We start from the raw sequence: 72,089 nt of genomic DNA on the forward strand, positions 1-72,089 counted from the left end.
ATTCTCCCATCTGATTTGATCTTGGGAGGCAACCTTCAGTTTATCTGAAATCAAGACAGTTGGATTGGCAGACAGAATTAAAGCACCGACCCACAAATGAGGGGTGCCGACAGACCCCAAACTGCAAGAGGCCCTCTGCTAACCCTTCCTCCTTCCTAGTTTCTGTAGCCTTCAAAACAGATTAAATATCTCAATTTCAGAAGCAAGTGACCAAATCACTGAGCTTGAACTTTTGCACTCTTACAATACAGTAGGTACATGGCATTTGCTACAGACCAAGGTAAAGGTAAACATTGCCCCACACATGTGTGCTAGTCGTTTCCAATTCTAGGGGCCGGTGCTCATCTCTGTTTCAAAGCCGAAGAGCCAGTGCTTGTCCAAGGACGTCTCCGTGGTCATGTGGCCGGCATGACTAGATGCCAAAGGCGCACGGAACGCTGTTACCTTCCCACCAGAGTGGTCCCTATTTTTCTACTTGCATTTTTACGTGCTTTTGAACTGCTAGGTTGGCAGAAGCTGGGACGAGTAACAGGCGCTCACTCTGTTATGCGGCACTCGGGATTTGACCCGCCAAACTGCTGACCTTCTGATCGACAAGCTCAGCGTCCTAACCCACTGAGCCACCGCGTCCCTTCGCTACAGACCAAACATCCCTACAAACCCTGCCTCAATCTCATTGCAGAAATGAGAAAAGTGTTTGGTATAAATACATTACTATTCCAGCAGCACTTGATTCCTGCCCCCACCCCTGCCCCCCAAGCCATTATCTCTCTGGGTGTGGGGGGAAACCAGATTCTTTATCATAGACTGAGAAGCTGGTTCATTCCACACAAAGTGAAAGTCTACAAATGTTTATCCTAAAGGGCATCCCTTGCCTTACCCAGTTCATACCTCCCTATTACGTACTCTAACTTTTCCCACTGCAATAAGATAGGTACTTTCTGTCATCTGCACTTATTCATCTGTTTATCACAGGCCATCCCTCCTTTCCTGGCAGTAACAAAAGGCAAGATGTAGGGTTCTCTCCAGTGCTTGTATGTTTAGTTTAATCTTTTCTATGGCCTTGCAGTCAGAAATGATTTTATAGATATATAAAACAACCCTGTGGGGAAGTCTAGATGAAGAGAGAGAAAGAGATTTTAGAGTCCTAATCCAAAGAAATTTCAATGAGGGATGTAAAAGGATTTAAACCCCGAGTCCATCATTAATCTAATGCCCTAAGCCAGAGACTACATTGAAGTTATGATTTTCCCCAGTTATTTGTACCACATTGTTCTAATTAGGTGCCATGGGAAATTTTAAGGAGGTCCAGTTTCCTGTCTATAGCCTAAATAGATATCTTAAATGGGAAGGGAAAAGGAAGAATGAGGAAAAAGTAGCAAAAAGCATACATTACATGATGTTCATTTTTTAGACAGGACATTTAAAATATTTTTTTTTCTCAGCAGTGCCAAACAACAAACCAAGTAACAGCCCAGCAAAACAAAACTTAACAAAGCAAACAACTTCCAAGAATGTTGCTAGGAAAACTAATCTAGAAATTCACCTAGGCTCAAAGAAATAGTGATGGAGTGACCCTATGCCAAATGGATTCTTTATAATAAATCATGGTCCTATGTAGTTCAAGGTACAATTATACAGACATTTCAGGGCCACTGAACATGTACTTTGCTTTGCTCATTTTATTTACACTCATTTGACCTTGGTGAAGAGAACCAGAACTGATTAATACACTGATGGGAGATCACCACAAAACCCCATTACTGTAGGTTCAATTTAAAAGGTAAACAAAATGAACCATCCATCCATCCTGCAAGGCCAAACCACTTCCCTTATTTTCCCGTTATCCCAGTAATTACAGGGGCTGCTCATCAAGCTTGGTATTTGGAAGTGAACGTTGTTTCTGCTGCTTTAAGGACTGTGTTGCTGTGGAGCAGGATAGAGGCACTCAGCTCTTGGATTCAGTGGGTTTTTGCTTTTGAATAGATAAGGGCAGAATTGGGCAACCCGTTGACTAGCTGTGTGACTGAACTGGTTCTTCCACAAATATCCAAGACTTCTAGAGAATTAAGTGAGTGGGCAGCCACAGTTTTCAAATACCAAATATTTGAATTCATATTTTAATTACTATTCTAATATTATTGTGATTAGGATCGAGCAAAAATAACATCAAGAGACTGCCGTGTCCTTCCTTCCTTCCTTCCTTCCTTCCTTCCTTCCTTCCTTCCTTCCTCCCTCCCTCCCTCCCTTCTTTCCTTCTTTCCTTCCTCCCTTTCCTTTCCTCCCTCCCTTCCTTCTTTCCTTCCTCCACTTCCTTTCCTCCCTCCCTTCTTTCCTCTAACTCCCTCCCTCCCTCCCTTCCTTCCTTCCTTCCTTCCTCCCTTCCTTCCTTCCTTCCTTCCTCTCTCCCTCCCTCCCTTCTTTCCTTCCTTCCTTTCCTTCTTCCCTCCCTCCCTTCTTTCCTTCCTCCACTTCCTTCCCTCCCTCCCTTCTTTCCTCTCCCTCCCTCCCTCCCTCCCTTCCTTCCTTCCTTCCTTCCTTCCTTCCTTCCTTCCTTCCTTCCTTCCTTCTTCCTTCCCCCAGCTGCTTCCCTCCCTCCCCCCTTTGTGTTTCCTTCTATCCTCAAAATCCAGGAACTCCAGACGATTAAGCAAAGGAATGGTTTCATCTCTCCTGCTGCATTGTTTACTTGCTTAAAGCTGTTGCCACAAAATGCTGAATAACAATCCGAGGACTGTACGTCACAACCTTTGCAATTGCCCCAATCTTTCCTTTGGCCCATTCACAGACTTGTGTAGGTATTTGTTATCCAACAGTTAAGGTGGGGGTCATTTCAATGCTCCCATCAAATGGGTTTTCTTTGCCACCAGGGAAGCAATAATTGCAGTATTGTTTTACAATTGTTACAACCTCTAGCAAATTGATTTAATTAAAAAGATTAATGAACTTTGATTTTGAAGGGAAAAAAAGTATTATTTTCCTTGTACCTGCTTTATGAGAAAAACTAGTCCACACACGTCTACCTTGGTTTCCTAGGAAAAACTGATCTGAAGGGCAGGAATGAATGATTCAAATAAAGACAAATAATAGAATGGAGAAACTATATGATAGAGTTGTTAAAAAGCATCTCCCCTGCTTTGTATGGCTATGCCAGCCTTAACTACACTATTTCATCTGGAGAAGATTGCCTTCGCTGCAGAATTTCAGCTTCTGAGTATTACCCTGTGAACATTCAGCAAAACATGCACAACTTTTGCTATTTATGAATAGAGAAAATATTTTAGGAGCAATCAGGCATTCAGTTTTAGCACTGTTTAATTATATCATAAGGGACACGGTGGCTCAGTGGGTTAGGATGCTGAGTTTGTCGATCAGAAGGTTGGCAGTTTAGCGGGTCGAATCCTGAGTGTTGCGTAACCAGAGTGAGCGCCTGTTACTTGTCCCAGCTTCTGCCAACCTAGCAGTTCGAAAGCACGTAAAAATGCAAGTAGAAAAATAGGGACCACTACGGTGGGAAGGTAACAGCGTTCCGTGCGCCTTTGGCATCCAGTCATGCCGGCCACATGACCACGGAGACGTCCTCGGACAAGCGCTGGCTCTTCGGCTTTGAAACGGAGATGAGCACCGATCCCTAGAGTTGGAAACGACTAGCACACATGTGCAGGGGAACGTTTACCTTTACTAATTATGATTGTTCAAGGAATGAAGCAGTTAATTTGGGCCCTCTTCTAATCCTTGTGTACAGTTACTTTGTTGGTGTCAGCCTGAGAGAAACAAGACCAGATAAATTAATTCCTTCTTTTTCCCAGCTGCCTTCCTCCCTCCCTCCCTCCCTCCCTCCCTCCCTTCAATAATTCCTTCCTTTCCCCCCCAGCTTCCTTCCTCTCTCCTTCCTTCCTTTTTTCCCAGCTGCTTTCCTCCCTCCCTCCCTTTCCCAGCTCCCTCCTTCCCTCCCTTCTCCCTCCCTCCCTCCCTCCTTCTTTTTTCCAGACTAGCAATTCCAATTACTGCAACTGTTCTTCATATGATTTACTCTCCAGGACTTTAACTATCCTAGCTGCTCTTCTCTGCATTTCTTCCAAAGTATCAACATCTTTTCGGTAATGTGGTATCCATGGCTTTTTTTTTTTTTTGGTCATAGAACGCTCAGAACGGAGTTCCGGCACCTTTTTTGGGATGGAACCTTGTAGGGTAGGCAAGGTGAGTTGTGTGACATGTGTGAGTTCCGGTACCTTTTTCTTTTACAAAAAAAGCACTGGAGGTGTCCAAAACTGGATGCTGTATTCCAGGCGTGTTCTTACAAAGGTTTTATAAAGTGGTTATTCGTTGGGATGTAATTTCCATGGCCAAAGTGTCATAGTTGTTTGCCTTTAATTGCAACTTTTTCCAAAGGCTCGAGAGTGTGCATAAGAGTCATGCTGGTGTCCACAAAGAAATAAATAAATAAACAAACAAATAACTAAATATGAAGGGAATTTTCCAAAAACGGTTGTCCTTCAGGTCCTTTGAGACCATGCAATTCCCAATATCCCAGTGTACCGTAGTTGAATTAGAAACAACACAACAGTCTGTTGTTGAATGCTGACCCCACCTGCACCTAGACCTGTGACAGTTTCACTTAATACTATTTGCTGAAGCTCTTGTGGGTCAATGATCCAGAAGCTGGCTTCATGCTCAGGACAATGAACCATCATTCCCTTCCAGTTCAGTCTCATTGGGTTTTCCTACTAGTTCTCTCCTATCTTTCTTTCTTCCGTTTAGAGGAATAAAATTCCCTTAGGTAAAGTTTGATTCTTGTGGACATGTAATTTCCATGGCAACAATACCTCTTTTTTTTGGCTTTTTTTAAACTTCTGCTATGGGAGTTCCAAAAATCCCCTGTCCAGGTTGAATCAGGTCTATTCATCTCATGCCCCACTGACATGCCATTTTGCAAAGCTGATTTAGGCTGAATGTTTATCTCATCATTCAATGTTATTGTTTTTTTTTTAAACCAGAACATTATTTTTGTTTATTGTTTTAACAAACAAACAAACAACGATTTTGATGCAAATGCAATTTATTTTTATTTTAGCAAAGCTCCTGCCATCCTGCAGAATAGCAAAGGGCAGTTCTCACGGCCCATTGCCTTCTGTTACAAAGATAGGAAAATCAAACTTTCAAAATTTATATCTAAATTATACTACTGAGATTTGTCAACTTCATTCTTCATTAAGGTTTGGGGTGGCAGTGTAAAAAGCGATGAGCGGGCAGTCCTTGGAAACCTGGGTCAACCATCCGGGTACGTCCGATCTTCAATCACTAAACAAACAAGCAAAGAAACAAACAGTTACAAAGATTTGCAGTTTTAAATTGCAGAAATGCATTAGCTTTCTGCAGATCCAGATACCCCAACTTTGCTTAACGACTTTTAGGGTGTGAATCCAAAACATGGCTTCTTTCAAGCCTGTGAGGTGAATACAATTCTGACATAGCCCAACCAATGTCCTTTGTAAAGAGGACCATTCATATTTGGTTTTTAGTTATTAATTGTTAATTAGACACACTCACCTGTTTTTAACGTAGGAGCTAAAATAAAACAAAACAATAGTTATTTTCCATTTATTAGCTTACTGGAAGGCTGATAGGTTACTGAGGTTATTGAAGTTGTCTACTCAAGATTATTGAAATAGGTTACTGCTGAATAGGTTGCTGAGTAAACAGATTACTGAATAGGTTACTAGTAATCAGCAGTAATCAGAGCCCCTGCATTACATTCTTTTTTTTCTTGCATAATCCACAATGGTCATAATCTGAGTTGTAAAGCCAGAAAAAGTAAAAGAATTGGGGTCTAGGTAATATTTATTTAGGTGTTTTTTTATTATTATTCTGCCTCCGTATTCAATCATTGCCAGGTCATAGCTTGTACCATTTCCATAATTCTTATTGGAAATCTAAAGAATGCGGTTATTGTTTTTTCCAGAAAAATTCCTCCTTGTCCTGCCTTTGGGGGTTCAAGGGCTCTGCTTTGTTTCCCCCACAAAGTTCTTTCCCAGGCCCCAAGAATGGACAGATGTATCTGGTTTGAAAAGGCTTCTCTTCCACTTTTGCATGATTTTAAATCCAATTATTCATGCAAACATTAGCAGACAATTGAGGAAACTATCTGAAGTTTTTTTTTAAGCTTTACAGAATTAGAACAAAAGTTGACTAAATTGAGGACTAGGTTTCAAAACTGGCTTTTGTATTTGCAGAAGACCTACAATGACCATTCTAAAACTAACATTGTGGGAGATGCCTCATGGTCAAATTGCCTCCCCCACCGCATTTGCAGTTTGGGCTTCCATACCAGCCACTGAGTACTATTTATGGGAAGCAAGAACAAAATTTATCCCCTTTGAAAGGGGACTGGTTTGCTGATATGTTCACCACAGAACTTTCATTTAAAAGTCACTTTATACCAACAGTCAACACTCAGTGAGGATTTGCTGGGGTAACTTGAAATGTCTGCACAATATCCTTGAAAAAATAACAATAAAACTTACACTTTTTCCTTGATTAAGAACCTGGGGAAAAAGTGTGAAATTATTGTTTAGTTTCAAAAGTTTAACAAAGTTCATGAATAATTTTCTGGAACATCTATCTACTAGCAAGGCTCAATATATTGTTTACACAGCAGGTATAAATGAAATTGGGCAATATATTTTCTAAATTATATGTATGAACAAATGAAAAAAACACTTTTATTTTCATACTATTTTTCATACTAAACATGAAAGAAGAGTCAGGTTTAGCATGTGCAGGAGACACAACCCATTTATAGTTTTGCCCCCCCCATACCAGCCACTGAGTAGTATTTATGGGAAGCAGAAGCAATATTCATCCCCTTTGAAAGGGGACTGGTTTGCTGATATGCTCACCACAGAACTTTCATTTAAAAGTGACTTTTTATACTAATAGTAAACTCTCAGTGAGGATTTGCTGGGGTAACTTGAAATGTCTGCACAACATCCTTGAAATAATAATAAAACTTACTTTTCCTACTCCACTAGCAGCCTGGAAAAAAAGTGTGAAATTATTGTTTAGTTTCAAAAGTTTAACAAAGTTCATGAATAATTTTCTGGAACATCTATCTACTAGCAAGGTTCAATATATTGTTTACACAGCAGGTATAAATGAAATTGGGCAATATATTTTCTAAATTAAATGTATGGACAAATAAAAAAACACTTTTATTTTCATACTATTTTTCATACTAAACATGAAAGAAGAGTCAGGTTTAGTATGTGCAGGAGACACAACCCATTTATAGTTTTGCCCCCTCCCATACCAGCCACTGAGTACTATTTATGGGAAGCAGAAGCAAAATTCATCCCCTTTGAAAGGGGACTGGTTTGCTGATATGTTCACCACAGAACTTTCATTTAAAAGTCACTTTATACCAACAGTCAACACTCAGTGAGGATTTGCTGGGGTAACTTGAAATGTCTGCACAACATCCTTGAAATAATAATAATAAAACTTACATTTGCTAGGTCACCAGTAAGCTGGAATAAAAAGTGTGACATCATTGTTTAGTTTCAAAAGTTTAACAAAGTTCATGAATAATTTTCTGGAACATCTATCTACTAGCAAGGCTTGATAAATTGTTTACACAGCAGGTTTAAATGAAATTGGGCAATATATTCTATTAAATGTATGAACAAATGAAAAAAACCCACCTTTATTTTCATACTATTTTTTTCTCTTCTGATATATAAAAGACCATAACTGCTCTGTTTTTAATCAAGGGTATAGAGACCTTTTTGAAAGCAATCTTGTGTGTGTAAGGCTAAGCACTTTTAAGCATGCTGTTTACTAAACATGTAAGAAGAAGCAAATTTAGCATGTGTGGTGAACATAACCCATTTGCATTTTTGGCCCCCATACCAACCATTGAGTACTATCTTTGGGAAGCAAAAGCAAAATTCAGCCTTTGAAAGGGGACTGGTTTGTTGTTATATTCACCACAGAACTCTCATTTAAATGCCACTCTTTATATCAACAGTCAACAGTCAGAGAGGATTTGCTGGGGAAACTTGAAATGCCTGCACAAAATTCAAAACAATTTTCTCTTTCAGGGTGTCCTATTAGACACATTAAGTTTTCAGTTAGACAGCCAAAAAGTTGCAGAGTTCTTTTTTAGGTGTGAAGAGGTTCAGAACTTGTAAAATCAACAATCTTGGCTGTAATCACACATTTTTAGGCAGGTCTATTAAAGACTGAATTACTGCACTTGTTGAAAATACAAAGGTTATTTAGGTTTAGCCTTGGTAGTTTTTTTGGGTGGGATGGGAGAAATAATAACATGCTTTGCCAAAGAAGTTTTTTTGAAAGCAATTTTCTCTTTCAGGGTGTCCTATTAGAAACATTAAGTTTTCTGTCAGACAGCTGAAAAGTTGCAGATTTTTTAGGTGGACAGGGGTTCACAACTTATCAAGTCAACAGTCTTGGTTGCAGTCACACATTTTTTAGGCAGGTCTGTTAAAGGTTGAATTCCTGCACTTGTTGAAGATACTAAGGTTGGTTAGGTTTATCTCTGGTAGTTTTTTGGGTGGGATGGGAGAAATATAACATGCTTTGCAAATGCATTTATTAGTTTAAATACACAACATAAATGCATCCATTGTGTTAATGAGGCTACAGTTATGAGCAAGAAATCCCAGCTCAGCCATTCAAAGAAATGACCCTGCCCTTTAGACACTATCCTTGCAAAATTAGTAGTAAAACTTACACTGGTCAAAACGCCTTGACGAATCTAGAATAAAAGGGTGAAATTATTGTTTTGCTTCAAAAGTTTAACAAAGGACATGAATAACTTTTCTGAAACATCTATCTGCTAGCAAGTCTTGATACATTGTTTACACAGCTGGTATAAATGGAAATAGCCAATACATTCACTAAATTAAATGAACAAATAAAAAAAATCACTTTTATTTTCATATTTCCCCCCATCTTCTTGATGTATAAAAGACAATAACTGCTCTGTGTGTACCTTATATGAGGGGTATAGCGAAATTTTTAAAAAAAAACAATCATATGTATGTAAGGTAAAGTATGTTCAGACATGCTGTAGGCTACGTTTATGTGCGGTAAACACAACTCTAAATAGTTGTTAGCCAAAGAAATATCCCTCATCTAGAGGATTGTTCATATTGGGTGCTTAATTAGTTAATTGTTAATTAGACACACTCACCTGTCCTTCATTGTTTTTTAGAACCTAAAATGGAGATAAATATGGTTATTTGCCTTGTTATATATTACTGACTGGGTAATAGGTTACTGGATCTATAGATTACCCTGGTTGTTGACATTTCAGGAATTCAAACCACTTGATCTATTTATGGTTCACTGTAGTATGTAAAACAGAGTGTGGCTTCTTTCGTGGAGCAAGTTTAGCATGTGCAGTGAACACAGTCCTGACATAGTTGTTAGTCAGACCAATGCCCTTCACATAGAGCAGCATTTTCCAACCTTAGGAACTTGAAGATGCGTGGACTATGCTGGCTGGGGAATTCTGGGAGTTGAAGTCCACGCATCTTCAAGTTCCTAAGGTTGGGAAACGCTGACATAGAGGACTGTTCCAATGTAATGTTTATTTAGTTAAATGTTAACTAGACACACTTACCCCAATGGAAGGTTCAACCTGAAATGGAAAAAAGAAAGAGTTATTTTCCTTGTTATGGGTTACTCCGTGCGCAATAGGTTATTGGACTTATAGGTTATTGAGGTTTTTGATATTTTAGGGGAACCCAAAGCACTTGATCCCTTTATGGTTTGCTCTAGAGTGTAAATCCAGAGCATGGCTTAGCATCAGTGGTGAACACAATCCTGATGTAGATGTTAGCCAAAACAAGGTCCTTCATAAAGCTGTTCATATTTGGTGTTTATTTAATTATTTGTTAACCAGACAAACTCACCCGATTAATCAGTTCCTCCTAAAATAGAAAAATGAAATAGTTATTTTCATTCTTACAGGTTTTTGAGAGGGTAATAGGTTATTAGATCTATATATTATGGAGATTAATGAAGTAGGTTATTCAAGGTTCGTCAACAGGAGAAAAATAATATGGGAAGACGAATAGGAAGTTAAAAAAAATGAAGCTGCTATCAAAAATGAACAACAACAACAAAAAGAATCCAAATCAAGAATCCCAAAAGTTTTCAATTCCTTAAGCAGCTCTTTGAAGTACACTAATAACCATATTTTCTAACTACAGAAAGATTTGCTATAATAAATAGCACAGTTATTCTCCATCCAATCATTTCTTTACCTTTAAGCCATCCACAGAAATTAATATTGCTTTGCAGATCAGTTAAATCATTCTAGAGAGCTGAACAATTTTCCTAAATTTGCACGCTTATAGGAATCATCAGGTTTTTGGCCAAAACTCCCCAAAGTAAATATGTGAATACATTTTTTAAAAACCTCTTCTTGATGCATGAAATACCATAATTGACCTGCATATTTGACACATGTAAATGGATATTTAATTTCAAAATAGAAACTCAGATATATTTGTTTCTATGTTTGAAAGGGAGGAGTTAAGAAATGCATTGTGCACATTAATTCTCTGCATTAAGAGATGCATTTTGAGCATTAATTCCTTCAGACCAAATAGCATTCTTATCTAACAGAAGATTTCTAAATTTATGTAGGACTTCTAGTAACCCCAGTCAGGATTTTAAAATAATATTATCTAAAATAAATAAATCAAGAAATGCAGGAAACCCTATAATTTCACTTTTCCCCTCTCTTTTTGATGCATAACACGACATAACTTATTTTATCAAGTGCATGGAGAACTTTTTCAAGGGGATGAGGATTATCTTATGTGTGTAAGGCAAAACATAGTCACACTGTGGTGTCTGTTCAGAAACGCACAGAAGGCTACCGTGTAATGAAATTTAAACTTTCTAGGCTGCCCAGAGTTGCTTCTAGGTGAGAATTGCAGCCAAAACAAATCTAATAAATAAATATAAATAAATAAATTTTGACACATGGGAATGGGAATTTAATTTCAAAATGGAAATTCAAGCATAATTGTTACATCCCCAAAATTTTCCGTAACTTGCCCTTTTTCTAAATAAATAGAAGATTAACAATACTTACCAGGGATTTGGCACCGGTCTAAATTGAATAATAAAACAGTACAGTTATTCCTCCATGCAATTGTTTCTTTCTCTTTGAATGATCCTCAAAAACATAACATTGCTTTCCAGATCTCTTAACCAAAGCAGTTTGATCTGATCTCTCCCATTTTTTTTAAAATTTAAGAACATGTACAGAGCATGAAACCCTGAGTGGGTATAGAAGACTGTTCCCCTTTGATATTTATTTCATTAATTGATAAATAGACACACTCAACTCTTTATTTTCTAGGATCTAAAGTAGAAGAAAGAAATAGTTATATTTCTTCTTATAGGTTACTGAGTGGATAATAGGTCACTGGATTTATAGGTAGGTGAGGTTACTAAAATAGGTTACTCAGGTTTAATCAGAGGGAAAAAGCGAACATAGAAAGAAAATTGAAAAAAATGAGCTGCTATCCAAAGTCATGAAAAAATAAGTTATTGCATATATATTCTCTAATTAACTTGAGAAGGTATGAACTGGTAAATCCATAGCGGAATAAAAAAAATGATAAATTCCATAAGCAGCTGGAGAAACCCAAGGATGCTATGATGATTAACTTTCTCCTGGCAAGGAGATTCCAGTGGGTAGTACATGTCTATAGGTCATAGCAATGTAAGGAACAAACATTTATTAAGTAATCAGATTTAAAAATCCTTCCCCTCTGCCTTTGCATAATTATTAATCCAATTATACATGCAAACATTAGGAAACTATGAGGAAATTATCCAAAGTAAAAAAAGGAACATAAAACACAGGGTTTACCCTAACCTTTGCTCATTCTTAAATCTCTTTTATTTTATTGATTTACACTATATTTGATTATTGTGTCATCCAGCAAGCTGGTAGTCTATCACGGTTTTACACAAGGTGCTGTCAAAAACATTACATCATAGGTATGATGAAATGGGTGATTGTGTTTATTATGAAATGGGTTATTGTGTTTATTATTTAAAGACATGGGAAAATGTGTCCTTTGGGATAATGATACAATTAGTTATGATCAAAAATCTCAGCTCAGACATTCAAAGAAAGGAACCTTCATTTTGGAGAGTACCATTGTGAAAATAATAGTAAAACTTACAGCAGTTATAAGACACTGAAGAATCTGGAATTAAAAAAAAACATAGAAATATTGTTTTGTTTTAAAAGGTTAATAAAGGACATTAATAACTCCCCTGGTATATTAGTATTCTAGGATGTAGAAATCAACATCCAGTAACAGGGAATTCATGCTCTCTTCTCTTTTACACTGGACCCTAAAAAGTTAGCTTAACAATTTCCATACAACATGTTCCCAGCCTTCCTTTCCCTAATTCTCATCTTGCTGTGAATCTCTTCTCAATTGCCTTGACAATTCAGAAATGAATAAAATCCAGAATAAAGTCTTCAAGAACTCTGTTGAGAAATACAGAAGCATAAAGGTACTTTATGCTTCTTTGTCTATCAATGCTTTTGCACATTTGCTGCATTCTGAAACCCAAATAAGTTTTCCCTGGCCAGCAAGCCCAACTGAACTCTTCAGAACTCTTTCTTAGCAGTTTCGGACCTATCTGGAGTCAAGTCCTCACTTGAGTGTCTTGTACATAGTTCTAGTTCTGACCCTGAACCCCTTGAGCAATTGGGAGATGTAGCTTTGCTTTGTATACAGAATGTTTGAAAAAGGGGGTGGTGCTGGTGTCCACTAATATACTCCATAAGGAAACCTTTCTTCACAGGTTCCCCCCCCCCCGTGTTTATTGCTGCTGTTGTTTGTATCCACCAGCAGATTTTCCTTGAACACAAAACAACATACATTTGAATGTGTGTCAGGAGAAGGGGTTGTTTCAAGGAAGGCAATAAGTTAATTCCTTTGTTGTTTCCAGATCTGCCCTATCCTTCAGCTGCAGGAGAAAATATTGGGAGCTCTGAAACTAATCGCAAAGCTTCACTTCCTATAAGTATATCATGCAGTGAAAAAAATGGTGTAATGGTTTAAAATTTGACATATGAAAATATGTATACTTTTAAAATGTATACTCAGTCATATTTGTTGCACTCCCAAAATACACCAATAATGTGCACAATTTCTAAATACAAAGGTTTTGTGATAATCATTAAGATTAAATAGGTAAATTAAATAATGAAGTTGTATAGTTATTCCTCCATGAAATCTTTTCTTTACATCATCCACAAAAATTTAATTTAACATTGCTCTGCAGATCTCTCAAATCAGTATATAAAAGTGAGCAATTTTCCTAAATTTACAGAGTTGTTGAAATTACTACAAAAATTTCATTTTTGTCATTTTATGATTCATTTTATTACATGTCCCACCATGGGAACGATTAGCAGAGCTTTGCAATACTTACCCCATTTGCTGGAACCTAAATTGAACATTAAAATAGTACAGTTATTTCTTCCATGCAATGGTTTTTATCTTTTAATCATCCACAACAACTTAACATTGCTTCACAGAACTCTTAAACCATAGCAGTTTTACCTGATCTCTTTTGTTCTTATTTAATTCCACAGGACTCCTGATTTGAACATTTCTAATTAAGGGTTAATACATTGTTTACATAGCAGACACAAATAAAAATGGGCAAAACACTCCCTAAAACAAACATGAGATTAAATGACAAAAACACTTTTATTTCATACTTTTTTCCCCTCCTCTCGATGTAAAAAATACCATAATGTCCTGCACATACATTTTATCAAGGCTACAGAAAATTGTTTAAAAGCAAACATATATGTATAAGGCAAAGAATGTTCACATGACAGTGTTCATCCAAAAATGTACTATAATCTACAGATGAACGAAGGAGAAGTTGGAGAAAAGAGACAAAGAGCTCATGTTTCCACAAGATGTTTGAGCAGGTCATTTAGACAATATCCTATCCAGTTAAGTTTAGCATGTGCAGTAGACACAACCCATTTGCAGTTTTGAGCCCCTCAGTGACCAACCACTGAGTACTATCTATGGGAAGCAAAAGCAAACTTCAGCCTTTGAAAGGACATTGGTTTGTTGATATATTCACCACAGAACTCTCATTTAAAAGCCACTCTTTATATCAACAGTCAACAGTCAGAGTGGATTTGCTGGGGAAACTTGAAACGTCTGCACAAAATTCAAAACAATTTTCCCTTTCAGGGTGTCCTATTATAAACATTAAGTTTTCAGTTAGACAGCCAAAAAGTTGCAGAGTTCTTTTTTAGATGTGAAGAGGTTCAGTAAGCGCCTGTTACTTGTCCCAGCTTCTGCCAACCTAGCAGTTCAAAAGCACGCAAAAATGCAAGTAGAAAAATAGGGACCACTATGGTGGGAAGGTAACAGCGTTCCGTGCGCCTTTGGCGTCTAGTCATGCTGGCCACATGACCACGGAGACATCCTCAGACAAGCGCTGGCTCTTCGGCTTTGAAACGGAGATGAGCACCGGCCCCTAGAGTCAGAAATGACTAGCACGCATGTGCGGGGGAACCTTTATGTAGTGTATGCTCTTAAAGCATACACAGAATGTCAGCACAGCAGGGGGCTGGACAGCTCCAGGCTATAACCACTTTTGGCGGGAAAGCCTGAATAGAGCAAGTCGTTGACAGCCCCAGGGCATGGTCAGCTCTGGCGGGAAGCCAGGGTTTAAATCCATTGGCCACCTGCACTGGCGGGAAGCCCAGGTTTGAATCGATTGGTTGTGATTCACCTGGGCAGGTATAAAGAGACGCCGGGTAACCCCTTTGCTCCAGCTTCATTCAGGACCCAATAAAGAAGTACTACCCAGCTCAAGTGTCCGTCTCTCTGTACGACCACGTGACATTGCACTTTGCCTTTACCTTTTTATTAAAGACTGAATTGCTGCACTTGTTGAAAATACAAAGGTTATTTAGGTTTAGCCTTGGTAGGTTATTTTGGTGCAGTGGCGTAGCGTGGGGGGTGCAGGGGGGGCCAGCCGCACCGGGCGCAACATCTGGGGGGGCGCTCGCACTCGCAGCTCTCTGCCCCTGCCTGGCTCACTCATTCTCTCTCACTGCAGTGCTGGCTGTGCGAATCCGATCCGAGCCGCCGGGTCGCCGCCCACTGTGGAGGGGTGAGGGGTGCCAGGCGTGCGGTGCGGAGAGAGAGCGAGGGACTATCTGGGGGAGGGACAGAAGGCTAAAGGGAAAAGTTCATTTGTAACTTAGGGGCGCAAATTACTTGCCTTGCCCCAGGTGCTGACAAACCACGCTACGCCACTGTTTTGGTGGGATGAGAGAAATAATAACATGCTTTGCCAAACAAGTTTTTTGTTTGAGGATGGTACTATAGATTGTTTGAAGCTATGAAATAGGTTATGGCATTTATTAGTTTAAACACACAACATAAAGGCATCCATTGTGTTAATGATGCAAAAATCCCAGCTCAGTCATTCAAAGAAATGACCCTCCCTTTTAGACAATATCCTTGCAAAAATAATATTAGAACTAACCTGATTTAAGTCACCACCAGACTGGAATAAAAAGTGTAGAATTATTGTTTTGTTTCAAAAGTTTAACAAAATTCATGAACAATCTTCTCAAACATCTATCTACTAGCAACAGTTAAGCTTAGCATGTGCGGTGAACATAACCCATTTGCAGTTTTGGCCCCCATACCAACCATTGAGTACTATCTTTGGGAAGCAAAAGCAAAATTCAGCCTTTGAAAGGGGACTGGTTTGTTGTTATATTCACCACAGAACTCTCATTTAAATGCCACTCTTTATATCAACAGTCAACAGTCAGAGAGGATTTGCTGGGGAAACTTGAAATGCCTGCACAAAATTCAAAACAATTTTCTCTTTCAGGGTGTCCTATTAGACACAATAGGTTTTCAGTTAGACAGCCAAAAAGTTGCAGAGTTCTTTTTTAGGTGTGAAGAGGTTCAGAACTTGTAAAATCAACAATCTTGGCTGTAATCACACATTTTTAGGCAGGTCTATTAAAGACTAAATTACTGCACTTGTTGAAAATACAAAGGTTATTTAGGTTTAGCCTTGGTAGTTTTTTTGGGTGGGATGGGAGAAATAATAACATGCTTTGCCAAAGAAGTTTTTTGTTTGAGGATGGTACTATACAGTAGATTGTTTGAAGCTATGAAATAGGTTATGGCATTTATTAGTTTAAACACACAACATAAAGGCATCCATTGTGTTAATGATGCAAAAATCCCAGCTCAGTCATACAAAGAAATGACCCTCCCTTTTAGACAATATCCTTTCAAAATTAATATTAGAACTAACCTGTTTTAAATTACGAGCAAGCTGGAATAAAAAGTGTAGAATTATTGTTTTGTTTCAAAAGTTTAACAAAATTCATGAACAATCTTCTCAAACATCTATCTACTAGCAACAGTTAAGTTTAGTATGTGCAGTAGACACAACCCATTTGCAGTTTTGAGCCCCTCAGTGACCAACCACTGAGTACTATCTATGGGAAGCAAGAGCAAAATTCAGCCTTTGAAAGGGCACTGGTTTGTTGATATATTCACCACAGAACTCTCATTTAAAAGCCACTCTTTATATAAACAGTCAACAGTCAGTGAGGATTTGCTGGGGCAACTGTACAAAATTGAAAGCAATTTTCTCTTTCAGGGTGTCCTATTAGAAACATTAAGTTTTCTGTCAGACAGCTGAAAAGTTGCAGATTTTTTTTAGGTAGACAGGGGTTCAGAACTTATCAACACTCTTTATATCAACAGTCAACAGTCAGAAAGGATTTGGTGGAGCCTTGGTGGAGCAGTGGGCTAATGCCTCCTTAAGTAACACCAGCTGCCTGCAATTACTGCAGGTTCGCATCCCACCAGGCTCAAGGTTGACTCAGCCTTCCATCCTTCCAAGGTAGGTAAAATGAGGATCCAGATTGTTGGGGGCAATTAAGCTGACTTTGTAATAATGCCGCTTGGGGGGCGCGAAATCCCTACTAAGCAGGCATATACATAGAATGAAGGCTATTGCTAAGCACATTGATTTGTGCTTTAAATTGTAAGCCGCCCTGAGACTTCGGAGAAGGGCGGGATATAAATGGGAATAAAAATAAATAAATAAAAATTTGCTGGGGAAACTTGAAACGTTTGCACAAAATTCAAAACAATTTTCTCTTTCAGGGTGTCCTATTAGAAACATTAAAGTTGCAGAGTTCTTTTTTAGGTGTGAAGAGGTTCAGAACTTGTAAAATCAACAATCTTGGCTGTAATCACACATTTTTAGGCAGGTTTATTAAAGACTGAATTGTTGCAGTTGTTGAAAATACTAAGGTTGGTTAGGTTTATCTTTGGTAGTTTTTTGGGTGCAATGGGAGAAATATAACATGCTTTGCAAATGCATTTATTAGTTTAAATACACAACATCAATGCATCCATTGTGTTAATGAGGCTACAGTTATGAGCAAGAAATCCCAGCTCAGCCATTCAAAGAAATGACCCTCCCCTTTAGACAATATCCTTGCAAAATTAGTAATAAAACTTACACTTGATGCCTTGATGAATTTATTGAAATAATAATAACAACAATAATTTATGAAATTATTGTTTATGAAATTATTGTTTTGCTTCAAAAGTTTAACAAAGGACACGAATAACTTTTCTGGAACATCTATCTGCTAGCAAGGTTTGATACATTGTTTACACAGCTGGTATAAATGGAAATAGCCAATAAACTCTCTAAATTAAATGAACAAATGGAAAAGAAAACTACTTTTATTTTCATATTTCCCCCCTCTTCTTGATGTATAAAAGACCATAACTTATCTGAGTGTAGCTTACATAAGGGGTATAGCAAACTTTTTAAAAAACAATCTTATGTATATAAGGAAAACTATGTTCAGACATTCTGTAGGCAACGTTTATGTGCGGTGAACAAAACTCTGAATAGTTGTTAGCCAAACAAATGTCCTTCATCTAGAGGATTGTTCATATTAGGTGCTTATTTAGTTAATTGTTAACTAGACACACTCATCAGTTCTTTGTTTTCTTTTAGAAACTAAAATGGAACAAAGAAATGGTTATTTGCCTTCTTATACATTACTGACTGGGTAATAGGTTACTGGATCTATAGATTACCCTGGTTGTTGACATTTCAAGAATTCAAACCACTTGATCTATTTATAGTTCACTGTAGTATGTAAAACAGAGTGTGGCTTCTTTCGTGGAGCAAGTTTAGCATGTGCAGTGAACACAGTCCTGACATAGTTGATAGTCAGACCAATGCCCTTCACATAGAGGACTGTTCCAATGTAATGTTTATTTAGTTAAATGTTAACTAGACACACTCACCTGAAGGGCAGATTGAACCTGAAATGGAAAAAAGAAAGAGTTATTTTCCTTGTTATGGGTTACTCCGTGCGCAATAGGTTATTGGGTTTATAGGTTATTGAGGGTTTTGATACTTTAGGGGAACCCTTTACGGTTTGCTCTGGAGTGTAAATCCAGAGCATGGCTTCTTTCAGGAAGCATGTTTAGCATCAGTGGTGAACACAACACTAATGTAGTTGTTAGCCAAAACAAGGTCCTTCATAAAGCTGTTCATATTTGGTGTTTATTTAATTATTTGTTAACCAGGCAAACTCACCTCATTAATCTGTTCAACCTAAAATGGAAAAATGAAATAGTTATTTTCGTTCTTACAGGTTTCTGAGAGGGTAATAGGTTATTAGATCTATACATTATGGAGATTAATAAAGTAGGTTATTCAAGGTTCGTCAACAGGAGAAAAATAATATGGGAAGACAATTGGAAGTTAAAAAAAATGAAGCTGCTATCAAAAATGAACAAAAGAAAAAAAAAGAATTCAAATCAAGAATCCCAAAAGTTTTCAATTCCTTAAGCAGCTCTTTGAAGTACACTAATAACCATATTTTCTAAGTACAGAAAGATTTGCTATAATAAATAGCACAGTTATTCTCCATCCAATCATTTCTTTACCTTTAAGCCATCCACAGAAATTAATATTGGTTTGCAGATCAGTTAAATTATTCTAGAGAGCTGAACAATTTTCCTAAATTTGCACACTTATAGGAATCATCAGGTTTTTGGCCAAAACTCCCCAAAGTAAATATGTGAATACATTTTTTAAAAACCTCTTCTTAATGCATGAAATACCATAATTGACCTGCATATTTGACACATGTAAATGGATATTTAATTTGAAAATAGAAACTCAGATATATTTGTTTCTATGTGTGAAAGAGAGGAGTTAAGAAATGCATTGTGCACATTAATTCTCTGCATTAAGAGATGCATTTTGAGCATTAATTCCCTCAGACCAAATAGCATTCTTATCTAACAGAAGATTTCTAAATTTATGTAGGACTTTTAGTAACCCCAGTCAGGATTTTTAAATAATATTGTCTAAAATAAATAAATCAAGAAATGCAGGAAACCCTATAATTTCACTTTTTCCCTCTCTTTTTGATGCATAACACGCCATAACTTATTTTATCAAGTGCACGGAGAACTTTTTCAAGGGGATGAGGATTATCTTATGTGTGTAAGGCAAAACATAGTCACACTGTGGTGTCTGTTCAGAAACACACAGAAGGCTACCGTGTAATGAAATTTAAACTTTCTAGGCTGCCCAGAGTTGCTTCTAGGTGAGAATCGCAGCCCAAAAAAAATCTAATAAATAAATATAAATAAATAAATTTTGACACATGGGAATGGACATTTAATTTCAACATGGAAATTCAGGCATAATTGTTACACCCCCAAAATTTTCAGTAACTTACCCTTTTTCTAAATAAATAGAAGATTAACAATACTCACCATGGATTTGGTACCGGTCTAAATTGAATAATAAAACAGTACAGTTATTCCTCCATGCAATTGTTTCTTTCTCTTTGAGTGATCCTCAAAAACATAACATTGCTTTCCAGATCTCTTAACCAAAGCAGTTTGATCTGATCTCCCCCATTTTTTTTAAATTTAAGAACATGTACAGAGCATGAAACCCTGAGTGGGTATAGAAGACTGTTCCCCTTTGATATTTATTTCATTAATTTATAAATAGACACACTCAACTCTTTATTTTCTAGGATCTAAAGTAGAAGAAAGAAATAGTTATATTTCTTCTTATAGGTTACTGAGTGGATAATAGGTCACTGGATTTATAGGTAGGTGAGGTTACTAAAATAGGTTACTCAGGTTTAATCAGAGGGAAAAAGCGAACATAGAAAGAAAATTGAAAAAAATGAGCTGCTATCCAAAGTCATGAAAAAAATAAGTTATTGCATATATATTCTCTAATTAACTTGAGAAGGTATGAACTGGTAAATCCATAGCGGAATAAAAAAAATGATAAATTCCATAAGCAGCTGGAGAAACCCAAGGATGCTATGATGATTAACTTTCTCCTGGCAAGGAGATTCCAGTGGGTAGTACATGTCTATAGGTCATAGCAATGTAAGGAACAGAAACATTTATTAAATAATCAGATTTAAAAATCCTTCCCCTCTGCCTTTGCATAATTATTAATCCAATTATACATGCAAACATTAGGAAACTATGAGGAAATTATCCAAAGTAAAAAAAGGAACATAAAACACAGGGTTTACCCTAACCTTTGCTCTTTCTTAAATCTCTTTTATTTTATTGATTTACACTATATTTGATTATTGTGTCATCCAGCAAGCTGGTAGTCTATCACAGTTTTACACAAGGTGCTGTCAAAAACATTACATCATAGGTATGATTAAATGGGTTATTGTGTTCATTATGAAATGGGTTATTGTGTTTATTATTTAAAGACATGGGAAAATGTGTCCTTTGGGATAATGATACAATTAGTTATGATCAAAAATCTCAGCTCAGACATTCAAAGAAATGAACTTTCATTTTGGAGAGTACCATTGTGAAAATAATAGTAAAACTTACAGAGTCTTGAACACACAGAAGAATCTGGAATTTAAAAAAACCATAGAATTATTGTTTTGTTTTAAAAGGTTAATAAAGGACATTAATAACTCCCCTGGTACATTAGTATTCTAGGATGTAGAAATCAACATCCAGTAATAGGGAATCCATGCTCTCTTGTCTTTTACACTGGACCCTAAAAAGTTAGCTTAACAATTTCCATACAACATGTTCCCAGCCTTCCTTTCCCTAATTCTCATCTTGCTGCGAATCTCTTCTCAATTGCCTTGACAATTCAGAAATGAATAAAATCCAGAATAAAGTCTTCAAGAACTCTATTGAGAAATACAGAAGCATAAAGGTACTTTATGCTTCTTTGTCTATCAACGCTTTTCCACATTTGCTGCATTCTGAAACCCAAATAAGTTTTCCCTGGCCAGCCAGCCCAACTGAACTCTTCAGAACTCTTTCTTAGCAGTTTCGGACCTATCTGGAGTCAAGTCCTCACTTGAGTGTCTTGTACATAGTTCTAGTTCTGACCCTGAACCCCTTGAGCAATTGGGAGATGTAGCTTTGCTTTGTATACAGAATGTTTGAAAAAGGGGGTGGTGCTGGTGTCCACTAATATACTCCATAAGGAAACCTTTCTTCACAGGTTCCCCCCCCCCCCGTGTTTATTGCTGTTGTTGTTTGGATCCACCAGCAGATTTTCCTTGAATACAGAACTACATACATTTGAATGTGTGTCAGGAGGAGGGTTTATTTGAAGGAAGGCAATGTTAATTCCTTTGTTGTTACCAGATCTGCCCTATCCTTCAGCTGCAGGAGAAAATATTGGGAGCTCTGAAACTAATCGCAAAGCTTCACTTCCTATAAGTATATCATGCAGTGAAAAAAATGTTTAGAAATGCAGAGGGTTCAGCCATAGTTATGTGAGGACTTAATGTGTTCACCCAACATTTTCAAGAATCTCAAGTAAAGAATTAGCAGCCATATTGACTCAATGGGCAAAACTAAGGGGGTTTTAAAGTTGATTTGATGTTCTGATCTATTATCTATCTCTGCACATGGAACTTCTTTAGTCATATTGTAATTCATTATATTATTTGTCCTGCCATGGGAGTTATTAGCAGAAGTTTGCAATACTCACCTTTGCTACTTCTTCAGCCTAAATTGAACAACAAAAGAGTACAGTTATTCCTTATGGAATTATTTCTCTACTTTTTACTCATCTATAAATCTGAACAGTCCTTTGCAGATGTCTCACATCACAGTAGCACGGTTAGCAATTTTCCTAAATTGAAAGACTTGTAAAAAATTACCAAGTTTTTGGCCAATGCCATAAAAATTAATGAAGAAAAAACATATTATTTCACCTTTTTCTCTTATTTATGTGTAATGCCATAACTGATATACATATTTATTTTATCATCAATACAGACAGCTTTTTCAGAGGAATGATTATCTTTTGTATATAAGGGAAAGCAATCTGAGGTGTTATTTAGAAATTTACTGTAGATTATGGTGCAATGGTTTAAAATTTGACATATGAAAATATATATACTTTTAAAATGGATATTCGGTCATATTTGTTGCACTCTCAAAATACACCAATAATGTGCACAATTTCTAAATACAAAAACATTTTGTGATAATTGAAAGTACTTATCTAGGTAAATTAAATAATGAAGTGGTTTAATTATTCCTCCATGAAATCTTTTCTTTACTTTTTGTCATCCACAAAAATTTAACACTGCTCTGCGGCTCTCTCAAATCAGTATATAGAAGTGAGCAATTTCCCTAAATTTACACAGTTGATGAAATTACTAGGTTTTTGACCAAGTCTCTCCCCCTAAAAAACCCCCATCAATCAATTAAAAAACCCCTCATATTTTCACTTTTTACTCATTTCAGTGCCTATATCGTCTGTAGACAGTAAACTCAAGACACTTGATTATTTATGGTTCCTTATAGTAATGCCTTATTCCAGGAAGCAAGCTTAACATGTCCAATGGATACAATCCTGACACAGTTGTTAACTAATATCTTTTGTATACTGTTCATATTTGGTTTTATTTAATTAATTGGTAATAGAGACACTCACCCGTTCTACTCCAAGGAGCTAAAATAAAAAAAAGTAATAGTTATATTTCTTCTTATAGGTTACTGAATGGGTAATATGTTATTGGATCAGTAAGTTAATGATGTTACTAAAGTAGGTAACTCAAGGTTAATCAACAGAGAAAAAAGTGAATACTGAAAGAAAAGTTGGAAAAGAAAAAAAGTGAGCTGCTATCCAAACCATGAAAACAAAAAATAACTTATTACATGTGTATCCTCCATTTAATCTGATGTAGGATCTGATAAATCCAGATCAGGATCGAAAAATTGATATTTTTTCCTAAAGAGCCTGGGAAAGCCAAGGATGCTACATTGATCATCTTTCTTCTGATAGGGAGATTCGACTGGGTAGTAGTTAGCTATAGGCTAGAGCAATGTAACAACAACTTTATTGATTAACTCTTGGGCCATATCAAAATGCAAAGTTCCAGCAACAAACTGTCACCAAAACTTGATAAAAGCAATCCAAAATGGAATTTGATAAAATACAATTTAAAATGGAATTAAAATAAAATACAATGTAAGATGTAATAGTAATAAAATACAAATTTAAGATATAGATAAAATATGATAACATTATATTTCGGAGTCGCCCTTGAGCAATGTAAAGGACAGATACATCTGTGAAATAATCTTATTTCAAAAATTATCCCTTCCACCTTTGCATGATTTTTAATCCAATTTACACACAAGTATTAGAGACTACTGAGGAAATTATCCATAGTAAAAAAAAAAACTAAACATAAAACAGGAGGTTTTTTTTAAAAACCTATGCTCCTTATTAAATCCCTTTTATTTTATTGATTTACACTATGATTGATGGCTGTGTCATCCAGAAAATTAGTAATCTGTCACAAATTTATGCAAATCCATAAAAGCCATGAAATCATCTCCTGTGGCAGCTAATGGGACAGTGCCTTGTCTCAACCTAACAAAGGGGTTATTGTGTTTATAAATTTAAATTACATGGTGAAAATGCATCCTGTGGAATAATGATGCAATTAGTTATGAGTAGAACTCCCAGCTAAGTCATTCAAAGAAATAAACCTCCCTTTTGGATAGTACCATAGCAAAATGAATAGTGAAACTTACTTTGGCAAGAGTTTGAACAAGCTGAAATAAAAAATGTGGAATTAAAAAAGTTTAATAATGGATAATGGTAACTTCCTTGCCACATCAGTATACTAGCAATGTAAAAATCAGCATCGCAATAGAGAGATTCCATGCTCTCTTCTCTTCTATACTGAACCATGAAAAATTAGCACAACAAATTCCATACTTCATATTCCTATCCCTCCTTTTTCCCAGTTCTCATCTTGCTACTCATGTCTTCTCACAAATAGAACCAATATCAACAAAAGAACAACCAGCTGTGGTATACAACATAGGAAGAAGGTTATAGTTTCTCCAAATAAAAGATGGACCCCAATAATAGTTAGCAGCCAGTTTTTATTCCACAAAGGATTAATTTGGGGAATTGAATAGAATACTCTGAAGAAAGATAGCAATAGCAGCAAGTTTCATATATAGTAGTAAACCCAAGAGGAATTTTGCCCCTTCAACAGCTCTCTGGCTTTGATTCTTATTCACCAAGGGACTTAAACTTCATTCTGGACACAGCTTAGAAGTGTCACTAAAAGCATGGCCCATAAGCAAATCTTTCTCCAACAGGAAGGTCTCCTTCCTAGACAAATATTTGTGTAACTGATTCTCATACACCTGCAGTTATTTTTTTTCCATTAGAGACCATTACTGTTGTGGTCCAGGAAGTAATAATTCTGAAAAGGCTTCCAGGTTTGTCTGGAGTTTTAGAAAAAAAAAATCAACCAAATGACCCAAAGAATGAGATAATCCTCTTCACTTCCTCATTTCCTATTCTCAGTTTTACCTGCATGTAAGCAAACATCCCCCATGAAAGTTTCTTTACGTTGCATCATTCATCAATGGTTCTGCACATTCATTGAATTATGAAACCAAAAGAAGAATGCAATTTTTCTTTGTCTGGCTAGTCCAAGGGTAGGCAACCTTGGCTCTTTTATGACTTCTGGGAGTTGAAGTCCACAAGTCATAAAAGAGCCAAGGTTGCCTACCCCTGGGCTAGTCCAATCGATATATCTCAAGAACCCTTTCTAAGCAGTTTCTGATCTATCTGGAATTAGTCTGTCCTCATGTATCTTGCATGTATCTCTAGCCATGACCAGGAACTCCTTTTGCAATTGGGAAGTATAGCTTTGCTTTGCACAGAATGCTTGAAAAAAGGATTGGTAGTGTTGACCACTAAGATACCCCATTGGGAAATCTTGCTTTATAGGAAATTTTTGTTGTTGTTACTGCAGATTTTCCTGGCACACAAAGCTACGTATGTTTGAATGTGTGCCAGGAGGAGAGGTTGTTGCAAGAAAGGCAAAAAGTTAATTCCTTTATTCCTTCCAGATCTGCCCTTTCCTGCAACTGCAGGAGAAAATATGTGGAGCTCTGAAACTAATCAGAAAGTTTCACTTCCTATAAGGATATAATGTAGCAGAAAAAATGTTTAGAGATACAGAGGGTTCACCCAACATATTCTCATATAAAGAATTAACAGCCATATTGACCCTATCTACAGAGCATAGTTTTAATGTTGATACGATTTCTCATGCTTATCTATCTTTACACAGGCAAACCTTTTTGTTGTTTTATGATTCATTTTATTACATGTCCCACCATGAGAAAGATTGGCAGAGCTTTGCAATACTTACCCCATTCAATACACCCTAAATTGAACAGTAAAATAGTATAGTTATTTCTTCCATGCAATTTTTTTATCTTTTAATCATTCACAACAACTTAACATGGCTTTGTAGATCCCTTAAACCAAAGCACAATGACCTGATCCCTTCTATATAGCTAATCTGGTGTAAACTATTAGACTATTCAGAAACATATAATATTTTTACATCTCATCGCCAGGATAAATACAATTGTTTTGAATTAAATCTTGCTCATGACATCAATTCTTGACATTACCTATTTTAAATTGCAAGCTGGGTTACTGGAATTGTTTACACAACTATTTCACTGCATTTGGCTGTTTGATGTTTTGAAAATCTCTTAAACTAAAGCCAGTTTGGTGTCGGGACTAAGGTGCTGGCCTAGAAACCAGAACCCTGTGAGTTCTAGCGCTGCCTTAGGCATGGAAGCCAACTAGGTGACTTTGGGCCATCAATCTTTTGCAACCCAACTCATCTGACAAAGTTTTGTTGTGGGGAAAATAGGAGATGGAAGGAGTGTTATGTTATGTTCTTTGCCTTATGTTACTTATAAAGTAATAAAGGTGAGATTAAAAAAAACTAATAAAATTTAAAAAATCATTTGATCTCTTTTATTCTGGTTGCACAGTGGTGAGAATATTGTTCTGCAGTTCAAGTCTCACCGACTCAAGGTTGACTCGGCCTTCCTTTCTTCTGAGCTTGGTAAAATGAGGACCCAGATTGTTGGGGGCATTAGCTGACTCTGTAAACTGCTTAGGGAGGGCTGTAAAGCCCTGTGAAGCGGTATATAAGTCTAAGTGCTTTTGCCATTGCTATTCTGAAGATCATATTGACCAAACCAACAGAACTTAGTTGGTTTTAATGTTGATATGATTTTCTGATGCTCATCTGTGCACATAGAAACATTTTTTGTCATTTTGTGATTCATTTTATTACATGTCCCACCATGGGAAGGATTAGAAAAGCTTTGCAATACTTACCTTATTTGTTAGATCTACTTGTCCTAGATTCTAAATTGAACATTAAAATAGTATGGTTATTTCTTCCATGCAATTTTTTTTTTATCTTTTAATCATTCAAAATAACTTAACGTGGCTTTGCAGATCCCTTAAACCAAAGCATAATGACCTGATCCCTTCTATATAGCTAATCTGGTGCAAACTATTATAATGTTATGTATGTTCTTTACCTTATGTTACTTATAAAATAATAAAGATGAGATTTATTTATTTCACTGCATTGGGCGGTTTGATGTATTGTGCCAAGCATGTTCATGTCATGTTGTTCATTGAAGAGAACATACCACAAAGCCATGCAGGTTTAAAAGTTGGCAGATGAAAATGGACATTTATCCTCATATTAGAAATCAGACATATCTGTGAAATTCCTGAAATGCAATACTGCAAATACTTGAAGCACATGGAAGATTTATAATACTCACCAAGGCTGATACCTAAATTTGAAAATAAAACAGTTCAGTTATTCTTGCATTCTGTTTTTCTTTTTCTTTTAACCATCCATAAAATGTTTTGCAAATCTCTTAAACTAAAGCCATTTTGGTGTCGGGACTAAGGTGCTGGCCTAGAAACCAGAACCCTGTGAGTTATAGCACTGCCTTAGGCATGGAAGCCAACTAGGTGACTTTGGGCCATCAATCTCTTGCAACCCAACTCATCTGACAAAATTTTGTTGCGGGGAAAATAGGAGATGGAAGGAGGGTTATGTATGTTCTTTGCCTTATGTTACTTATAAAGTAATAAAGGTGAGATTAAAAAAACTAATAAAATTTTAAAAATCATTTGATCTCTTTTATTCTGGTTGCACAGTGGTGAGAATATTGTTCTGCAGTTCAAGTCTCACCGACTCAAGGTTGACTCAGCCTTCCATCCTTCCGAGGTCGGTAAAATGAGGACCCAGATTGTTGGGGGCAATTAAGCTGACTCTGTAAACTGCTTAAGAGAGGGCTGTAAAGCACTGTGAAGCAGCATATAAGTCTAAGTGCTTTTGCCATTGCTATTCTGAAGATCACATTGACCAAACCAACAGAACTTAGTTGGTTTTAATGTTTTTCTGATGCTTATCTGTGCACATACAAACATTTTTTGTCATTTTGTGATTCATTTTATTACATGTCCCACCATGGGAAGGATTAGAAAAGCTTTGCAATACTTACCACATTTCCTTCATCTAGTTTTGCTTGACCCTAAATTGAACATTAAAATAGTATGGTTATTTCTTCCATTCATTTTTTTATCTTTTAATCATTCACAATAACTTAACATGGCTTTGCAGATCCCTTAAACCAAAGCACAATGACCTGATCCCTTCTATATAGCTAATCTGGTGTAAACTATTAGAATATTCAGAAACATATATTTTAAACCTCATCACCACGATAAATACAATTGTTTTGAAACACATCTTGTGCATGATGCCAATTCATTTTCAAAGATAATAGTAAGCATCTGAATGGAAAATATTGATCTTATTTACACTTCTTGACATTACTCATTTTAAATTGCAAGCTGGGTTACTGGAATTGTTTACACAGCTATTTCACTGCATTGGGCGGTTTGATGTATTGTGCCAGGCATGTTCATATGTTATTCATTGAAGAGAACATATTACAAAGCCATGCAGGTTTAAAAGTTGGCATATGAAAATGGACATTTATCCTCAGATTAGAAATCAGACATATCTGTGAAATTCCTGAAATGCAATACTGCAAATACTTGAAGCACATGGAAGATTTATAATACTCACCAACAAGCCTGGGACCTAAATTTGAAAATAAAAAAGTTCAGTTATTCTTGCATTCTGTTTTTCTTTTTCTTTTAACCATCCATAAAATGTTTTGCAAATCTCTTAAACTAAAGCCAGTTTGGTGTCGGGACTAAGGTGCTGGCCTAGAAACCAGAACCCTGTGAGTTCTAGTGCTGCCTTAGGCATGGAAGCCAACTAGGTGACTTTGGGCCATCAATCTCTTGCAACCCAACTCATCTGACAAAGTTTTGTTGCGGGGAAAATAGGAGATGGAAGGAGTGTTATGTTATGTTCTTTGCCTTATGTTACTTATAAAGTAATAAAGGTGAGATTAAAAAAACTAATACAATTTTAAAAATCATTTGATCTCTTTTATTCTTCTTGCACAGTGGTTAGAATATTGTTCTGCAGTTCAGTTCTCACCGACTCAAGGTTGACTCAGCCTTCCATCCTTCCGAGGTCGGTAAAATGAGGACCCAGATTGTTGGGGGCAAGAGGCTGACTCTGTAAACAGCTTAGAGAGGGCTGTACAGCCCTGTGAAGCGGCATATAAGTCTAAGTGCTTTTGCCATTGCTATTCTGAAGATCACATTGACCAAACCAACATAGCTTAGTTGGTTTTAATGTTGATATGATTTTCTGATGCTTATTTGTGCACATATAAACATTTTTTTGTCATTTTGTGATTCATTTTATTACATGTCCCACCATGGGAAGGATTAGAAAAGCTTTGCAATACTTACGGCATTTCTTAGATTTAGTAGTCCTAGAGCCTAAATTGAACATTAAAATAGTATGGTTATTTCTTCCATGCATTTTTTAAAATCTTTTAATCATTCACAATAACGTAACATGGTTTTGTAGATCGCTTAAACCAAAGCACAATGACCTGATCCCTTCTATATAGCTAATCTGGTGTAAACTATTAGAATATTCAGAAACATATATTTTAAACCTCATCACCAGGATAAATACAATTGTTTTGAAACACATCTTGTTCATGAGGACAATTCATTTTCAAAGATAATAGTAGGCATCTGAATGGAAAATATTGATCTTATTTACACTTCTTGACATTACTCATTTTAAATTGCAAGCTGGGTTACTGGAATTGTTTACACAACTATTTTACTGCATTGGGCGGTTTGATGTATTGTGCCAAGCATGTTCATGTCATGTTGTTCATACCACATACCACAAAGCCATGCAGGTTTAAAAGTTGGCATATGAAAATGGACATTTATCCTCAGATTAGAAATCAGACATATCTGTGAAATTCCTGAAATGCAATACTGCAAATACTTGAAGCACATGGAAGATTTATAATATTTACCAATGAGCTTGGGACCTAAATTTGAAAATAAAACAGTTCAGTTATTCTTGCATTCTGTTTTTGTTTTCCTTTTAATCATCCATAAAATGTTTTGCAAATCTCTTAAACTAAAGCCAGTTTAGTGTCGGGACTAAGGTGCTGGCTTAGAAACCAGAACCCTGTGAGTTCTAGCGCTGCCTTAGGCATGGAAGCCAACTAGGTGACTTTGGGCCATCAATCTCTTGCAACCCAACTCATGTGACAAAGGCTTGTTGTGGGAAAATAGGAGATGGAAGGAGGGTTATGTATGTTCTTTGCCTTATGTTACTTATAAAGTAATAAAGGTGAGATTAAAAAAACTAATACAATTTAAAAAAATCATTTGATCTCTTTTATTCTTTTTGCACAGTGGTTAGAATACAGTTCTGCAGTTCAAGTCTCACTGACTCAAGGTTGACTCAGCCTTCCATCCTTCCGAGGTCGGTAAAATGAGGACCCAGATTGTTGGGGGCAAGAGGCTGACTCTGTAAACAGCTTAGAGAGGGCTGTATAGCCCTGTGAAGCGGCATATAAGTCTAAGTGCTTTTGCCATTGCTATTCTGAGGATCATGTGATCACCTTTTGCAACCTTCTGACAAGCAAAGTCAATGGGGAAGCCACTGAACAACCATGTTGCTAACTTATCAACAGTAGTGATGCACTTAAAAACTGTGGCAAGAAAAATCAGAAAATGGGGCAAAACCCGCTTAACAAATTTCTCACTTAACTAGAAATTTTGGGCTCAGTTGTGGTTGTAAGTCGAGGACTACCTGTATAGTTTTTATGTTATTTTTCTGTGTTTTTTTTACTTTGTGAACTGCCCAAGAAATTGTCATTATTAATAGTATTCCTCAGTAAAAAAAAAAAGCAAACAAGGCTAATGTTATGCATTTTATCCTTTTCTCTGCTGAATCTTTATTTCTTTCTTTGTTTGTTTTTTAAAAAAAAACCCATCAAAGTCCAGCTTTCATGTCAGACAGGGCAGCAGCCCAGAATAACATAGTCACTGAGTGGGGACACTGGAGAAGCCTCATACCCATCAGCTAGTTGGAATGGAGGCAGATAGAATGAAGCAATAGAGTCTCAACTGGTCTAGCTACATACCAGCAGAAGGAGAAAAACATTACTTTGGATGCACAGCAAGAAAGCTTGGGTGGAGAACATCTCCCCAGTAGGCAAATGGTGTCTTGGCCTCTCAAAGCAATAAGAGGCTCATCATTATGCTGCACAAGCAGGTGGTAGAGATCAACACTAACTTCCTGACAGTGAGGGCAATCAACCAGTGGAACAGCTTAACCCTGGAAATTCTGGCCGCCCCATCACTGGAGATCTTTAAGAAAAGACTAGACAATCACCTGTCTGAGATGGTGTAGGTTCTCCTGCTTAAGCGGGGGGCTGGACTAGAAGACTTCCAAGGTCCCCTCCAGCTCTATTCTATATAAAGAATGTCATTCCTCAATAAAACATGCAAGATTGAGAGGCTCTTGGTCCTCTCTGAGCTTGCTTGTTTTCTTGCAGACGTTTCATTACCCTAACTAGGAAATATCTTCAGAGCTACTGCTAGACCCCTCATTTCATCCCTGAGCTACAAATATTCTCCTTCATTAGTACGTGCAAAATTACATTCCTGCATCTCACTGAATATCTTGCTAAACATTCAGGAGAGATTATCAGAAGTATTCGTTAAAAGACTGAACATCCTTACCTGTTGGCAAAGGACTGCAATGAGAAAAGCAGAAGCAACAGCCTGGAGATGCATCTTGGATTGGATTGGGTTGGTTTGACTTGACTTCACAGCGTTTCAGGAGTAAAGCCACAGATGTGAGGAAGGACAACTGCTAGCATCTATATTTATAGCAGGTGTCTGGGTGGGGATTTCAAGGATGACTGATCAAATGTTATCCCTCCTTTGTTAAGGAGTCCAATCAGTTTTGTCAATAAGGAAGAGTCAACTTATCTTAGAATTGTTGGCTGAGAAGGAATTGTTGATGCCAAGAAGCCAGGGGCTAGTTTGGATTCAAAGATTAAAAGGCTTTATTCATCTTAAACAAAGGGCCAAAGAGATACAGTTTGACTTTTTCTGTGTTTGGGCATTTGGGTTGCATGAATAACCTTTCTCTGTAGAATCAAGGGGAAGTTGGTCATGAAGACTTTCGTAACATTGATCTGAAGGTCATTCGAAATAGCAAAGTCCTACAATTACAAGCGTAAGGAAGGTCGATAATTATATATTCAAACAGATTAAAAAGACGACTTCATTTTCCTATGAATCTACCCCTAAACAAATTTGACTGAACAAAATTTGAAAATAGAAACCAAAATTAATTCAGGCTATTAAATTCCTCTTCTGCCTCAGGACTGCTGAATTGGGTGTACTAGTTCAATACAACCAAAAATTAGACTTTGGCCATATTTGAACAAAAAAAGTATAGATGCCTGCTTTCAGGTCAGAACTGGATACCTGCAATAGCATGACATTTGAAAATACAGGCAGTCCTTGACTTACAAGAGTTCATTTAGTGACCGTTCAAAGTTACGATGGGATTGAAAAAAGTGACTTATGACTCTTTTTCACTCTTATAACCATTGCAGCATCCCTCTGGTCATGTGATCAAACTTCAGATGCTTGGAGACTGGTTGATATTTATGACGGTTGCAGTGTCCTAGGGTTCTATTATGTGATGCAGGCCTGGGCCTCTGATGCCTAGAACAGACTTCTGGAAGTGGCATCATGCACTTCTGGTGGGCCATCCTAGGCATGGGAGGCCTTGTCCAGGCCTCTGATGCTTAGAACAGATTTCCAGAAGTGGCACTTCTGGTGGGCCGTTCTAGGCATGGGTGGCCTCCTCCAGACCTCAGATGCCTAGAATGGACTTCTGGAAGTGGTATCCATGCACTTCTGGTAGGCCGTTCTAGACCTGGGAGGCCTGGGAGGCCTAGACTGGACTTCCAGAAATCAGCCAGTTCTCTGAATTCAGGTAAATTTAGCTACTGGTTCTCTTGAATGGGTGTGAACCAGCTGAATCCAACCACTGGTCCATTCGATTATCAGATTCATGATATTGTGTGAATGCCACCAAGTTGGGTATACACTTTTTGCCTTATAATTGACTAGAGCAGAAGAAAAATGTCTCCAAAGGCATATTGTTCTTTCCGAGGCATGTGGGATTTTATCTACCGAAAAAGAAGGTTGTTTTCAGAATATTCTTCCCATATTTTCTGTTGTGGCTGCTATTTCTTTCCCACAAAATCCCAAATACATATAAGTATTGTGGAATATGCAAAACAATAATCCGATGCTCACCATATTTGCTGTAACTAATGGGTATGATTGTAGTTGCTGTGGAAACAAACTAAGGAATCAAGGAAAAAAGAGGAGAGAATAATAAGTCTGAGGAGAAATAAAGAAACAACAACTAGAGGTAGTCCTTGACTTATGACCGTTTGTTGAGCTGCTGTTCAGAGTTACTGAACAAAAGGATTTACAACTCATACCTGCAATTACGGCCATTGCAGATCCCCCACAGTCATGTGATCAAAATTCAGGTGCTTGGCAGCTTGCCTGCATTTATGAGCCATGGGGGCACAGTGGTTAGAATGCAGTATTGCAGGCTAACTCTGCCGACTGCCAGTAGTTCGATTCTCACCAGCTCAAGGTTGACTCAGCCTTCCATCTTTCTGAGGTTGATAAAATGAGGACCCAGATTGTTGGGGGCAATAGGCTGACTCTGTAAACCGCTTAGAGAGGACTGTAAAGCAGTATGAAGCGGTATATAAGTCTAAGTGCTAGTTCTATGATCACAGGTTGCTTCAATTCCCCACATCCTTCTATCTCCTCCTAACTATGCACTTTTGGACCCCAGCTGACCTTCACTTTCTTTTTGTTTTTTGCTGATATGGTGTGACTGACCTGGGCTGGGCTGAGACTGGACTTTGGGCTGTGGAGGGGGGAAAAAACCCCAAAGCAGCCCAGAGGTGTAGTACACCAAAAAGGTACTTTGCATAAAGAACCTGGACTGGTCTAGAAACAAGGGTGATTTTGGTTGGGCCTGGGTTGGGGTGGCTGAGGCCTTCTGAGATGTGGCAGTCATGAATCATGAGATTTTTGAGCTGCTTGCTCAAGCCCCACAAGGTGCAGGGCAGCCAAACGGACAGTGATGGGGAAGATAGGTGGGTGAGGGAAGTTGGAGGAAGTCCCTTCCCTTACTGAGATTTGGGGTTGCGTGGGACCTGTTATGTATTGGGCTCAATGGTAATACCATGTGGGTTGCTGGAGCAGCTAACGGCTCCCCAGCAACCCAGACTACAAGTCTCCAGTGCTGCTATTGGCTGTCCCTAGGTGGTAATGGTTGCTTCAAACCTATTGGCTGCCGCCTTGGGGCTGGACTATATATTGAGGCTGGTTTACAGCCCAATTCTCAGTTAAGATCTTGCAAGCAATAAACCATGAGTTTTCCTGTATTCACTTGCCTCGTCTTCATTCCTGTGTCAAAGAACCCGCTACACAATAGGATCTATCTCTGAAAGGCTTGCATTATTTAGTGATGGAAATTCTACCCCCAACTGTAGTTGTAAGCTGAGGATTACCTGTATATATAAAACTGTCTTTATACATCGGGATATGTACCAAGGACTATGTTATTAAAAAAAAATCCACCCATCCAATCTAATCACCAAAGAGAAGATTTCTTGAGGATCCTGCCTAGATATTTTTTAGAGGGAAATATGATGACAGTCCTTTTCACTTATAGCCTGCACAGTCTGGAAACGCTACCTCCAAAAGTACAATTGGCCCTGACACTGCTTTGGTTTAGAAATGTCCTGAAGATTCTTCTATTCCAATGGGCCTTCATACTATGATTATTGGACAATTATCATTTCCTATATTAAAGATTATTTTATATTGTGTCTTTTGTGCTCTTTAAAAAGTATTTGATGATTGTAGACCAGCCATAATTCCAGTGATTAGGGTAACATAAAAATGTTGTAAAATAAATAGTGATAATTCTTTCTAGGAGCTGAGCCATCTGGAAGTTAACCAAGGGCTCCTTTGATTTTTATTTCACTGATTGGTTGAATCGATTACCGTTTTTTTTAAAAAATGGTCCTTTATTACATTTATACCCTCCCTTTTGTCCATTAGGAAATTCAGGTAGTTTCCTGTATTTTTTCCATAAGTTAAAACCACCATTGCTATAGGAATAATTGACTCCTTTTTAACCTTTAGCTGGAGTCTAGCTATGATCAATACACAAACTACACAGGTAGCTCTCCAATTTTCGTCACAATAGCCTCTCACAAAAGTATTATGGATGTGAGTTGAAAGAGTTTTGTCCTCATTTGACTTGACTTACCTAGCTCTATCCACGTATGTAAATCATAATCTAATCAGATAGTACAGCCAAAAGGATAAAGAAATGTCTCTTATGTAAGTGGCCAGGTCAAGTGGCCAAGATATATTTAACAATATTTTCATCTTAATCCATCAATGAACCCCCTTGTCATAGCCAGGAAGAACTGACATTCTATTAATTCAAACTAATACTAATCCATTGTTCCAACTTCTTACTCTTGACATATCTAAGATCCTTTTTTCCAGAAAGATAAGCAATCACTCATCCAGAAAATGAATATCAACAGGAGATATTAGCTTCTGAAGATTAAACTTTCTTGACCAGACATCACATGAAAATACCTGTTATCATTATCAAAGCAAATGATGTACCCCACACCAGTTGGTGTGATGTGGCTCTTCCTTCAAAGAGGAGGAGGAGAAGGAGAAAGGAAAACGTTGAATCATAAACTAATCCAGCAGTCTACATTCACACAACATGCAACCCCCCCAAAAAACCTCTTAGTTAATTAAGAATAAAGCTAAGTTTAATTTGCTAAATATGTTATATGAATACAGGCAACAGGGCTGTAATAAAAAGATAAATAAAAAGACCTGAAACTTGAAACAGATGCTGGTATATAGACAATATTAAACTATCAAAACTATCTATATGTCTTCATAAAATATAGATGACTATGTTTTTAAAAAGGAGCATTTGTATTCCAACTCATATTCTAGGATAGTTGCCTGGAAATTTCCATTCACCTGGAAATGTGGCAAATAAATTTGGTGATGATGAGATATAGATGATGATGATGATGATGATGATGATGATGATGATGATGATGACAAGCTCTACTCCATCACTGTCTACATGTGAACAAAAGGACATATGTAAACATGATTTGAGACAGAAGTGACCTGATCATCATTATTGTATCAGTTGCTTCTATTAGGAGTATACAATCAGATCTGTCAAAATTCTAATCCTGTATCCAGCTGAGGAACCTCTGATTCTGTGGTTCCATATGGTGAAGGAAAATATTTGGCCATAATGGAAATTGAGCTGAGATTTTTCACATGTTGTAAGACCTTTGAGTGATGTTGACAGGCAAGAAGCCTATATGCAAAAATATCCATTTTAAAATGCTATGTTTTCATAAAAGTGGTGAGAGGTAGAAAGAGAAGGGAAATGAGTAGGTAAGAGACAGTTTTTGTAACCACAGAGAATAGCAGTTTGGGGAATCTCTAGACATAGTCCTTTGGAAGAAGGGTGTTGAGTGTTGATGTAACTTTATCTGGAAATGTAATCTAGATTTAGAACTATGTTCCTTCTCAACAAATCCCTTTTTCTCAAAATTTTCAGTAGCCTCCTGTATCTATTATTCTTTAATTGGGAAGGGTGATTTTTTTTTAACCTGCAGCTTTCATTGCTATAGTTCATTGAAATGTAATGTAGTATAACTTAACATAAGAAAATCAACTGATGCAGTAATTTTTGGACTTTTCCATAGGCACACTCTGTCCTTTAATTCAGTATCAGCTAAAATTGGAAAAAAAAATCCATGAAATTGCTAGGTAACACTAACAATAACAGGAGAAAATTGGAATGTATTTACATATGTGATGGTCCCTTTTGGAAAATGTTTTCCTTGAAACTGAGGAAATAATCAGAATATTGGTAAAGAATCTATATAAGGTGTATTATCAGTATTTGAGGAAGAGATGAAAAAATGCTGCATGAAGAATATATTATATTTTTTGTAGTGGCTACTAGGCAATTTATCATCCATGTTTGAAAGAGAAAGAATTATTTGTCAATGTCAGTGTGGTTTCAAGAATCTTGCCAAATAACTTTAATAAGGATGAGACGGTGGCAATATATTATAGCTCAGTAGTTCTCAAACTTTTCTTCACCATGGACCCCCTTTAAATCTCTTTTGTGGCCAGAGACCATGGCCACGTACCACCAAGACTTAACTCAAGATTTAAAGCACTAGACTGCATCAAATATTCATGGACCCTCTATGATGACATCTGCCCCCCCAGGGGTCCTGAACCACAGGTTGAGAACCACTGCTGTAACAAATTTTCTAACTGTTTATATATTCTTCCATGAAATATATATATATATATATATATATATATATATATATATATATATATATATATATATATATATATATATATATATATATATATATATATATATATATATATATACGCTCATTATATTATGTACTACTTTTAGTGCTACATAACATGTAGCACTAAACTCCTTTCTTTATTCAGTAGAAACTGTGTGTCGGGATGCTTCTATATCTATTTGCCTAAAACATTTTAGGGCAAATTAATTCTATCAGAAATCAATAGTTGTGCCCCATTTTTTAGAACCCAAAGCAGTGTCATTTGGAGGAATGGTATATATGTATATGTTTGTTTGTGTGTGTGTGTGTGTGTGTGTGTGTATACGATACAATATGATACGATACAATACAATAATCTTTATTGTCATTGTCCCATACAGAACAACGAAATTGAAAAATCCACATCAACCCCACAAAACCCAACAGAAACAACAAAATACATATAACATACCACCCACCCCACGTATACACATTTAACCCCTAGAAACACTCTAACACTCTAAAAACTAAATACAGAAGTTCTCTCAGAAACTGCATTCTGCTGCATTCAAAGCCAAAACCGCTTTTGGATAAAAACTATTTCTCAAGTGGCTGGTCCTGGTCTTTATGACCCTATACCTCCTTCTAGAAGGCAGCAGCTGAAAGAGATCATTTCCGGGGTGCGTGCAATCCTGCACAATGTCCACAGCTTTCTTATAACACCTGGAGGCATAGATTTGATCTAAAGTAGGAGGAGTACACCCAATTATTCTGTCCGCAGTCTTTACGACCCTGGACAGCATTGTTTTTTCCCTGACTGTACAACTCCCAAACCACACACACAGACCATAGGTTAACACGCTCTCTATGGTACAGTGGTAGAATGCCAACAACAGGTCCTTTGAGAGATTATGCTTCCTGAGAATTCTCAAGAAGTATAACCTCTGCTGTGCTCTCTTCATCACAACTTTGGCGTTTGCTCCCCATGTCAGATCATCTCTTATCTCCATTCCCAGAAATCGAAACACCGAGAGCTGTTCCACACAATTCCCTTCAATAATAAGTGGATGAATATTCGATTTGCATTTCCTAAAGTCCACAATAATATCTTTTGTTTTTTTTAAAATTGAGGAAGAAATTATTTTCCCTACACCACTCCGTCAGCAACTCAACCTCCTTCCTATAAGCTGAGACCAACCACCGTTGTGTCGTCTGCAAAATTAATGATCTTATTGCTGGGGTAATAGGGAACACAGTCATATGTGTAGAGCGTGTACAAAAGTGGGCTCAACACACACCCCTGCGGCGTCCCCATATTTATACTGAGATCCGCAGAGATATGAGAACCCACCTGACCCGTTGGGAACTATTGTGTAATGGGTCCGACGCAAGGAAGAGATGCCAGCCGGTGTGTGAGTTCAGCTCTTTATTGGAGGGGGGTAGCGAACTGGGGAATGAGGGTTACCTGGCCTCCTTAAATACCTAGCCAGGTAAGTGAACAGCCAATGGGGTTGGCCCTAGGTTTCCCGCCAAAACTTCCTCAGCTATCTTCCTCAGCTCCAACACGCAAACTCCACTCGTCAATTTTATTTACCAATGACCTCACATTGGAATAAAAAATGCTTGGAAGAGGTATTTTATATTGTTGTTACATACATACATACATACATATATGTATGTATGTATGTATGTATATATACTGTGTGTGTGTGTGTGTGTATACATATATATGTATATATGTGTGTGTGTATTCAGGTCTTTTCCCGTGTAAGATTGAGAATGTCTTGGCGACATTTCGACAAGGTCCCACTCATCATCTTCAGGCTGGTGTCTTCGGCTTCGTGCTTGTGCGAGCAAAGCGTGATCGGAGCTGCCGTCTCTTTATAAATATTGGGGGGGGGTGCTGGCTTTGTTGCTGTAAGTGGGTTGGTTGGCTGTGTTGTTACATGTTGATTGGTTGATGGGGTTATTGTTTGTGGATTACAGCCGATTAATCATAGCATTTGCACCCCAACGTCACCAAGACACCCTCAATCTTACACGGGAAAAGACCCGAATACGCCAAGACCTACATACCTGTACCCGTGAATATATATATATATATATATATATATATATATATATATATATATATATATATATATATATATAGAGAGAGAGAGAGAGAGAGAGAGAGAGAGAGAGAGAGAGAGAGAGAGAGAGAGTCACTCTTAGTAGAACAGACCAGGCATTGTTGTTTGATTTTAATATGTTATTGTTGTTAGAAATAAAATAAAAATAATACTGAGGTTATAGCATACGCTTGGAGGGATCTTTTGCTTGTTTTCCTACTTCTCCTTCTGTTTTGATTAGAAATGCTCATTGATTTAAGATAAAATGTCCAGGACAAATCATGATGATATTAAAGCAATGATAGGGGGATAATAATGTATTTGTGCAAATGTTATGATTGTGTATTTGTTTTACAACATCTCATGAAAGGACTTAGGTCAGGGTACCTGTGACATTATTATGCATATGTCAAATCAAATCCAAATCAAGCCAAACCCTTATCGTTGCTATAGGTCAAGCAAATGAATGCAGATAAAATAAAGGTGAAAAAAACTCTTCAGCTAGAAATTAATTAAACATTTCAGATGGAAGAGAAATATATGTAAGAGAACAATGTACACATTGATTTTTCCAAAATGATTCTTGAAGGTTTTTGCTCTCAGAACCGTTTCCTACTTATGATGTTCTCCAAAAGGCCTGTGGTCGCATGAATTACATACAGCATACTTTGCTATTTATTACATTAAAAATGAAAATTGATGCGTTTATGGAATATTTATTTATTGAATCCATAGAATATTAGCATAAATAGAACATTTTCCATTAAATAACCAAATTTTAAAAAAATGGGAAGAGGGACACTTAAATTTTTGCCAGTATTTTCAATAACTGTCAAATAATTTTGATTTCTGTGATGTTGGGGGAGTCCCAGTGATCTTTGAACCACAGTTTTTATAAAACCCTAATGTAGGGGTAATTTTTTTGTTGTAACATCTCAAGAAAATGATTAAAGATAGTGCATCCATCCTAGCCAGAGGGAAGGAATGAATGAAAATTCAGCACTTTGATAGAGGAGAAATATGAGCTATTCCATATCCATTTGAAAAGATTGGGAATCAGACCTAGATCGATTTTGAAGATCAGTATTGATTGTGGGTTCTTTTTTTAAAATCAACAATAGAAAAATAATAATCACATTGACTCAGACTCAACAGACAAAAAGAGCCTTGGTGGAGCAGTGGGCTAATGCCTCCTTAAGTAACACCAGCTGCCTGCAATTAGTGCAGGTTCGAGTCCCACCAGGCTCAAGGTTGACTCAGCCTTCCATCCTTCCAAGGTAGGTAAAATGAGGACCCAGATTGTTGGGGGCAATAAGCTGACTTTGTAATAATGCCGCTTGGGGGGGGCGAAAGCCCTAATAAGCAGGCATATACTGTACATAGAATGAAGGCTACTGCTAAGCTTGTAAGCCGCCCTGAGTCTTCGGAGAAGGGCGGGATATAAATGGAATTTTTAAAAAAACAAAACTGGAAATTCAGACAATTGATGTGGTTTTTGTATCTCCCTTCAGTGGCTGGGGGTGGGAGAAACTCCTATTTTACAAAAGGAAAACTTATAAATGTAAGGAAGGGAGAAAGGAAGAGTATATAATAAATGCCTTAGAGCAGTCTATCTTTTAGTTCTGCTGCTTTATTTGAATCCTGGGCTTTGGCTCTACTTATTTATTCAGTCCCTTCCTCACAAGGCCTGTGATGGCAGTGCTCCCAGGCAGCCATCTTGCCTTCCTCCTTCTCTCCTCTTGCCCAGCATTCCCATTTGTCATTTGGGCAGCTGTCCTTGGATGCTCGGGTCTCACTTGATGGGCAGGTGTCCTTGGATGGGTACGTATCGTTCGAGGGCAGTGGCTGTTTGATAGGCACATGTCATTTGATAGGCAGTGGCTGTTTGATGGGAAGCACTTCTTTGATGGGCAGGTGCCATTTAATGGGCAGGTGCTGTTTGACAGGCAGCAGTTCTTTAATGGGCAAGTGCCTTTTGATGGGCATGTTTTGTTTGATGGGCAGCAGCTGTTTGATAGCCATAAGCCATTTGATTGACCTGAAAAAAGAAAGACAGAAAGAAAATTGACTTATTTGAGCTTTAGTGCTGGAGAAGACTCCTGCACATGGGTCGGACAGCAAAGATTATCATAATACCAGATATGTCACAGGCAAAACTGTGTCTCACTTATTTTGGCCATGTCATGCAGGGGAATTCATTGGCTAAAGCAATTATGTTTGAAATAGTTAGCAGCAAAAGGAAACCAAGCTGCCAAAGAACAAATGTTTGGATAGCACGAAAGCTGACACCAGCCAAAGCCTAGAACAACTTAAAGAAGTAGTGCAAGATTGGAAAATGTAGAGAGTTGGCCAATAGAATCACCAAGAATCAGACAAGACTGAATGGATAACATCATCCCTATAATCATAAATTAAACTATAGGGCCACCACAGTTTCAAAATGACACTAAGATACTAGAATAGGGCAGTAGTCAAGGTCTCTATATATTCATATATTGAGATATTTCTCTTTTGCCCTGTTTCTGAAAGACTGATTTTAAAGGCAGTCATCAGGAGCTCAAATGAGATCTTGGAATCAACAGATTTTCCTCAGTATCAGGAATTGGTCTTAATGTTTTGACAAATGCAAGTTCATCAGAGAACAAGAAAATCAAATTTATGGAATGCACCTGACTCCCGGGAGGAAAAGGAAGACCATTAGTTAATTGTCCTTACTGACAGGAAGTTTCTCCTTAATTCCAGGTTGCTTCTCTGTTTGATATCTCTTTGAAACAGCACCATAATTTTGAAATGATGCCAAAATACTAGAATAGAGCATTGGCTGTGTTATGTACTGGGCTTTTGGTACCACACCACGTGCGTTGCTGGAGAGCTAATGGCTCACCAGCAACCCAGACAGGCCGTCTCCGGTCCTGCAATTGGCCAGCCCCAGGTGGCAAGCGTGGGTTCAATCCTATTGGCTGCTACCATAGGGCTTGGCTATATATTGTGGCTGGGTGCGGCCCAAGCTCAAGTACACTTCCAGCAAGAATAAAATAATGAGTTTCTCTGTACTCAACCGTGTGTCTTCATTCCTGCTCACCAGAGACCATGACTTAACAGGCTGAGATCTCGGTGTATTCACCTATTGAGATATTTCTTTTTGTGCTTCTTCTGAAAGACTGATCCTAAAGACAGTTATTAGCAGCAAAAATAAGGACTTGGAATCAGCAGACTTTCCCTAATATTAGGGATTGGGATTGATGTTCTGACAAATGCAAGATGCCAGAGAAGAAGAATATCCAATCTAAGCTGAAATGAAAGACCTTTCTTTTATGCCCATTCTTCTGACTCTTCAAGGCTGTCATCAGGAGGTCAACTGATATCTTGAAATCAACAGATTATTTCCAATATTAGGTTTAATCTTGACTTGCCGTCCAAAGAAAGATACTAGGAAACAAGAAAATTTGCTGGAACACACCTGTCTCCTGGCAGAAGTACCACTGTGAAGATCTGAGGAACCAGCAACCTAATAATGAAGCAAATATATCCCATGAATATCCCTTCAAATTATTTTAAAAATTAAACCTCAATGACTGATACAACCAAAGAGAAACGCTTGTGGATAGGCTTAGTAGATATTTAATTATTGATCACTGATATTACAAGAAACTTGCCAGAGTTTCTGCCTTCCTTCGGGAAATGGCAGATATAGGGATTTCAACTCAGATCTTTCCTCCCCAGAACATATTCTAAGCTAGGAAGTCTCTTTACTCCACCTAGTGGAAGAATCTCCATTTCAGCTGGTGATTCCACCACTTCCATAGAAGAAAGGTTGTTGTGTCTAGGCACGCATTAAGCATGCAGAGATATTTCAGAGTGAACAATAGCAAATAAATGTTTTCTCTAAACCAGAGGCCCCCAACCTTTCCAGTTTGGCAGTTCAGATGGAAAGAGAGGAGCAGGCAAATTTGCACATGCAGAAACAGAGCCACACACACCGTGGCAGCGCTAGCACCTGCACGCCTGCACAAATGGAGATGTACACACTTGTGGCAGTGCTAGTGCCTGTGCACATGCGTGAATGGGACGCTAGAGCCTGCATGATGCTGGCGGTGGCACTAGCACCCCTGCACATGCGCAAATAGGGCTGCTAGCGCCCTGTGCATTTGCCAACAGGGATGCTAGCACCTGCGCTCATGGGCAAACAAGGACTCTAGCACAAGTGTGGGGAGGTGTGTCTATGTGCGTGCACTCGCCAGCCATTCCTGCAATCCGGTGGCCAATAGGCCACAGACCAGTACTGAGCCACAGTCCACAGGCTGGGGAGCCCTGTTCTAAACAGCTTCTCTTGAAGTTTTTTATGTGATGGAGAGAGATGTAACAAATGCTATTTTCATTAATGACATAATATATCTCCACAGTATCAGCAAATCACATACTGAAAGATATACATTGCAAAAACAGAAGGTTTCTATAAAATGGTACATGATAGGCTAAATTACAGGGTATGTTCATGATTAGCAGCCAAAAATCTTTAAGATACATACAAAAGTGTTCAGGAAAAAAAATCTATGTTGTCTAAGGTAGTCGAAGTATATGAGTTGAACTGGAAAGACTCATGTTGAGCTAGGGAACATGTTCCAATTTACCAGCTGACTCTAGTGCTTATTTAGTAATTTGGGGGCAATCCTTCTCCCTCTGGCCTACTTATCTTATGATGTTATGGTGATTAAATTAGGGGAGACCCATAGTTAAGCAGACTTGAATTGCCAGACAAATGTTGTGAGGATTATACCAATATTAATAACAATATATTCCTAAACATTAGTTCTTGCAGAACATTATACACCTCTAGGGATTCAAATATTAATTCAGTCCCACAAAAGTACAAGGAAAGAATATTATTAATATTAAGGTTAATAGAACCAACTTTCCCACCTTCAAATGATTGAAGATCTTCAGGAAATCTTCACACATTTTCATACTCACTGTGCCACTGTAGGCAGCTTTAGGTGCAATTAATCCAGTTTTAGTAGTGGTGGGAGACATCAAAGAATCTGTAGTAGGAGTTGTAGATTGCTTGGGTATGGCTGGATTAAGTTTAGCTTTCTGCAGAATGAAACAATCAGAAACACACCCCCCCCACTCAAATAAAGTCACTGACATCATTTGTTTCCCACAATTCTGATTAAAAGACACCACCAATCACATTGAAGTCCATGGATGTATCTCCTTCCATTAGTTGTGCTACAGAGAAAAGTGACATGAGTTTTCCTCTGACCCAGGATGTTAAATAGCGGGTTCTTTGGCGCAGGAATGAAGACGCTGAACTGAGTACAGGGTAACTCATTGTTTATTTCTTGCTGGAACTGTATTGGGGAAATGTCTGCGACTTGCCGCAATATATAGTCTAGCCCCTAGGCGGCAGCCAATAGGTTTGAATCAACCATTGCCGCCTGGAGATAGCCAATTGCAGCACAGGAGATGTTATGTATTGGGTTTGTGGTGTTACACCACGTGCGTTGCTGAAGGAGCTAACGGCTCTCCAGCAACCCAGACAGGCCATCTCCGGTCCTGCAATTGGTCAGCCCCAGGCAGCAAGTGTAGGTTCAAACCCATTGGCTGCCACCTAGGGGCTAGGCTATATATTGTGGCTGGTTGCGGTCCAAGCTCCAGTATGGTTCCAGCAAGAATAAAAGAATGAGTTTTCTTGTACTCAGCTTTGTGTCATCATTCCTGCTCACCGGAGCCCATGACTTAATAGGAGACTTGTAGTCTGGGTTGTTGGAGAGCCGTTAGCTGCTCCAGCAACCCACGTGGTCTTTCACAAGAGCCCAGTACATAACACAGGACATATCTCTTTCTGCCATCCTACTGTAGTGGATAGAGTTCCTATCAGCTTTAGATCCATGGGCCGCCTGGCATTGGGATGGCAAAGATCTAAAGGTACAACTGACTTCCACAGCATATTGTAAGAGTTTGGATTATTCCCAAATGACAAACATATAACTTGGAATCATCTAGGCTCTTATAAGCAAAAAAAAACCCCACTAAGTGTGATACACTTATCACAGGTCTAATTGTGAAACACTTGAATTCATTTCATCACAGAGTGAGTCATCTACAAGTGTTCAGATTTTGGCTGTTGATAGAGACAAATATGGATCTTGAGCCTTCTCTAACTACACTCCACCAAACAGACGCTTCCAACATTAGTTAAATTGACAGGAAAGGCCCTCATGAGTGATTAGCTATGTTTGGCTAAACAAGATCCAGGGTGACTGTGGTTGTAGAGCCCACAGAAAATAATAGTTGTGATCTGCTCAATAAGTCAGACAAAATGGTTCAAATTGCTAGGTAAGAGGGGAGCCAAATAATCCAAATAAATGTAAATTTCTATTTCTAGGATCTTCCTTGGGAAATAAAGACTGCATTCGATCACCCTGTCTGTGAGTGCTCATAGTGAGGTGGTTAAGGTGTTGGAGGATGATCAGGGACACCACTCTGTCCAGCTTTGGCACTAGAAACTCTCTAAGTGACTTTGGGCCCATTATTCTTTCTCAGTTACAAATGAGTGATTGCAATTTCTACAGTTCCAAACCCATGTAGCCATCTCCTGGCCATGTTGAATGACTGCAGCCAGAACTGTACCCACACAGCAATTGAATTATTTCACTTATGAGGAATGTAGTATACAGGGAGTGCAGAATTATTAGGCAAGTTGTATTTTTGAGGATTAATTTTATTATTGAACAACAACCATGTTCTCAATGAACCCAAAAAACTCATTAATATCAAAGCTGAATATTCTTGGAAGTAGTTTTTAGTTTGTTTTTAGTTATAGCTATTTTAGGGGGATATCTGTGTGTGCAGGTGACTATTACTGTGCATAATTATTAGGCAACTTAACAAAAAACAAATATATACCCATTTCAATTATTTATTTTTACCAGTGAAACCAATATAACATCTCAACATTCACAAATATACATTTCTGTCATTCAAAAACATAACAAAAACAAATCAGTGACCAATATAGCCACCTTTCTTTGCAAGGACACTCAAAAGCCTGCCATCCATGGATTCTGTCAGTGTTTTGATCTGTTCACCATCAACATTGCGTGCAGCAGCAACCACAGCCTCCCAGACACTGTTCAGAGAGGTGTACTGTTTTCCCTCCTTGTAAATCTCACATTTGATGATGGACCACAGATCAGGGTTCAGATCAGGTGAACAAGGAGGCCATGTCATTAGATTTCCTTCTTTTATACCCTTTCTTGCCAGCCACGCTGTGGAGTACTTGGACGCGTGTGATGGAGCATTGTCCTGCATGAAAATCATGTTTTTCTTGAAGGATGCAGACTTCTTCCTGTACCACTGCTTGAAGAAGGTGTCTTCCAGAAACTGGCAGTAGGACTGGGAGTTGAGCTTGACTCCATCCTCAACCCAAAAAGGCCCCACAAGCTCATCTTTGATGATACCAGCCCAAACCAGTACTCCACCTCCACCTTGCTGGCGTCTGAGTCGGACTGGAGCTCTCTGCCCTTTACCAATCCAGCCACGGGCCCATCCATCTGGCCCATCAAGACTCACTCTCATTTCATCAGTCCATAAAACCTTAGAAAAATCAGTCTTGAGATATTTCTTGGCCCAGTCTTGACGTTTCAGCTTGTGTGTCTTGTTCAGTGGTGGTCGTCTTTCAGCCTTTCTTACCTTGGCCATGTCTCTGAGTATTGCACACCTTGTGCTTTTGGGCACTCCAGTGATGTTGCAGCTCTGAAATATGGCCAAACTGGTGGCAAGTGGCATCTTGGCAGCTGCACGCTTGACTTTTCTCAGTTCATGGGCAGTTATTTTGCGCCTTGGTTTCTCCACACGCTTCTTGCGACCCTGTTGACTATTTTGAATGAAACGCTTGATTGTTCGATGATCACGCTTCAGAAGCTTTGCAATTTTAAGAGTGCTGCATCCCTCTGCAAGATATCTCACTATTTTTGACTTTTCTGAGCCTGTCAAGTCCTTCTTTTGACCCATTTTGCCAAAGGAAAGGAAGTTGCCTAATAATTATGCACACCTGATACAGGGTGTTGATGTCATTAGACCACACCCCTTCTCATTACAGAGATGCACATCACCTAATATGCTTAATTGGTAGTAGGCTTTCGAGCCTATACAGCTTGGAGTAAGACAACATGCATAAAGAGGATGATGTGGTCAAAATACTCATTTGCCTAATAATTCTGCACTCCCTGTAAATGCCTGTCATAAATGAGTGTGCAAAGATGAGGCTACGTTTTCATGAAAATGAGAGCCAGATTGTTAATCACTAAATTATCCAGTTATTCAAGGAAAAGAAAGAATATTAATCTTAAATATCCATCTCATTTTCTGTTACTGGTAATATATATAGACTTTTCTTTACTTATGAATCTGGGATGAGCAATTGTCTTTTGGACATAGTAAAGGTAAAGGTAAAGGTTCCCCCGCACATGCGTGCTAGTCGTTTCCAACTCTAGGGGCCGGTGCTCATCTCCATTTCAAAGCCAAAGAGCCAGCGCTTGTCCGAGGATGTCTCCGTGGTCATGTGGCCGGCATGACTAGACGCCAAAGGCGCATGGAACACTGTTACCTTCCCACCGGAGTGGTCCCTATTTTTCTACTTGCATTTTTATGTGCTGTCGAACTGCTAGGTTGGCAGAAGCTGGGACGAGTAACAGGCGCTCACTCTGTTACGTGGCACTCAGGATTTGACTCGCCAAACTGCCAACCTTCTGATCGACAAGCTCAGCGTCCTAACCCACTGAGCCACCGCATCCCTTTGGGACATAGTATAAGGATGTAATTATTCATTTCTAAGGGGGTGGTAGGAGCAATGTACCAGGACCAAAAAAAAAGCCCTTTTAGCATTTTAAAGGAGAATAGAACAGAACAGAATAGAATAGAATAGAATAGAATAGAATAGAATAGAATAGAATAGAATAGAATAGAATAGAATAGAATAGAATAGAATAGAATAGAATAGAATAGAATAGAATAGAATAACAGAGTTGGAAGGGATCTTGAAGGTTTTCTATCTAGTCCAACCCTCTGCTCAGGCAGGAAACCCTATACCATTTCAGACAAATTGTTTGTAGTGTATGCTCTTAAAGCATACACGGAATGTCAGCACAGCAGGGGGCTGGACAGCTCCAGGCTATAACCGCTTTTGGCGGGAAAGCCTGAATAGAGCTAGTCGTTGACAGCCCCAGGGCATGGTCAGCTCTGGCGGAAAGCCAGGGTTTAAATCCATTGGCCACCTGCACTGGCGGGAAGCCCAGGTTTGAATCTATTGGCTGTGATTCACCTGGGTAGGTATAAAGAGACGCCAGGTAACCCCTTTGCTTCAGCTTCATTCCTGATCAAATAAAGAAGTACTACCCAGCTCAAGTGTCCATCTCTCTGTGCGACCACGCGACATTGCATTGTCCAACCTCTTCTTAAAAACTTCCAGTGTTGGAGCATTCACAGCTTCTGAAGGCAGCTTGTTCCACTGATTAATTGTTCTGACTGTCAGGAAATTTCTCCTTAGTTCTAGGTTGATTCTCTTCTTGATTAGTTTCCACCCTTTGCTTCTTGTCCAGCTTTCAGGTGCTTTGGAGAATAGCTTGACTCCCTCTTTTTTTGTGGCAGCCCCTGAGATATTGGTACACTATAATGTCACCCCTAGTCCTTTTCATTAAATTGGACAATTTCAGAAACTGTTCTTTGTGATTATACCGTATGTTCTTTAAGATTACATTGGGAAAGTCACTTAACATATTTATTAAGCCTAAAAAAGAAACATGGGGATAACTATGTTTGGGGCATTAAACTCAAAGTATGCTTAGATGATGGACTTGTAATCAGGTTTTCTTTTATCAGAATCAAAATAGTATTAAAATGGCCCAAACACCACTACAATGATAATTTTCAAGCACAGTAATAAAGACAACACTCCATGCTGCATACGTATATATATATTTTCAATGTTTATTTTTGTAGACTAAACTGCATTCACAATGAGGAGAAACTACATTAATCAATAGAAAGAAATATAATTGCTGGAGCCGTCCGAAAAGAAAGTTGGAATTCCCTGTTGATCTTTGATTAGGAACAAAATATGGAAAGAGAAAATGTGGCTCTTCATTTTATTCTTAACACATGCAATTGGTGGATCTAGGGGGAAAAAATCCAAGATGAGTGAATATCCAATATTTGGCATAAAAAGTTTGCCTCTCCCCCTTAAAGTAGCAAATATTTCAGAATTTTGCCTTCAGTCTCCCCTTACCCTCAATTACAATGACCCCAAATAATTCACATATCCAAAAACAAGTAATTGTAAAGTGCTGAGAGAAATATACACAATGTAAATCTCTATTAAACCAAAAGTATCTTCCATACCCACCAGAGTCCATTTTCCCTGTAACGTGCTTTGATTTACATTGCCTGGAAAAATAAAAGTAGATAAGCAATTCAGCAAGAGTTAACAACAACAATTGGTGAAGAGGTGGTGATGGGCAATTAATCCATTTCTTGGGGGGGGGGGGAAATAGTTGGAAAATTAAACAATAAACCTGAAATGACAAAGGTGTCCCTATATGGCACCTACTTGCAAGTTAGGATTCTCAAATACAGGTGGAACATTTTTCAATGTGCATCTGCTAGATAATTTGTCTTTGCATTCTTTTTTTAAAGAAAGGTAAGTAGCATAAAGGGATGTGGTGGCTCAGTGGGTTAGGATGCTGAGCTTGTCGATCAGAAGGTTGGCAGTTTGGTGGGTCGAATCCCGAGTGCCGTGTAACAGAGTGAGCGCCTGTTACTCGTCCCAGCTTCTGCCAACCTAGCAGTTTGAAAGCACGTAAAAATGCAAGTAGAAAAATAGGGACCACTCCGGTGGGAAGGTAACAGCGCTCCGTGCACCTTTGGCGTCTAGTCATGCTGGCCACATGACCACGGAGACGTCCTCGGACAAGCGCTGGCTCTTCGGCTTTGAAACGGAGATGAGCACCGGCCCCTAGAGTTGGAAACGACTAGCACGCATGTGCGGGGGAACCTTTACTTTTAAGTAGCATCAACATGTGCTTATAATGTATATTACCCAATATACACTATATGTGCAATATTACCCAGTGGATACTCAGATGTATAACAATCACAATTTCAAGGGAATCAAATTATAAAATTGAAGAAAGAGGGTAAGGAATGGTAACTTAAAGAATGTTCTTAGAAGGCATACTCACATTTTGAGGTGGAACTGGCACCCTAACATTGTAAAGCTACATGAAAAAAGGGAAAAGAGAAAATATTGCTCAGCTTGCAAAAACCTGCAGATTTATTGGTATAGATGGGAGTCATAAATTGGAAATCCTTAAAGAGACAGCAAGAGGGTGGGGGGAAGTATGGAATAAAATAAAAGGAAAAAAAGATGAAATTTGTGGAAGAATATTTCTCCAGCATGTTTATACTTTTAAAATATGGACACAAACAACTCTCTTTAGGAATGATTGCTATTATTGACTTGTTGAGATATTTTGAGAGACTGATCGTGAAGACAGTCATCAGGAACTCAACTGACATGTTGGAATCAACAGATTTTCCCCAACATGATGACTTCTTCTTGAGATGCTGTCCAAAGGAAGATACTGCAGAAGAAGTAAATCCGGTCTTATACAACTCACCTGGCTACTTGCAAGAGGAGGACCATTTTTACTGTCAGAGGCATCAGTAACCTAATAAAGAAGTAAATAAATTCTGTGAATGTTCCTACTAATTATTTTTTTAAAAAATAAACCTCATCAAAGACAACTATTTGAATCTGTGAATATATTAAGCATTAAGATACCTTGCAGAGTAAAATGCAGGAACATCCACAATTACCATCAGTAATCATTTATTTATTATTTAAATTTATATACCGCCCTATTCCCATAGGACTCAGGGCGGTTTACAGGGAAAAATTAAAATACATAACATACAAAGTTAAAATCAATTAAAACTGAGATTAAATTAAGTCCCTGAATTTAACTAAAACCCCATTAATTAAATAATTAAAACCCCTCAGTCTGGGCCAGACAGCTCGAAAAACCAGGTTTTCAAGTCCCTGCGAATTAGTTTAGACTTGCAGTCCAAAGCAAGATTTTAGGGAAGAATAATATATCTGATGGAACTCACGTGGATGATGGCAAGGGGACGACCATTGTACTGATCGGAGGAAGCACCAATCTAATGAGGAAGTAAATCAATCCTATGAATGTTCCTTCAAATTATTTTAAAAACCACACTTCATGGAAACCAAGACCTTGGGTCTGCAAATGCATCAAACATTCAAGACGTATTACAGTTTAGTATACGTCAAGCAGAGCAACTTAACAGTTGCCCTAACAAATTAATGGAAAGTAGGAAGAAGAAATAAGTAGATTACCTGCTGGGCAGATTTATAGAAAAAGCCATTTTCCCACATTCGTGTTCCTTTGGCAAAGCTGGGGTCAGATGACTCTGGAAGATGTTGTAAATCTCCAGAGGTTAAAAAAATGACACCAAGATATCAGAGTAGGGCAGAAATTGAGGTATCTGTCTATATTGACCTATGGAGATTTTTCTATTATGCTGTGCTTCTGAGAGACTGATCCTCAAGTCAGTCATGAGGAGTGCAACTGACATCTTAAATTAACAAATTTTCCTAAGCTCCTCTGGTAAAGCTGGGGTTGGATGAATCTAAAAGATGCAGTAAATTTAAAAATGACACCAAGTTACCAGAGTAGGCCAGTAGTTGAGGGGGTCTGTATATATGTTGACCAACTGACATATTCTCAGTTGTCATCTTGGAATCCACAGATTTTTCCCATTACCGGTAAATAGTCTGGCCTTGCAGTGCAGAGGAAGATACTATAGAAGAAAAATATCAAATCTAATGGAACCCACGTGGCTGCTGACAAAATGAGAAGGAAGCCCAGTATAACGATTGGAGGGAGCACCAACCTGATAAATAAGTAAATCAATTCTGTGAATGTCCTTTCAGATTATTTTAAAAAGTAAACCTCATAGACGCCAAGATTTTGGATCTGCAAATGCGTTAACCATCCAGACATATCACCGGGTAACATACATTAAAATGAGCAACTTAATGTTATCCTAAACAAAGAAGGAGCAAGAAAGAAGTCTCTTGTGTGATGGAGAAATATCTAAGAAAGGCCATTTTCCCACTAGTGATGTATAACCTCTCCAAGCCATTGTGGAAGTTATGTAACAGCTCTCAACATTAATGTTCCTTTGGCAAAGCTGAGATGGGATGTCTTTGAAAGATGCTCTAGTGAAGGTGTCTGAATATATTGACCTATTGAAACTTTTCTTTTATACCCTTCTCAAGAGAGACAGATTCTCAAGGCAGTGATCATTAGCTCAACTAACAACTTGGAATCCATATATTTTACCAGTAACTTAAATGCCATTTAAGAAATGCCATTTCCCACAAGTAACATAGAATCGATCCATAGTAGTATCAAGCCATGGTGGAAGTGATGCAAACTTTCCTTTGGCAAAGCTGAGGTTGGATGACTCTAGAACAGAGGTCTTCAAACTTGGCCCTTTTATGACTTGTGGACTTCAACTCCCAGAATTCCTCAGCCAGTGTGCCTGGCTGAGGAATTCTGGGCTTTGAAGTCCACAAGTCATAAAAGGGCCAAGTTTGAAGACCCCTGCTCTAGAAGATGTAATAATCACCAGAGTTTAAAAATGACACCAAGATACCAGAGCATTGTAGTAATCAAGATGCCTATATATATTGAATTCTTGAGATATTTCTTGTATGCCCTGCTTCTGAAAGACTGATCTTCAAGGCATTCATCAGGAGCTCAGCTGGCATCTTTGAATCAACAGATTTTCCCCAATACCAAGAATTAGTCTTGACTTCCTCTCCAAAGGAACATAGGCCGGAAGAAGAAAATCCAGTCTTATGCAACTCACCTGGCTGTTGTAAGGATAAGGACGGTTGTAAGGATCAGATGAAACACCAAACTAATAAAAAGTAAATAGATCATTTGAATATCACTTCAGACTATTTTAAAATGGAAGCCAAACTCTTGGCTCTGTGAATGCAGTAAGCATAAAGGCATATTACAGTGTAAATATGTTTTCTAAATGGCTAAACTGCTTCTTTCACATGGGAGCAAAAAAAATCAGTCCATAATGCGATAGAGATACATGTAACAAAGATCCTTTTGTCACTAGTAATGTATAGCTTCTCCATAGCATCTCCAATATTATAGTTACTAATCTCATTTGCTTCTCAAAATCCATGGTATAGGAAGCCCAGCAGCCATATTGAAGCCCACGAATGTAATAGGAAGTATTGCCAAATAATTCCACTTGTATTACTTTAAGCAACAACGTCTTTAGTGTAACCATAAAGAATGAGAGGCTTATAACCCTGACTGACTTGATTTGAAATCATCGCACAGAGCTAAATGCATAGCAAACATTGGGGAATTTTGTCCTCTTCAAGACAAAAGAAGAAGAAAATCCAGTCTTATGCAACTCACCTGGCTGTTGTAAGGATAAGGACGGTTGTAAGGATCAGATGAAACACCAAACTAATTAAAAGTAAATAGATCATTTGAATATCACTTCAGACTATTTTAAAATGGAAGCCAAGCTCTTGGCTCTGTGAATGCAGTAAGCATAAAGGCATATTACAGTGTAAATATGTTATCTAAATGGCTAAACTGATTCTTTCACATGGGAGCAAAAAATCAGTCCATAATGTGATAGAGACACATGTAACAAAGATCCTTTTGTCACTAGTAATGTATAGCTTCTCCATAGCACCTCCAATATTAGAGTTACTAATCTCATTTGCTTCCCAAAATCCATGGTAAAGGAAGCCCAACAGCCATATTGAAGCCCACGAATGTAATTGGAAGTATTGCCAAATAATTCCACTTGTATTACTTTAAGCAACAACGTCTTTAGTGTAACCATAAAGAATGAAAGGCTTATAACCCTGACTGACTTGATTTGAAATCATCGCACAGAGCTAAATACATAGCAAACATTGGGGAACTTTGTCCTCTTCAAGAGTTTCAGGTTTGGGGCCTGTCAAAAGAAAAGTCTGCATTTCCAACCTTCCTCATTCCTCCAGCCATCTGAACTGTCAAGAAAGGCTTTTATGAATGATTAGCTGCATTTGGCTAAACACAAATTAGGATCCAGTATGACTGTGGTTCTAGATTCTATGGGGAATCTAAATTGTAGTCTAATGAAGTGATACATAATGGTTGAAATTAATATAGAAGGGGGAAGCGGTAATTGAAATCACTGTAACTTTCGTAACCAAGATTTTAGAGGAATAAAAACTGCATTTTGTCTATTCTATATGACTTGGGGATCTTCTCACTTTTGATGAGGTGAAGTAGCTCTTCCAGGAGGCAGGAAGTGAAGGCCATTCTCTGCCTTTCCTGGTCCAGCCCCTTATGGTGGCTTCTTCACCTTAACAGTGGCATTCTTGATAGCGGCAGCGGATACAAATGTTTTGGGAAGGAGGGACACAGGGAGAAAAAGAACATTGTGATTCCTGTATACCCTCTTGCTCCTGGACATTGCTTAACAAGTACTCCGAACTTTCTTTTAGTAGCCAAACCATGTTGGCTATTCCCAGAACTGTACACCTTTTTTATTCTTGAAATAAAAAAAACCACATGGCTTCTGAGTTCATTAATTTAGTTGCTAACAGTTCTTCTTCTCTAAAATGCTCTTCAGCATTCATCTGAACAAGCCAACCATTGCAATATGTTCAAAATTTCCCCTGAGACTTACCCTTTTCTTGACCATATCCAACATATCCTAATGTAAGAAAGAAAAACTTCCAGAGTTATTTAGAACTGTATTTTCCTCCACTTCTCCTTCAAATAGGAGAAATGAAGCCATTATTTCTATTACCTAATACTCCCTTATTTCTCTAGGAACCAATAAAAATTAAAGTTGTTCTTCAGGAAAATAACTACAGAGTCTACTTGGCAATATTATGGAAGAAACTTCCCAGTCTAGCATGCATCCCTGATATTCCCTGATCCTCACTCGTCCAAATTCTAACCAAGGCTAACCTTGCTTAGCTTAATATGTTGTGGTTATTATTTTAAATCCTAGTAGGTTTTATATGGGTTCCCCCGCACATGCGTGCTAGTTGTTTCCAACTCTAGGGGCCGGTGCTCATCTCCATTTCAAAGCCGAAGAACCAGCGCTTGTCCAAGGACGTTTCCGTGGTCATGTGGCCGGCATGACTAGACGCCAAAGGCACATGGAACGCTGTTACCTTCCCACCGTAGTGGTCCCTATTTTTCTACTTGCATTTTTATGTGCTTTTGAACTGCTAGGTTGGCAGATACAGAGTGAGCGCCTGTTACTCGTCCCAGCTTCTGCCAACCTAGCAGTTCGAAAGCACGTAAAAATGCAAGTAGAAAAATAGGGACCACTACGGTGGGAAGGTAACAGCATTCCGTGCTCCTTTGGCATCTAGTCATGCCGGCCACATGACCACGGAGATGTCCTCGGACAAGCGCTGGCTCTTCAGCTTTGAAAGGGAGATGAGCACCGGCCCCTAGAGTCGGAAATGACTAGCACGCATGTGTGGGGGAACCTTTACCTTTTTAATATAAAGTCAAGAGAGCTGTATACACCAGCTGTATTATAGCTCAATGCTATCTCTTCACTATGGGGCAATACTTGTTTAGGAATACATTATTTCAAATGTTCCGCTCGCATTTGTATTTAGTAAACTAAGGTAAGAGAGAAGGAATTACTCAGATTTCAACATGAATATCTCTGCAGCTCTATTGACATCCACTCTGCCAGAATGAATGAAAGCAAAAATTAATGAATGAACACTACTGTAGATAAAATGAAGCAGTGTTAAACTAAGCCAGACTAAAACAAAGACAGCAACACACAGCATCAATAGAAAGGTGATACAATAAGATTTGAACTGGATCTCTGCCCACCAAGTTTTTTGTCTGGTACAGAAAGCAGTACAGTAAATGATAATAAATATTTCCATATACTTACAGTCATCATATTTAACTACCAAAAAACAAACAAACATAATATTTAGAAATGATTTTTCACTCTTGTTTCATTGCTACAAGCTGAAAACAACTTTTTAAAGATGGAGGATTCCCAATCTTTTTAACACGTTTCATATTTCCACCCAAAATAGTTGCTAAATGATGTTTACTTGCATAGGCTTGTCTAAATTGAGCAACATCAAATACATTGAAGCAAATTTTTCTTTGATAGCTAATTTCAGGAATGAGGTCTGAAAAGGTCCTGGTGCTTCCAGAGAGAGAACTCTTAATGATGTGAAACAAAAAGGATGCCATACTCTTTTTAATATTATTTTACACAAACATGAGAAAAGATGAAAGAAATTATGAGAAAGCACCAGAGATGAATTATTGATGGAACCTCCATATAAGTTTGTAAATCAAGCAGAGCAATTGCTCAATGAAAACTTGAGCTGGATGTACTGACTCAATGCCTCTTGGCATCTTCATTTTTTACCATCTACACAAAACTGCTAAGTGAGTTCTTTTAAAAAGCTGGAGATAGGCAGTATTAATGCAGTGACAATCGGTTTATTATTTCAGGCCAAAGTTCCCTCACAGTGCAATGAATGTTACACAGTACATATAAATGGTGGCAGAGAACACAATCCATATATATTACAGTGACCAGGAAGAGAACTTGTATCTTTTTACTTTTCAAAGCATAAATCACAACCTTGATCAAAATACATTAATCTACAATTTATTTTGTTTTAGTATAGTATAGTATAGTATAGTATAGTATAGTATAGTATAGTATAGTATAGTATAGTATAGTACAGTACAGTACAGTACAGTACAGTACAGTATAGTTAGTATAGTATAGTATAGTATAGTATAGTATAGTATAGTATAGTATAGTATAGTACAGTACAGTACAGTACAGTACAGTATAGTTAGTATAGTATAGTATAGTATAGTATAGTATAGTATAGTATAGTATAGTATAGTATAGTATAGTTAGTATAGTATAGTATAGTATAGTATAGTATAGTATAGTATAGTATAGTATAGTATAGTAATCTCTTTATTTTACCTGCTACAAAATAATTGGATCCATCAAAATATTTCAAATATTTTTGGAAAAAAGCACTCTTTTAAGTGCAGAGTCTGGGCAAATCCTTTTACAATTAAAATCTTTGCATTAACTGATTTATGTGAAGAAACCAGATACCTTTTAAATTTGAAAATTATTAGCTTTTAGGATAAAGGGTCCTTTTTTCCCAAGCACTTTTTTGTGATTTTACCCCTAGTAGTTTTTGTTTATTATTCTCCGTTTATTCATTGATATAATTCACTGCATCAGTTGTACCATGGAGGAGAACATGTAGCCCATTATTCATTTCTATAACCTCTTGTCTCACCATTGGTCACTGAATCAGGAAAAGAAAGGACTTACCGGTTTGCTTACTAATGAAGGCAACTATGAAAGAGAAGATACTGATTAATCAAAGAAAATCTCATCCAATTTAGTTTACTCAGTCCCAGTTACCTTGCTATGCTCAGATTAAGCAACTACATAATACCTCCCGGTCTGTGCCTAAAATCATCAAACCTGCTTCTTCTAACTAAAGACAGCAAGAGTCTCTCTCTCTCTCTCTCTCTCTCTCTCTCTCTCTCTCTCTCTCTCTCTCTCTCTCTCTCTCTCTCTCTCTCTCTCTCTCTCTCTCTCTCACACACACACACACACACACACACACATACACACACACACACACCACTCCCATTCAGTCTAATTTCCCCTGTTCATCCTATCAGTCTTGCCTCAAAATCCAGGTTTTGCAAGATCTGGGGAGAGACTTCACCTGATAGCTAGACAAAGGGTTCACCTCTCTCTCTCTGGGACTTCCCTCAGAAGGATGTTCAGAAGGTTATGTGAATAATTAAAAACTTAAACCAATGAGAGCAAAATGAGTCCACCGGAGCTTGAGCAAGGGAGGCAGTTGAGAGAAAACTAGGCATTGCTGAAGTCAGACAGATTTTAGGAATTTGCAGGAAAAACAACAACAACGTGGCCTCACACTGCAATGAAGTCTGTCTTTGCAAATCTACAATTCTTTATTAGTTCACCTTTTGAGCACGTGATAAAAGAATGGATATCTGCAGGGAGAGGTTCAGAAGAGTCAGGATGTCAGCTGCTGTCAAGGCTTTACCTTTATGTCAGCCATGTCCACCATCCTGACTTTTTTTTTTTTAGTTCTAATAGGGTTAATCTTTCTCCTGCTTTTTATGGTTTCCCTCGCATGCTTTGCTTCTTCTTTGTGCTACAGTTCTATATCCAGTGCCTACACTGGCTGGATTTTGAAATGTTTGATTTGGTTACTGCTTTAACATATTTTCTGGTTTTTTTAAAAATAAATAAGCCTTTATTGTCAAAGTACAACATGTGTACATTGAGATTAGCTGAGCCTCCCCCCGTGCTCTCTCCCCCCAACACACAGTGACAACAAACCCTCCATCCCACCACACTATGTGAACCACCTACACCACACACCGGCCTCCCAAGTCAATTCTGCATAAGATTATGTCCCATTTAAAAGCCTAACAGCCCACGGATAAAGGTTTTGTGCAATATGTTGAACAATGAAGCAAGCAATTGGATTGCATTCACTCAAAGCACTAAATCATATAACGAAGAATGATAACTAGCCAATATTTAACCAAAAAAGCTTTTCACATCATACAGCTCAGCTTTTACCTGACCTGGTTAATCATGTTGTGTGAACTTAGTCTAATAAGACATGCATATGATTATACTCATTATGAGCACATACCCTTAAAGCCATGAGGCAAAAGAAATAAATATAAAGAAAAAATGCATTATCATTTATGATAAAAATCTAAAAATATTATAATCTGCTTCTGCATGAGAAATGAGAAATGATAAACATCCAAACGCTATGCTTGGAAGCTGTTTTGTTTCAAATTTAAAATAATTTTCTTTCTGTCAACCTTAAACCTGAAAAAGCCTGGAAATTGCAGTTTTAAAATCACCTAATTTAGGAAAGGGCAAGGATGAATAACTTGCACAGCTTCACAACCACAGAAGTAGGTACACATGGAGAGTGTGATGCTGAAAGAAAAACCACACACAAACCCAATGCTACCATTTGAATTTGAAAGAATTATTCCATCTTTTGTAATGCAGTTAACCCATATCTCTGCCTATGTATCCCCAAAACCTCGATTTCCCCAACCCTCAAGGACTACTCTTCACAGAACACCTACCCCAGATTTGGGAACAGGACTGAATGGGACCCATTCATTTTCAGGGCCAGATAATTTTGGGGTGGGGGAGGACTTCTTTCAAATGGGTATAATATAAGCAGGTAAAGGTATACTCACTGCTGAGAAAAAGTTACTGAAACTTGACTGTGGAAAGAAGAAAAACATGGATTTCTTTCTTGGTGAAATGGTTTTAACAGACATTTAAATGGTATAAAATGCAAACTTTCATTTTCTCTCTTATAAGCGTATACATGGGTCTATGTGCACTCAAATCTTTCTCATATTTCAGATATATTCATGTGTGTGTGTGTGTGTGTGTGTGTGTGTGTAAATTTTTGGATTGCTAACAAAGAATTAAAGGGAGACTGATATAGCTATTTCAAACTTATTTGTTATCATCAGTCAGCCACACCCTTCTGAGATTCGAACCTGGGCTGATTGCACATTTGAGCTCTCCGGCCCAGGCTGAGAATTTTTAACTGGGGTTTTTATTTTTAGGGATGATTTAATCTTTTTTAATTGTTTTTAACTTTTGTATTGATTTGGTTTTAAATACCCTGTAAACCGCCCTGAGTCCTTTGGGAAAGGGCGGTATATAAATCCAATAAAATAAAATAAAAAATAAAAAAATTAAAGGGAGACCGATATAGCTATTTCAAACTTATTTGTTATCATCAGTCAGCCACACCCTTCTGAGATTCAAACCTGGGCTGATTGCACATTAGGCAATTGTTCTAACCCTTAGGCCACAGGTTCTTTCTCGCTTTGTTAGCTGAGAAGCAAGGGAGATATGTGTTAAGTGGTGAGGCCCCTTCTCAAGAAGCCTGCCCTGGACCCAGCGATCTTAAACAACTATCGTCCTGTCTCCAACCTTCGCTTTTTGGCGAAGGTTGTTGAGAGTGTGGTGGCGCATCAGCTTCCTCTGTTCCTGGAGGAAACTGATTATCTGGACCCGTACCAATCGGGTTTCAGGCCCGGGTACAGCACGGAGACGGCATTGGTCGCACTGGTGAATGATCTCTGGCGGGCTCGGGACAGGGGTTGCTCCTCTGTCCTAGTTCTATTAGATCTCTCAGCGGCTTTTGATACCATCGACCATGGTATCCTATTGCGACTTCTCAGGGGGTTGGGAGTGGGAGGCACTGTTTTGCGGTGGTTCTCCTCCTATCTCCTGGGCCGCTCGCAATCGGTGTTGACAGGAGGGCAGAGGTCTGCCCCGAGGCCTCTCGTTTGTGGAGTTCCTCAGGGGTTGGTTCTCTCTCCCCTCCTGTTCAACATCTATATGAAGCCGCTGGGTGAGATCATTCGTGATTTCGGGGTGGGGTATCATCAGTACGCTGATGATACCCAACTTTTTTTCTCCACCCCAAACCAACCCAGTGATGCCCTCGCCGTGATGTCCCGTTGCCTGGAGGCGGTCCAGGTCTGGATGGGGAGAAACAGCTTCGTCTCAATCCTGCCAAGACTGAGTGGCTGTGCATACCGGCATCTCGGGTTAACCAGACTATTCCATCTTTAACGATGGGGGGTGAGGTGTTACCCCCCGTTGATAGGGCTCGCAACTTGGGCATCCTCCTGGATTCATGGCTCAATTTTGAAGATCACATAGGAGCTGTGGCCAGGGGGGCTTTTGCCGAGGTTCGCCTAGTGTGCCAGTTGCGACCCTACCTGGACTGAGATGCTCTATGCACAGTCACTCATGCGCTCGTGACCTCCCGTTTAGACTACTGCAACGTTCTCTACATGGGGCTGCCCTTGAGGACCACTCGGAGGCTTCAGCTGGTGCAGAATGTGGCCACGCGAGTTGTGATGGGGGTTTCCTGACACTCCCATGTAACACCTCTACTCCACGAGCTGCATTGGCTTCCGGTTGCCCTCCGGGTGAGATTCAAGGTGCTGGTGATGACCTATAAAGCCCTAAATGGCTTGGGTCCAGGATATCTGAGGGAACACCTGCTGCCAGCATCAAGTTTCCTTCATCCAGTGCGCTCCCACAGGGAGGGTCTTCTGAGGGTGCCGCCGGTAAAAGACTGCCGGCAGATAACACCCAGGGGGAGAGCCTTCTCTGTGGGTGCGCCTGCCCTCTGAAACCAGCTGCCCGCGGAGCTTAGGACCGCCCCCGACCTTCGTTCATTTCGCCGGGACCTGACGACCCGGCTCTTCGAGCCTTCCAGCCCAGGCTGAGAGTTTTTAATTGGGGTTTTTATATTTTTTTCAGGGATTAAATTTAATTCTTTTAATTGTTTTAAATTTTTGTATCAATGTTTTAAGTACCCTGTACACCGCCCTGAGTCCTTTGGGAAAGGGCGGTATATAAATTCAATAAAATAAATAAATAAATAAATAAATAAATAAATAAAATCAAGTTCTCTTAGGTATCTGACTGAAATAGCGAATAACTGTGGAGTCGATTCCTTTCTTGTAATTTCACAAGACGTTGCTTGATTTCAGAATATGATACAATTTCTAAGTAAATATATAGAATGCCCTAAATAAATATACTTCCTCAGTAAATAAAATAGAGACCATCGACTTTAAAGTGGATGAAAGAATTGTTTTGAGTCATCCACTTGATCACTGGCTCTTTCAGACACAAGGGGGGGGGCGCGGAATTTTGACCAGTTTTTCTAGCTGTTGTCTTAAACCAAGAGACCTCCTAAGTGAAAAATATTTAAAAAATTCTATTCTTCCAAAGGAAAAAAAAGAGGGGGAGTAAAGAAGGAAGGAAGGAAAAATGAAAGGATCATACTGTACTTACAAGTCCAGGGAACTGTGGATTATTGTTTGCGGGAACATCGTAGCCCTGGTACCCAGGGTACCCCTATAGAAATGCAAAAATACATTGATACACCTGTTCTTTTTCAAACAAAGAGGGGGGAGTGTCTAGGAGGGGATTCAGAAAAGCCTACATATGGTTCCCCTCAATGTCATTTGTATGGGAGAGTGAAGTTCTGAAACTCTGGGCTGCTGTCTTTCTCCTAAAATGGTCAATGCATCGGTGAGACATCCCCATGAATAAAACCAGGGCTTTCTTTCTCATAGAATGCTCAGAATGGAGTTCCGGCACCTTTTTTGGATGGAACCTTGTAGGGTAGGCAAGGCGGGTTGTATGACATGTGTGAGTTCCGGCACCTTTTCCTTTTACAAAAAAAGCACTGAATAAAACTAATGATTTCCTTCAGGGTTAGTTCCAACAGTGATGGGCCTTTGGGTGAGCAAGGTGTGAGGCTTGGTTGTGCCACATTGGAAGATGGATAAAATTTGCCCAACCAACTGCCTGTTTGTGAGTGTGTAACCTCATTGGCCAGTTTACTCAGATTCCTGACAGCAGTCAGAAATATCAAAATGCATTAAAACAAGAAGCTCTCTTACTTAGTGGAGGATTAAGAATATGATTCTGTAAGGGAAAAACAATAATCACCAATTAATTAATTCTGTTTTAGCCTGACACACACAGTCACACTGCAATAAATCTGTTGATGGAAGGAAACCAAGGGGTGGATGGGCTTGAAAACTATTAGAGGAAATCATGGCAAAACACATTTTTATACAACGTGCGACTAATTTATTTTGTTGGAAGTTAGAAAACTCATTATTAACTTATGCAAAAAAGCTTCCCATCAGAATAGAATCATTGATTTGAATTCAGATAATTGGTCTAATTAAATACTTGAAATCACTTTAAAATTGTGGGATCCATGTAGACTGTCCAATTTGATTCCATTTAGATATGCATTCGAATAGGGTAAAACTAGATCTCCTCAGTAAAACTTTACCAAATCCCTATTTATTATGTCTAAGATTTTGGTAGGATCCAAGAGTGAGTAGTTTAGTCTCGGATTAACCCACAGGGTTTGAGACACAGAGGTATCTTTACCACCTCACAAGTTACTTTTTCTAAAATTCTGGTTTCATCTCACCTGGGCATCTGTGTTGAGCACAGAAATCAACAAGACAGCACCCACGAAGGACAGCTTCATTGTTCTCAGCTTGAGGTTTCTTTGCTGAGATGAGAAAGTGTCCTAACTATGAATGCCGTGGATTGAGGATGGATCTTTATTGATATATCAGCACAAGCCAGACTACCCAAACTGAAAGCAGGCAATTGATGATGCCTTCAAATTATCTTATCAGTTGGGAAGGATTAGAAGGATTTGTTCATCACATGCAAAGTTCTAGTGCCAATTGAAACATTCCTCTATCCTCTATATCATTTTTCTAAGAATGACTTGATTTCAAAGAACATAATGATGAAATATCACCCTGTAATTTATCTAACGACAAGTGAAGTGGAAAGTTTCTGAAAGGTCATTTGTGGTTTAAAACCTTGTTTCTGTTTTGACATCTTTCAATTATCTTTCTTTAGTCATATGTAATCTGATTATCTCATCTTAGTTCCTTTGATTTTTTTTTTATTCTCTGTGAGTGGAAGGGTTTGAAGGGAATGAGATGGCATCTCTTTTAGATAGCTGGACTACTATTACTATTCTGAGAAAATTAAGAACATTTAAAAGGGATATGAAAAGACTAACTGTACTGTTTCAAAAGGCAGATTCAGAGCTCTGATTGATTGATTGATTGATTGATTGATTGATTGATTATGTGCCATCAAGCAGCCATATAGGTAGATTTATCTCAGCCACATAGGCAGATTTATAGACTCCTCCAGGATAATTGTCCCTAACCTGGTTATTCAAGTCTTCTAATGTGGCACTCATCAACACTGAAACCAGGTCTATCCACCTTGGTGCTGGTCTTCTATTTTTCTTTCTTTTCACAATGCCCAGCACTATATGTAAATCTTCTCATATGCCTGAAGTAGAATAATTTGAATGTAATAATTTGTGCCTCAAATGAGAATTATGGTTTGATTTCTTGTGTAACCCATTTGTCTGTTTTCTTGGCTATCTATGGCGTTCTCAGATTTTCTCCCAGGCCAAGCATCAAAAGTGTCAAGACTCTTCCTATCCTGATTTTTCGAAGTTCATTTTTTATTTCCGTAGAATATCACACTGTCTGCATGGTTCTGATCCTTTGCAGGTATGGATAATGGAGGTATCTTTTCCGCTATTACTATATCAAGTGCTAGGCTGTGGTATATTTCTTGAATGCTAATTTTTTTTCTCTCCTTGTTATCTACTTTGCTTGAGACAGCACGCAAACATGGCTCCTGGGTTATTAAATACACAGAACAAACTTTGAACAAATAAAGTTCAAAAGGGAAATAACACCGGTGGAGAAATAAAAGTGAAATGGTTTAACTGACAGGATTTTTTTTTAAAAAAAAATAGTTTATTAAATAGCTTTATGGCTCATTCTGATAACCGAATGAGGTCACTCTACAGAGTTACTAACTGAACTGCTGTGTAATATTTTCACTTCTTATTTTTGCCTTTTAAAGTGGGACTTGAACTCAGAGTCTCTTGCTTTCCTCTCCTGGTGCCTTAATCACTAGTCCAGAGGGAACCAAGGAATGGAAAATTTAACCTGGCTAAACATAACCAAAAAGGCCTGAAAACTATTGTTGGTAATCATGGCCTGGCTTTCCAGTTGACTGGAAGCCAAAACCAGACATTTTTACACAACGTGTAACTAATTTATTTTGTTGCAAGCTACAAAACTCGTTATTAACTTATGCAAAAAAGAAAAGTTTCCCATCAGAGCAGAATCATTTATTTCAATTTACATAATCAGTCTAAGCAAATACTTGAAATCACTTTTACAAAGTTTTGGATCCAATTGGACTGTCTGATTCAATTAAAAAAATGGTTCCCTTTGGACATACATTTGAATAGAGCTTAAACTGGATCGTCTCACTGAAACTTTATAAAATCTGTATTTGTTATGCCTGAGATTTCAGTAAGACCTGAGTGTGACCAGTTTGGTCTGGGTTTAATCCACAGGATTTGAGTCACAGGAGTTTCTCTGCCAGTTACCTTTCCTAAAATGTAGGTTTCGTCTCACCTGGGCAAATGTGCTGAGCACAGAAATCAACAAAGCAGCAACCACGAAGGAGAGCATCATTGTTCTCAGCTTGTGGTTTCCTTCCCCAAATGAGAAAGTGTCCTAAGTATGAATGGGTGGGTTAAGGATGGATCTTTATTGATGTATCAGCACAAGCCAGACTGCCCAAACTGAAAGCAGCAATTGATGATGTTTTCAAATTATCTGCTGAAGAAAGGTTACAAGGATTCATTCATGAGGAAAGATCTGGGGCCAACCGAAACATTCTTCTAACCTCTGTGTCATATTTTTTTTTCTGAGAAGGAATTTGACTTGCAAGAAAATATTGGCGAAATGTCACCCGCAATTTATGTGATGCTAATGGAGACTTTCTGAAAGGCTATATTTGTCGTTTAAAACCTTTTTTTGTGGTTTTGACTTAACGTTATCTTAGCTTGCTCCTACCTTTCGATTATCTTTCTTAGTTCCTTTGATTTGGATCATTCAATGACCGTTTGAAGTTACAACGGCACTGGAAAAGTTATTTATGACCTTTTTTCACACTTATGACTGTTGTAGCATCCCGGCGGTCACACAATCAATATTCAGCCATTTGGCAACGGGGATATACTGTATTTATGATGCTAGGAGTGTCTCAGGGTCCTGTGTTTGGAACTGTGGATGGATGGAAGGAAAGCTTTTTGAAAGGGGTCCCACAGAAAATATCTGAAAGGGTCTTACAAGTGTCTTTTTGTGGAACCATGGGGAAAAAAGGAAATTATTAGAAAAGAGTATTTCCATTATTTTCTGCTTGGGTTATCCCTTTTAAAGTTATAAGTGCATATCAATCAGTGTTTCTCAACCTTGGCAACTTTAAGATGTATGAAATTCAACTTCCAGAAATCCCCAGCCAGCATCGAAAATCTTAAAGTTGCCAAACGTGAGAAACACTGCTTTAGACGGTGAATCAGTAATTGATGGATTAATGTGAATTTTTATTATTATTACTATTCCATTTACTGGAAATGAAATCAGAACAGCATAATGTATTTATCTCAAGACTCTTAATCTATAATGTCAGATGAGCCACAGATTAGTCTAAGGAGTTAAAGCATCTGATTAGTTCACATGGTGTAATAAGATGGAGGTCACTGTGAGTTGGGGGGTGGGAGCACGAAGGGAGGCTCAGCTAATCTCAATGTATACATGGTTGTACTTTGACAATAAAGGTTCATTCATTATGCATGTTTCCCTCTGTATTCAGTCCCTGCTTAATGGCATCTATACCAATGCCTGGGAAAATGTTTGACCAAAACAATAGAAACAATTAGTTAAGAAACAAAATTACTATTCCCCAATGTAAATTATTTTATCAGAAAGCCTGGATGGAAGCTGAAATTATGAATTATTTAAATCAGCTACTATATAATGACTATTTTAAGATTTCTCCTGACTTAAAACTGAATTTCGTGATCCCAATTCACAACACCATCTTCAACTTCAGTGTGTTGCAACAGATCACTATGGACCACATGCTTTGGCTGCCTCAAAGGAATCTCAGTTGGTTTGTTTTTTTTGCCTGATGGAGTCTATTATTGAAAGAAAACTTATACTGTATCTCTATGAAATCTCAAAATATTTTTAAAGAGGGCATTTTTGGATATTTCAGATATGCACCTAAGAAATGCAAGCTCCTGTAAAAGCCACAGCAATGGCTCATTGCCTTTTAAAGTGTTACAGTGGTATTTAGATTTCAGATTAAACTTGGCACATCAAAAAATTGATGTTATTCAGGCTGTATGAGACTTCCCGGGGAATGTAATTCAATCTCAAATCATGGACTTCTAGACTTAGTGATTTAATATTTCTTAACATCACTCATTCCTTTAATCATACAAGACAAGAAACTGCAAAATACAATTTTAAATATGCCAGGCCTAAACTGCCCTTCTTTTTAGCATCACACAATTTCTTATTTTTAACTCTTGGGGTTTTTTTCCCCTTACCAGATAAATCTAAATATCTCTTTCTGTCATTGTTTAAAGGGCAGTTCTGAAGTCATGATAGCTGTTCTTTCAAATAGAAAATGCATTTTTATGATGGACTTGTAATCATGTTTTGAATAACAGAATAACAGAGTTGGAAGGGATCTTGGAGGTCTTCTAGTCCAGCCCCCTGCACAAGCAGGAGACCCTATACCAGACATGTCAAACACAAGGCCTGGGGGCCGGATCCGGCCTGCGAAGTGGTTTCATGTGGCCCATGAAGCCATCCTGGAAACAGTGAGGGAATGGCCCCCACTGCCTTGGCCCTGGCCCAGAGACCCTCCTTATGCCAGAGACCCTCAGATCTGTCCCACTCCTGCCCAGGCTCCCATAGGCACCCTTGATGCGAACGATGCAGAGCTGGCCACGCCCACCCAGTAGGCCATACGCACTCTAGCCACGCCCACCCAGTAGGCCACGCCCACCATGGCCACACCCACCCGGCCCCCTGAGGGCAACCGCAATGCTGTTGCAATCCTCAATGAAATTGAGTTTGACACCCCTGCCCTAGACCATTTCAGAAAAACGGCTCTCCAGTCTCTTCTTAGAAGTCTCCAGTGATGAAGCACCCACAACTTCTGAAGGCAAGTTCCACTGGTTAATTGTCCTCAATGTTGGGAAGTTTCTCATTAATTCCAGGTTCCTTCTCTCCTTGATTAGTTTCCATGCATTGTTTGGTGTCTTGCCTTCTGGTGCAATTTCATTTTTATTAATTTTGTTTATTATTTTCATTTATCGGAATCAACCAAGTATTGTTCTGGCCTGAATTTCACCATAATATTGGGGGGGGGGAGGAAATGAGAATTTTCAGAGTACAATAATAAAGACAACACTCTGTGATAATGCTGAATATATTAATTTGTAAATATTTATTCTTGTAGAGAATGAAGAGCGTTAACAATCAAGAGAAAATATCCCCAAATCTGCAGAAAGAACTCTGAATGCTGGGGCCCTTCTCAGAAAAAAGTTTCATTTCCCCTTTGATCTTTGATTAGGAAGAAATTAAGGAAGCCAGAAAGAGAAAAGTGACTCTGGATTTACTCTCAGCCAATGTAGCTAGTGGATCTAGAAAGAAACAAGAGTGAAAGTTAGATATTTGGCACAAAAAGAATATGAAACTGTCTCTCATGCTGATAGAAGGGAATATTTGTATCTCAAGTGTTGAACTGGGGTCTTGGTGCTTCTCTGAGTTTGCTTGTTTTCTCGCAGAGGCTTCATTATCAAGCCAGGTAATGTCATTAGTGTTAATAGGGTTTGCTCTCATTTTACATACTGGTGGCTAGTGACTATTGGCATTTTATCCATCCATCATAATAGAAGGCAGCTAATATTTCAGAATATGGCCCCCAATAATCTATGTCAGTGTTTTTCAACCTTGGAAATTTGAAGATGTGTGGACTTCAGCTCTCAGAATTGTTATGATGCCTGGGGAATTCTGGGAGCTGAAGTCCACATACCTTCAAGTTCCCAAGGTTGAGAAACACTGACCTATGTATCTGAAAGGAAGTTATCATAAAGTCCTATGAAAAATCCACAGAATATAAAGCTCTACTAAAGCAAAGAGTGTCTTCCGTACCCACTGGCATACATTCTCTTCGTGAGATATTTTGATTTAAATTTAAAACAGAAAAGAAATTCAGCACATGCTAAATACCCGGAGTAAGCATTCTACTGTGGATGTTACTAGGAAAAAAAATATTGCGTAATTCCTACAATAGGTGCGATGGGGAGTAATTGTATTCCATTACTTGATGAATCGATTCAAATCCTGCAGAGCAGCTTTGGACAATTCCAAAAGGGGCAAGCAATATAAATGAGGCAATGCACAGTCTATATGATTCTTCCATCGTCTGCAATTGCAGATGATCCTATGCATAAGCACTCATGGAAAACCAGCATATGGGTATCAGCATATAAATCTTTAAAAACAAAACAGGCTCATCAATAGGCAGTCAGGATTTTTTGGTTGCAAATACTTATTTGAATCCTTGGCCATTAAGAGATTTAATTTAAAGGCACAGCATTCTAAACAACCTTTATTCAGGACAATCAATGGAACTTTTTAACTCATCTCTTTTGTCAAACTCTTGGCCACAAAAAATAGCAACATTGAAGTAATTAAGAAGCAATACTTAGCCATAACATGGGCCACAACGTCGGCAATTATTAGGAAGAATATCAATTTAGACCACTGAAACAGACAGCTTACTAATACTTATGTTTTCTTGAAGGCCTTCTCTCAAACTTAATTTTCTGCATGAGGTAATGGATAAAGCAGTGTGCTCAATCTTGCCAACTTTTAGATAAGTGAACTTCAACTCCCAGAATTCCCTGGGCAGAAAATATTTGAAGATGATATTGATGTTAAATAATACCAAACTGCTAATCGTAAGTTTGAACGAAAAACTAAGCAGTCTGGAACCTTCAGGTTTCGTTAACTTAATCCTACATGAAGGTAAGGAAAGATATTCTTGATCCAAGAAGGGGCGCCCTTTGATACTTACCTGATCTTTGGAGGCAGGCAACTTTTAAGTAGAGCTACCAGAGGCAGGCCGGGTGGAATCACCAGGAAGTTTAACATCACCAGATGAAACAGAGGCAGCAGGGGCAGATTGTGGAGGGACAAATGGGGCAGGGCCAGCAGAATATTGAGAACTAGGAAGAGCAGAGGGGACTGGAACATTTTGTACATTGGGAGCAGGCAAAGATTGTCCAGGTTGTTGTTGTTGTGGAACTGAACCATGGTAGCTATATACAGCATTAGGTGGACTTCCATAGTTAGACTGTTGCTGCAGAAGAGAAGCAAAACAAAAATCCAAGATAGAGTCACCATTTTTTTTTTGTCATTAAAAGAAACCCACCAACCATATTGAAGCCCATGGGTGCATCTCCTTCCAAAGGCTATCCTTCAGACATGGATGATGCGGGTTTTCCTCTGTCCCAGAAAACTGGCTCTTTCTGCCTTCCTACTGTGGTGGGTTACGGTGCCCACCAGCACTGTGACGGATCCCAAAGGTGGCACTTTTGACTCGGGTTCAAAATTCCGACGATCTCCGGCTCCCACTGTCATGGGATCGTATTTTTAGCGCTCAGCAATTGGTCTGCTTTTACAATTGTTTGCGGTCTTTGCCATTGTTTCCATCATCCCATGGCCTGGGTCCGGGATATTTGAGGGAACACCTGCTGCCGGCATCAAACGCCCTTCGCCCAGTGCGCTCCCACAGGGAGGGTCTGCTCAGGGTTCCGCCGGTGAGAGATTGCCGGCGGGTGACACCCAGGGATAGGGCCTTCTCAGTGGGAGCGCCTGCCCTCTGGAACCAGCTGCCGGTGGAGCTGAGAACTGCCCCCGACCTCCGATCATTCCGCCGGGGCCTGAAGACCTGGCTCTTTGAGCTCCCGGGCCCAGGCTGAGGAGAAAATTTTAACTGGGGTTTTTAAGTGTACAGGGTGAATTTAATATTTTTAACTGGTTTTTAACTTTTGTATGTTTTGATTTTTAATTCCCTGTAAACCGCCCTGAGTCCTCAGGGAAAGGGCGGTATACAAATGTAATAAAAAAAAATTATGACTTTTGGCAGAAACTGTCATTTACTTCCAGTTTTTAGCAAAACAACCCCCACTGAGAGCAAGAGGTTCACTTAATCAGCATGGCATTTACTTAATGAGCTGGGTATTGGCTTTATGACGGCTGCATTCACTTAGTGACTACAGCAAAAGGGATCATAAAATTGGGCACAGTCACTTGATGACCAAAGTTAACAACCAGCATTATTGATGACCATAATTCTAGGCTTGATTATTAGGGACACATCTATAGCAACTGAGGGGGGGGGGGAAACAATTCCAATTTTTGCCATCTGTATGTAGGGAAAGAATATTTTTGCTATTTAGGGCCAGCAGAACCTTCTCCGCTTTTTGTATGAATAGACCTTCAAGTGGATATGTCACACTTTCATACTCACTGTGCCAGAGGCGGGTGGGACAGCAGACTCAGATGGTTGAGCAGGGAAAGGCGAAGTTTGTTGAGCAGAGTAGCCTTGGGGAGGGCCAGGGTAGCCTTGGGGAGGGCCAGGGTAGCCTTGGGGAGAGCCAGGGTAGCCTTGGGGAAAACCAAAATTGGCTTGAGGCTGACCAGCATAGCTTTGGCGAGGACCAGCGTCGCCTTGGGGAGGAACAGGATAGTAAGGAGGTTGCCATTGATGCCTCTGCTGCAGAATGAAATAATCAGAA

General features: G+C 38.5%; 2 protein-coding genes and 2 long non-coding RNA genes across 18 annotated transcripts in view; all 4 read right to left on the reverse strand.

Moving 5' to 3' along the window:
- Positions 1 to 5,041: 5,041 nt before the first annotated feature.
- Positions 5,042 to 31,880, reverse strand: LOC310644344. Of its 11 annotated transcripts, XR_014493274.1 has the most exons (24): positions 31,684 to 31,880; positions 29,961 to 29,975; positions 29,371 to 29,400; positions 28,628 to 28,642; positions 26,845 to 28,067; positions 25,853 to 25,867; positions 24,207 to 24,227; positions 23,098 to 23,115; positions 22,144 to 22,161; positions 21,015 to 21,038; positions 19,908 to 19,925; positions 18,715 to 18,732; positions 16,390 to 18,437; positions 15,598 to 15,618; positions 13,504 to 13,518; positions 12,237 to 12,260; positions 11,132 to 11,149; positions 9,939 to 9,956; positions 9,647 to 9,664; positions 8,753 to 9,238; positions 7,506 to 7,526; positions 7,015 to 7,035; positions 5,551 to 5,568; positions 5,042 to 5,301 (listed from the first exon to the last, which is right to left on the reverse strand). It is a non-coding gene; the product is annotated as an uncharacterized lncRNA (long non-coding RNA). The 11 variants fall into 11 exon arrangements; XR_014493275.1 differs by having other exon boundaries at positions 8,753 to 9,664; XR_014493278.1 differs by having other exon boundaries at positions 12,237 to 13,518.
- A 17,632-nt stretch (positions 31,881 to 49,512) lies between these two features.
- Positions 49,513 to 58,266, reverse strand: LOC310644542 (uncharacterized protein). 2 transcript variants are annotated; one of them, XM_083369643.1, is made up of 11 exons: positions 58,043 to 58,266; positions 56,606 to 56,620; positions 55,361 to 55,387; positions 53,513 to 53,563; positions 52,472 to 52,528; positions 51,972 to 52,063; positions 51,722 to 51,772; positions 51,229 to 51,279; positions 50,791 to 50,826; positions 49,956 to 49,996; positions 49,513 to 49,726 (listed from the first exon to the last, which is right to left on the reverse strand). In XM_083369643.1, the coding sequence occupies exons 2-11, from the start codon at positions 56,612 to 56,614 to the stop codon at positions 49,590 to 49,592; spliced, it is 552 nt and encodes a 183-aa protein (XP_083225769.1). In that variant the 5' UTR covers positions 56,615 to 56,620; positions 58,043 to 58,266; the 3' UTR covers positions 49,513 to 49,589. The 2 variants fall into 2 exon arrangements, with proteins under 2 accessions (XP_083225769.1, XP_083225770.1); XM_083369644.1 differs by lacking the exon at positions 51,972 to 52,063 and having other exon boundaries at positions 58,043 to 58,191.
- A 114-nt stretch (positions 58,267 to 58,380) lies between these two features.
- On the reverse strand, positions 58,381 to 64,074 carry LOC310644663. The gene is made up of 3 exons (XR_014493340.1): positions 63,792 to 64,074; positions 62,630 to 62,692; positions 58,381 to 60,015 (listed from the first exon to the last, which is right to left on the reverse strand). It is a non-coding gene; the product is annotated as an uncharacterized lncRNA (long non-coding RNA).
- Positions 64,075 to 68,699: 4,625 nt separating this feature from the next.
- LOC310644662 (uncharacterized protein) overlaps positions 68,700 to 72,089 on the reverse strand; it is an 11,557-nt gene continuing 8,167 nt past the window's right edge. For all 4 annotated transcript variants that reach the window (XM_083369885.1, XM_083369884.1, XM_083369887.1 and 1 more), the window contains 3 exons: positions 71,822 to 72,067; positions 70,364 to 70,648; positions 68,700 to 68,924 (listed from right to left, as the gene is read on the reverse strand). In XM_083369885.1, coding sequence (XP_083226011.1) covers positions 70,388 to 70,648; positions 71,822 to 72,067 — 507 coding nt within the window. In that variant the 3' untranslated portion in view covers positions 68,700 to 68,924; positions 70,364 to 70,387. The remainder of the gene's footprint in view (positions 68,925 to 70,363; positions 70,649 to 71,821; positions 72,068 to 72,089) is intronic.

This window comes from Vipera ursinii (genome assembly GCF_947247035.1).
Source record: "Vipera ursinii genome assembly, chromosome: 9".
NCBI classification, from domain to species: domain Eukaryota; kingdom Metazoa; phylum Chordata; class Lepidosauria; order Squamata; family Viperidae; genus Vipera; species Vipera ursinii.

Bases quoted from the DNA above. Each gene is read 5' to 3' on its own strand.
- LOC310644542 (XM_083369643.1), bottom strand. The intron at 52,064-52,471 runs GTGGGTTCCATT...TAACCTCTGGAG, and splicing joins CTCATTTTGTCAGCAGCCAC to ATTTACAACATCTTCCAGAG. The intron at 49,727-49,955 runs GTGGGTATGGAA...TTTTCCCCCTAG, and splicing joins TACAGGGAAAATGGACTCTG to ATCCACCAATTGCATGTGTT.